Source organism: Nelumbo lutea, chromosome 4 (genome assembly GCF_056320005.1).
Source record: "Nelumbo lutea isolate HS-2025 chromosome 4, American lotus-T2T, whole genome shotgun sequence".
Classification (NCBI taxonomy): domain Eukaryota; kingdom Viridiplantae; phylum Streptophyta; class Magnoliopsida; order Proteales; family Nelumbonaceae; genus Nelumbo; species Nelumbo lutea.
The window spans coordinates 84,747,662-84,803,707 of record NC_142687.1 but is presented as its reverse complement, the minus strand read 5'-3'; the positions used below and the strand labels follow the sequence as shown (position 1 = coordinate 84,803,707).

The window sequence follows — 56,046 nt, the reverse complement described above, 5'->3', positions numbered from 1 at the left end:
TCTCTTTCTCTCTCTGTTATCGGACCTGCTGAAGTCCCCATCTCCATCTCTCTTGATTTATTCACGGTGCCAGTTGTAGTTGATATGAACTAAGCAATTCAAATGGAAGAATCAAACAAGGATTCTTTCCCAATGCCTACATGCTAACTATAAAGAGAAGGGGTGAAAGAGAACAAGTTTGGTTCTCAGTTTGTCTTCAATCTAATCCTCTCAATGCGAAAAAGCTGGTAATAGCTTCCAAAATAGGTTACCGGATTGTAATAAAGAATACCGGTTTCTTAATGTTGAAGTTCTTAGGTGTTGTATAGTAAATGGTAATTAAAGAGACCTAGTTCAGTAACCCAAAATGAATTTCTTTTTTATTCTCGCCCTCTTATGGGTCGTTCATATAAAACAAAGATACCTCCCTCTACATCTTCTAGAGCATCGTAATTTTTCTACGTAGTTTTATTATTGCAAACCATAACCAATCATATACATATGAAGAACTAAATGAGATCAACTCTCAGGCTTATAAAAAGACAGGAAGCTAGTTATAGCTATTTAAGCTAGGTTTGGAAGCCAAAAAGACCCATACATTTATACGGGCAGGACTGAAGGGTAGAGGGTAGCCACATGGCAAAAGACGGTAAGGAAAACAAAAAGACAAGCACATACTCATTGATGGCCAATAAACCTCAACCTCATGGGAGCATCTTTTCCATATCATATCGGATGACTTGGACCAATCAATATTTCACTTCTCTGTTTCAGTGCCAGTTCCAAAAACAACCATTTAAATCGTATTTCAAAAATGGAATTCATTTCAAGATAAGAAAGACGTTTAAGTCTTCACCGTTAAACGTCACCCAGAAGTTGTTCCGGTGGATGGGAGTGCACGATCGGGGAAAGGTCACTTCCAATGGTGAAGAACGGCTGCTTCGGACGGCTAGTATAGGGGGCCTCTGACAATCAAAGATGGTCGGGAGCAAGAGGTAAGCAGCCATATTGATCGAGAAACAGTGTTGGATATGATCTCTCTCTTCAATGCTTGTTCGAGTTTTCAGGAGTTTTTTGTTTACGCGTCTAACGGTAATTAAACAGAGAATAGAAGAAAGATAACTGGTATTGAGCAGGAGGTGGACATTAACGGCCATTTCCCCTTTTTCTATTGCTTTTCAAGCAAAACAAAACGGCATGACCAAGAAGCTCCCCTCTGACTCGACGTAATTAAGGGACACGCGGATATGACTCGACGTAAATGACAGTTTGGCCACAACTCGGCGTAATAAGCTCGTTGAAATCCTAGCAGAACAGTTCGCCACAAGACAACTCGTTACAGCCCGCTATAGAACGACTTGCTGCAAGGCAATTCGCTATTAGAGCTCGCTACAAGGGAGCTCGCTACAAAGGAGCTCGCTATTGAGTAACCCGGAACCTTCGGGAAAGTTCTTATCCAACAAGACTGTGCTTGTCAGATTGCTCCCATGTTTCTTGTCGTGCGGTGCAGCACCTGCCAATCTAGAAGATTGCACCCACGTCTCACGTCAGGCAACGTCGTGCACGCCAGCTCTGCATAACATATCTCAAGTGAGAGGACCGTACCCTGCGACGGATACCTACGCCAATCAAATCAGCCTGACGAATAACGACTGTAGCAGAGAATTAGAGGCGGTTACATCCGATTTGGTAGCGCATTAATATATAAGGACTCCGACCCCCAAGGAAAAAGGTAATTGAATTTTTGGCAACCGAGTAGTGTGCATCTCCACTCTTAGCTTGTCATTACTCTCTAAGCTTTTCACCGAGTTCTACCTTAAGCATCTGAGTGTTCCCGCCGGGTGAGCTCCCCGGGAATCCTTCACCTTCTCCTTCTCAGGTGTTGTCCATTGCCAGTTAGGAGCGAGGCCCCTGCCAGCTAGGAGTGACCAGATCACACTACATCATTTGGCGTCGTTTGTGGGAATCACTTGAAAAAATCATTCCACCAAAACTTTGCAAACTTTAGTTCTCATGGCTTTCTCCAGCAACGCAGGACGCAATGCAGAAATGAACACCGTCGGGAAGCAACTCCAGGTCCCAGTAGTGTATATTGGACAGTTCACCATCCCCCTCTCTACGGATGGAGTTCCCATTCTAAACGTGCCTCAGACAATGGCACCCGTGAACGCTCAACTTCCTTTCACGGTTGGAACAACCTTCACCGAACCCTCCCTTGTTCCTCCCGTGACTGCCCAAAACCACCTTGAAGACCTGGTGCAATGCATTCGAGTTATACAAGCTCAGATGCAACGGGTTCAACAATTCTAATTATATCAACAGCAAATGCTGCACCAAGTTTCTCAGCATCACTATCAGTAGCAGTTTCCTCCGCTACCTCAGACCCAGCAGCCGCTTCCTCCTCGGCATCCGACCGTGCAACAAGTCCGGCCTTGCCGTCAGAACGAACGTCCTTCTCGCCAGGGAGAGACCTCTCAGACCCAGAATCCTCTCAAGAGTCAAGTCTCATCCCATGGGAGGAAGGAAAGACCAGTCACCCCTGCCTCACCGAGCGCAGTCATGTCTGGAGGGTCCCAGCCTACCAGGCCTGCATCGCCTCAGCTTTCTGAGTTTATGGCCCTGCTTGTGGAGAACCGGTTCGAGGTCTTGGCTACAGACTCCAGGCAAGATCCCTCTATCCGCAACCATCACCAGCAGTCTGTCCTCCTCCCTACGAAAACTGTGCTCGACAATACCGAGGCTAGCAACACCAATGCAGAGCCCACAAAAAAGCAGCGGAGACGTCGCCGAGCTCGCCGAACTGCAACACATAACCTGCCTGAGCTCAAGGGTAAGGAAGAGGTAAGCTTGGGTGAAATAAAAGCCACTCCGCTCCTCTCTGTACCATCCCCTCTGTCTCTTGAACTCTTGGCCATCCCAATGCCCAAGGATTTCAATCTACCTCCCCTGGACAAATATGACGGATCATTCGACCCGAATGATCACGTAGACACCTTTCAGTCATAGATGCACTTAGCAAGGGCTAGTGAGTCCTGCATGTGCATGGCTTTCTCCACCACTTTCAAATGAGTGGCCCACACATGGTACAGGAACCTTGCGCCCGGATCAATAAGAAGCTGGGCGCAATTCGTGCAAGTCTTCACTTCTCACTTCGTCACCAGCAAACGGTGCTTGGGAACCCAAGAGAGCCTCCTTGGCATAGTCCAAAGGGAGGGAGAATCTATCCAAAGTTACATCAAGCGGTTCAATGACGCTTGTTTACAGATACCTGACCTGGACCCCGCAGTTTGGCTTTCAATGGCCAAGAGAGGCATCACGTACAAAGAATTCAAGTGGCACATGGTGGTCAATCGGCCCAAGACTATAACCGAGTTCCTCAAGCTCGCGGACCAGTTCATAGGGACGGAGGATGAGATCGGCCAAAAGAATGAGAGCGTGCCTAAGAAAAGGAAAAGAGAAGTTGAGTCCTCAACCCATGGGGATAGTAAGAAGAAGAAAGACCTAGCTCGGGAGGCAAGGCCGAGACAACCTTTCTGAGCTCCTCCAGCAGAAAAGATAGACTACACGCCCATGAACGCAAAATGGGCCGAGATCCTTATGGCGATCAAGGACGCCCCGTATGTGAAGTGGCCACCCCATCTGAGAGGGGACCATAATGTAAGGAATAAGAATTTGTATTGTGGCTTTCATAAAGATCGCGGTCACAGTACCGAGAGTTGTAAGAACCTCCGCGATGAGATAGAAGATCTCATCCGTCGCAGATACCTAAGAAATTTTGTACAAAATAATAATAATAATAATAATAATAATAATAATAATAATAATAATAATAATAATAATAAAGTAGGTTGGCAGGGGGTGCAAAGTAGAGACGCTCCCAAATCCAGCAGCAGGCAAGCTGAGCAGCCATAGAGGCAGCCCCCGAAGAGAGACCAGTTCGGGGGACTATCCATGTGATCGTCGGAGGTTCGGTCGTCATGGGCTGCACCTCAGTTGTAGCTCAGACATCAGCTCGGGAGATCGGAAGGGAAGAGCAGAACCCCCTAAAGCGGCCAAGGACGGAAGACCCGATCTTCTTCATGGAGAATGAAGCGCACAGGGTCCACTACTCCCATGATGACGCGCTCGTCGTAAAGATAAGGATCAATGACTTTGAAGCGAAGCGTGTACTCGTCGATTCCGACAGCTCGACAAACATTCTTTTCAAGGCAGCATTCGACAAGCTTCAACTCCAAGAGAGCGATCTCAAGCCCGCGAGTACTCCCTTGGTAGGCTTCAGCGGAGAGGAAGTCAAGCCCCTGGGGAGAATCACAGTACCTATGGAAGTCGGCACCTGGCCTACCATAGTGCCGCTCAACCACGACTTCTTGGTGGTCACAATTTCCTCCCCATACAACGCCATAATAGGTTGGCCCATCACCCGTGCTCTTTGTGCGGTGGTCTCCACCTATTATTTGGTGATGAAGTTCCCCACGGACTTCGGAGTTGGGGTAGCGCGAGGCGATCAACTCGAGTCTCACAAGTGCTACGTTGCTGCCCTCAAAGGGAAAACCAAGGTGGCCGACGACCTCGAGTTGGAGTGACCTACGGAGCAATGTGAAGAGCGAGCTACACCTAGAGAAGAGACTGTCTCCGTCCCAACTTCGACAGAGGACCCAACTCGGACACTCCAAATTGGCACTTCAATCGAGGAGCCTCTGCGATCTCAACTAGTAAGTTTTTTACTTAAAAATTTAGATGTTTTTACATGGTCCACGACAGAGATGCTCAGCATAGACCCAACCATCATTACTCGCAGGCTAAATACTGATCCTGTAGTTTTGCCTGTTAGACAAAAGAAACATAACTTAGCCCCGGAGCGCTAGAGAGCAATTGACAAGGAGGTCGGGAAGCTCCAGGCAGCTGATTTCATCAGAGAGGTCAATTACCCGAGCTGGGTAGCCAACCTAGTCCTGATAAAGAAGGCCAATGGTAAATGCCGCATGTGCATCGATTATACCGACCTGAATCGAGCTTGTTCGAAGGATTGCTTCCCACTCCCCAAGATTGACCGCCTGGTGGACGTGGCCTCAGGGCATGAGTTGCTGAGTGTCTTAGACACCTACTCGGGCTATAACCAGATAAGAATGGACCCTGCCGAAGAAGAAAAAACAACTTTTATAACTGGGCTAGGCTTGCACTATTATAAGGTCATGCCCTTTGGATTGAAAAATGCCGGGGCTACCTTTCAAAGACTTGTAAATAAATTATTTGAGCCATTAATTCACAGAAAAGTAGAATGTTATGTAGACGACATGGTCGTTAAGACTTAGTTTTCAAATAATTTAATACAAGACTTGCATTCTGTTTTTGAGATTTTGCGCAAATTTAATATGAAGTTAAACCCGAAAAAGTGTGTTTCGGTGTCATCTCAGGTAAATTCCTAGGGTACATTGTTAACTGGCATGGCATTGAGGCCAACCCGGATAAAATTAAAGCCATCCTAAATATGAGACCACCCTGGAAATTGAAAGAGGTTCAGAGGTTGAATGGCCCCATAGCCACTTTGAGCCGCTTCATGTCCAAATCAGTAGATCGCTGCCTGGCTTTCTTTAAGGCAATTAAAAGCAAAGGCTTTGAATGGACTAAAGAATGCCAACTCGCATTCGACGAGCTCAAAAAATACCTCGCTAGTATCCCGGTCTTAACCCGACCCGAGGAGGGTGATGTTTTGGAGCTGTACCTCTCTGCAAGTGACAAGGTGGTCAGCTCAGTATTGATAAGAGAGGTAGATAGGGTCCAACGACCTATCTACTATGTTAGCAAAGTGTTATAGGGAGCAGAGACGAGATATCCAGAGATTGAAAAGTTGGCATATGCTCTAGTTGTTGCAGCTCGAAAGCTTTGCCTGTACTTCCAAGCTCATATTATTGTCGTCCTCACCAACAAGCCCCTAAGGCAAGTCTTGCTCAGGCCCAAGGTCTCTGGTAGATTGACGAAGTGGGCCATTGAGCCCAGTGAATACGACCTCCAGTACAAGCCGAGAACTACTATCAAGGCCCAAGCCTTACCTGACTTTGTCGCAGAATGCACTTTCAACACCGAAGTCCCCAGGTCGGATCAGCCCGAGGTTCCCAGGCCGGTTGAGCTCGAGCACCGTGAGGTAGCAACTAGTACGACTTCTCTCCTAGTTAGATCGAACCCGAACTGAGATGAGGAGCCCTGGATCCTTCACGTAGATGGCTCATCCAACCAAAAGGGCAACAGAGATGGAATCATTCTGTATGTGCCAAGCGGGGTAAAATTGGAGGATGCGCTATGCTTTGAGTTCGTGGCATCCAACAATGAAGCGGAGTACGAGTTGTTACTAGTTGGACTGGCTCTAGCAATCGAAGTGAAAGCAAAACACATCGTCGTCTGTAGTGATTATCAGCTCATGGTCAACCAAGTTACAAGTGAATACGAAGCCCGCGAGCCAACCATGATCGCCTACTTAGCCAAAGTAAGAGAGGCTATGCTTAACTTCCAATCACACTTCATCAAGCAAATCTTGAGATCAGAGAATGTTGAGACCGACGCCCTGTCCTAGTTAGCCAGCACTAGTGATAATACCATGAGAACCGTGTACATAGAGAAATTGCATCGACCTAGCATTCTCGAGGGGGCAGAGGAGGTCACTCCTATCATTCAAGTAGAGTCAGACTGGATTGATCCACTCGCGAGCTTCCTGCTACACGGGACCCTCCCTGCAGATCGCAATGCCACCAGAAGGTAGAGCATCAGGCGGCCAAATACGTCATAATAGATGAATGACTGTGCTGAATATCTTACACGCTCCCCTATCTGCACTGCTTGTGACATTCCAAAGCTGAGCTCGGGCTCCGCAACACTCATGAGGGCCTGTGCGGTGGACACTTGGGGGGCAGGGCTCTCACCCAGAAAGCGTTATGACAGGCATACTACTAGCCAACAATGAAGGTAGATGCGGTCGAGCTCGTCAGAAGATGTGACAAGTGCCAGAAGCACGCCAACATCCACCACCAGCCTACTGCTGACTTGAAGTATCTCACCAGCCCGTGGCCTTTCGCACAGTGGGGGATCGATATACTCGGACCATTTCCGCCAGCGATAGGGTAGAGGAGGTTCTTAGTGGTGGCAGTTGATTATTTTACCAAGTGGGTAGAAGCCAAACCTCTCACGACGATCACATCGCGGAATGTGCAGAACTTCTTCTAGAAGAGTATAGTGTGTCGTTTCGGACTACCCGAGTACTAATCTCTGACAACGGTAAGCAGCTTGAGGATATTAAATTCCAAAACTGGTGCAAAGATATGGGAATTCAACAAAACTTTACCTCGGTAGCACACTCTCAAGCAAACGGTCAAGTGGAGGTCACAAACAGAGCTATTCTCCGCGGACTGAAGGCATGCCTTGATCGAGCCAAGGGGCTATGGGTAGACGAGCTACCTAGTGTACTATGGACTTATCGGACCACGGTAAAGACCGCAACAGGCGAGACTCCCTTCAACCTCACTTATGGCACTAAAGCAGTCATCCCAGCCGAGATCGAAGTTCCCACGCTACGTTTGGAAGTGTATGATGACAAGGCAAATGAAGACGAGCTATGCACCAACCTCGACCTACTCAACGAGGTACGGGAACTCGCATACATTAGGATGGCGGCTTACTAGCAGAGAGTAGCTCGGTACTATAACGCCAGGGTCAAGAAGCAGAACCTCTGTGTCGGAGACTTGGTCCTTCGTAAAGTTATGGTGCTTGAGCCCGGTGTTGATAAGTTCGGGCCAAATTGGGAAGGACCCTCCTGAGTAAAGCGGATGCTCGGGGAAGGAACGTATGAACTCGAAACCCTAGAAGGGAAACAAGTACCTCGGGCATGGAATATTGTCAACTTAAGGTAATATTACCAGTAATCACCGAGCCGAGTGGATTGTAGTCGCTCTCAGAGCCTAAGGCTAATATGCCGAGCTAACAAAAGATCTCGGCACTATAAGACCCAGTCGCCTCTATGACATGGGCAAACTCTAGGAGAGTGGACCATAAGTCACTCCCCCAACCTAAGGGCTAAAACACCGAGCTAACGAAGACCTCGACACTAACCACTTCATCGACATAGGCTAAATATTAATACCAAAGGCACAGGTAGCTCGGGTGTGAATCCTATGATGCATAGCCCGCCCTGATATACAAGTTCGACCCGCTAGGGACAAGTGACTTCAACTTAAGTAACCCAAGTGCACATAGGTCAGACATATGCTCACTATGTTGATCACCTCAATGTACATTATAAAATCACCCTACTAAGTATGGGGAGATAGCTTGGGACGACGATAGTCGAGAAACCCCACTTCGGGTGCTTCTCCCTAGCAATTCGGGTGAAATAGTCACTTCAGCAAAAGAGAGAATCACACAATACTTAGAAGAAAAAAGGAACATTTCATTACTAGTTCTAAAAAAGAAATAGGGGCTAACAGCCTGGGAGAGTACATCAGTAAAGCAGAAAGAAAAGAAAGAGAACTGGGCTCAGTCGCCCGGGAGCAACCACTTCAAAAGTCATTTTTCAGAAGAAGAAAAAAAGAGAGCAACCAACCTCAAGGCCCCACCTCCTTTACATCCTCGTCACTCTCCTCCAGGGAGTCAGGCTCCTCCTCCTCCGCAATGTTCGCCATCTCTAGGGCCAGGTCTTTCATTGTTACGCCCTCAAGGTTAAGGCCGGAGAACTTCTTCCAGATTAGCCACTAGCAAAGCTTGAACCCCGAGCAGTAGCACTTCGAGCTGTATTCAACCTTGAGGTCATGGAGCTGTTGGGACTCTTTGAAGTCCTCCACTGCCTTAGCCCGCTCTGTCTACACCGCGGTGTCGAAGTTGCAGGTCCTCTCATGGAGCGTAGACTCCAAGCTCTGGACCTACTGGCGAAGAAGCTCCCTCTTCGCCACCACCCTTGAAGACTCCTCCCTGTAACAGGCGCTCTCCTCATACAATTGGGAGATCCGTGCTTCCTGGTCCCTACCTAGCAGCTCCTGGGCCTCGCTCCCCTTCTAAGCCTGGAGGAACTCATCTCGGGCCTGGTTGAGCTCACGTTGGAGCCTCCGCACGGCTGACATCTGATTGACGGCGTCGTGGGAGTGGATGGCAGTCTAACAGGCCATAGCATGGATGGTGGAGTTCAGCTTCCAATAGAAAGCCGAAGTAAGTAAGGGGGAGAGAGAAAAGAGAAGGGAGGGAGAAAAAGGGAAGAAATAGACACTTGCCACCATGCAGTGAGTTGAGGCCAGCTTGGCAAGCTCCCTATGGTGCATCTCGGCCCAGTTCGCGACCTCCTCATGAGTGATCGCCTACTGGCTCCTCCACGAGGCCACGAGGAAGTTGGTGACATTTTCGTCCCTCCACTCAGTAGAAAACCATGGGAAGACGGTGGGGCCGGACCACGCTGCTGAAGGGTAATCCTGGGATGGGACCTCTTCTTCTTCGCCGCCTCCCGCGGCTACTCCCTTGAAGGGCACAAGTGGGACCTCCTGTGGCGGAACAAAAGCTAGGTTTGCAGCCTCGAACTCGACGGCCCCAGAAGTGGACTGCTGGTTGGGGCGCGACCTCTTCGCCCTGCGCTTCTGGTTTCTCGACAAAAGGCGACGTGCATCCACACTAGACATGTTGGCTGCAAGAATCACAAGGCTTTAGTCTAGCTTGAAAAAAAAAAGAAAAGAAAAGATGACCTAAGGGTGACCTATCGGGGCTCAAGCTGACCTGCACGAGCTTGTCCTCAGCCAGGTAGTCCCAACAGAGGAAGCCTACCCCCACCCAAGACTGTAGCGTTTCCCGAACTTTTGGGTTCAGCTCAATGTCCGGATCCTGAACGGTGGCCCTCCAGTGGGTCAGAAAGGCGCATAATCTCTACTCTCTAGCTCTCTCACAATCTAATATCATTTTTAGCTCGCAAACCAAGTGCTAACTTAAGCATCGGAGCGACCCCGTTGAGTAAACAACCTCGGCTTCTCTGATTCATCTCTTGGAGGTTCATCGAATCCGTCGTTGCCAATAGCCAAATCATTTCCTGTAGGAAACAGCCGAATTGCGCCACATCAATATACATGATATAGTGTTATAGACACAAAAGGAAAAGCATCATCCACCTTGTTCATGGCATAAATAAATACAGACAATACAATCTCTATGCACTATGGCTACTTTCCCAATGGCTATTCTTATTGGACAACATATTTAATGCTTAGTGCATAGGGCAATTTCGCCTTTGTAGATTTTCATATACCCTCTAGGATTGTGGGTTGATGAAGTGGTTGTGGTAGTTAGGGGCGTTAATAGAGTGGGTTAGGGGTGTACAATCAGTCGGTTTGGCTTGGTTCAGTTCAAATTGATGATCTAATTGATTATTTGGTTTTATCATTTCTTCTAATTTAAAATATATTTTAGAACCGAATCGATCTTAATTGAATTTGGTTTGATTTGGTTCAATTTTTTATTTGGTTGGGCCTTGGTTTCACATAAATAACAAACATTTAACAAGTGTTATTAATGAAAAGTTAAAATGACCCCTAAACTCAATGGTTTTAATTAATTAATTATTAACTATTATTAATTAAAATTTAGAATGACCCCAAAATTCGATGATTTTAATTAATTAGCTATTATTAATTGAAAGTTAAAATAGGCTCAAAGTGGCATGGGGAATTGGCGAATTAGTGAATTGGCCATTTTCAAAAGTAATTGATGATTAATGAATACTTAATGACTAATAAACAATTAATAATGAGTCTACGTTTTAATTAACAATTATTAATTGTTCATTGGAAAATATAATAATTAATTAGCATAAAGTATAAATAAAATATTAATATTTAAAATATTAACTAAATAACAACATTAATTTAGTTTTCAATTGAAAATTTCAGTGAAACCGAATCAAAACCGAAAACCGATTTTTTTTTTTTTAAATAAAAACCGAATCGAACTAATAGGCTCTGTTTGGGAAGAGGGTAAATGCAAAAGTCAGGCTGGTTTTATGGTCATTTGCACCCATTGTTATTTGGCTGGAAGAAAGTGAACAGATAACGCAAATTTGCTGGTGCTTGGGAGTTTTTTATGTTGCAAACCCAGAGAATGGATCCCGCCATCATGCCTTGATATCTGGCCTTCAAGTATCAAGAATTAACTATTTACTAGTTAGAAGAACGAGTGAGAGCAAGTGATATCTGGCCTCTGTAAACATATATTCAGATCTATAATTATAGAATTTATTTCTCAAATACATCTGGGAACCAAAGGGAAAGTAGAAGAAACCCCAAATACTGTGAAATACAACGAGAACAATGCATGAACAACTGCCGATGAACAATGCAAGACCAAATACCCCAAATACTATGAAATACAGCGATGTTCGGAGGTCTTTGGTCTTGCCATCGCTGGTGAATCTCCATGGGGAGGACAGATATACATACCTGAGATGTTAGGTAGCTGTTGGGGTTTGAAGTAGCAGTTCAAGTTTTCCAATTCTGTCGCTGGAGGCCGAGGAGATGATAGGTAGCTGTTGGTGAGAAGTAACTGTTGCTATGGTGTTCCACGACGAGAAGATGTGACAAAGAGAGCAAATCAGTCTTCTCTTTCCATCAATGGAAAGTTCGAACACAGGTTTGCTTTTTTTTTTTTTTTTATGTGTGATTTAACTCCAAAATCGAGGAAAATACTGACAAGATTGCATATTTTCCTGAATTTTCGGGGTTCATTGTACCACTTTACCAAATGGTGGGAAAACTGATCTCTCGAACCGTGTTTTGCACTCTTACCCAATGGAGCCTTAATAATCCAAAGTATGCATTGGGTAGGATTTGACCTGATCCATCTCTAATGCATTTGTATTAAACTGGATCGTAATCTATTGACGGAAGATAAGAGTAGGGATGCCAGTGGGTTGGGTTTGGGTGGCATCCAATCTGAATTAAGACCAATCAGAACAAGTGGATGGTCAAATAAGACATATTGAATTGGACCAGTCTAGATTTAATGATCTAAAATATTTATTGGACTGGACTGGACCTCATCCATCTATAATGAATTCATGTTGGACTCGATTGGATTGGACCAATATCCAATCCATGGACAGCCCTAGTGGTAGTGTGGTTCAGATTGGCTCCCCCATAAAATGTGCCTTACATGCACATCACAGCGTGCATTGGAAACAGATTGGCTCCTGTATTTGTCAATAGTAGTGTCAATCAGACCAAATTTGGTCCAATTAAATCTGATCTAATATGAATTTATTATAAATGGACCAGGTCCAATCCAAGACTTTGGACCATTTTAGATTGATCCAATTTAATGTCTGAACCGTCCAATGACTCCAATCTGTTCAAATTGGTCTTAGATTAATTCTAACTCAAATCTAAGTCCATTGGCACCTGTATTATTGTCTTTTATTAATGGACTGTATATTGGTTCAATCCGACACTATCCATTGTAAATCCGTTACAGATGGACCATGTCCGATCTAATATTCCCAATGCACGACTGGGATGTGCTGTGGGGCGCGGAGACAATGCAAATTCAGTGGTAGCACGATAGAGAGTAGGAATCAGCAGATATTGATTGGCTTATAACATTTTAGGATTACGGTGCTCATCTGACTGTGAGGGCCCACCAAATTCCGTTTTGGAGTCTCCACTCCAAGTCCCAACCCACCAGCCAGCACCATTAAGCAAAGGCAAAAAAAAGGACATTGTGCCTTTTTGAAAAGGTCTTTGGATGGAATTTTGCTGCTATTAGATTTTACTTGGAAATTGTGGTCTTGTCTCTTGTGGAACAGCACCCTAGGAAAGTAGCAAACTCCCTGTGTCGTGTCAAGAATATTTGTAATTTTTGTAGACTTTTTTTCTACTTCTCCATGTGAAATCCATCCTTCTGGGGTCCAAAGTAACTTTTGCTTTTGGGTTTTGGCCCATGTCCCATGAGAGAGAGATCAGATCCACATCCACCACCATATGGGCTGGGGGTGGCCCTGGGGGCAATCCCGATGGATCTTAAGCCTCAACTCTCTCAATCATGAACCATGCCTCCATGTGCGCCACGATTACGAGTCCATAAGGCCTTAAAAGTCATAAATCAAACTATTCTTGTCTACAACCTACAACCATTAATTATTAATTAATCAACACAAAATCATAAGATAGGTCAGCCGAGTCAAACCACGAGTTGAGCCGCAGTCACCGGAGTAAACTGTAAACCCGCCCACCTCCTAGCTCCTCATTCCGAACTCCGAACATCAAACCATCAAACACATTCAAAAGCATTTACACAAGTGGAAACAACCAGAAACATTTTTCAGTTACAGTCAAATCTCAAGTAACCAAGTAGATAGGCATGGGCGATATTGGGATTCGATGGTATTGTTGCTGCTCTATATTAAGCTCTCTCAGGCTGAGATAAGGTACCTCCACTTCTCCATTACGTGTCGGTGTAAGTGTCCCCGCGAGAGGCCCTGACGCCGGACGGCAGCTCGTTCTGGAGGGCGTGCTCGAACCACTTCTGCTCTCTGTTATGTATACAGGTCCAGATACAGCTCCCCTGCAAACCCGGCTCCTGGGGTAGACTCCATCTTCACCATCATCCAGTCCTGCATCGTCGAACCATTTCCACCTCCAGAAAAGAAGAGCATTTTTCCACCATTTCTTCTTCTTCTTCTTATTGCTCTTATTTGACTCTTCTTTCGAGATGGGCTTCTGTAGTTTGAAATGCAGAGCATCTACGGATCTCAAAGTATCTCGTTTGTACTTTCTAGCTTCTTCTAACACCTTTATTTTTCAGAGGAATTGAGTGAAAACAAGTTCAGAGAGACCTAAACGAGAAAGGAGGAAATATAAATCAGAGAAACAGAAAAAAGAAAATACATGTATGTATGTATGTGTGACCTGAAAATAGTCGATTTGAGGTTCGAAGCCGTAGTCGCTAAAATGCTGAGGCTCTGGCGTCGGACATATCGGAGACTTGCTGGACATCTTTCTCCTCTCTCTCCCACCTGCTCTCCTGCATGTAATATGTATTACTTTTTAATTTAGCACTGTTCTCTCCCTCCCTCCCCGCCCACTTCTTCCACTGCTCTGAGATTTGCAGAAGAAGAAGAAGAAGAAGAAAGAAAGAAAGGAAAAGAAGAATGTGCAGTGCAGAGGAGGCTGGACAAGTGGGAGTGGAGGGGAGGCAAAGTGTTTGGGGAATCGAAAGTCAAAAAGACTCTAAACTCTAGTAAATGCTTTCTCCCTCTTAATTTATTAACTTTACGACCCTTAGACTTATTAAAGCGGTAGCGGTAGTGGTTGGTTCCCCGTCCCCCTTCGCCCTTCTCTACGGGAGAATTGTTGGGATCCATGTCCTCGGAAGTGGGGTGGTACAATCATATTATCTAAAAATAAACTTGATTGACTGAACAATAAATGACTTATTCCTTTATCTTAATTCTTAGCAAGCAAGACAAGTCATTAAATAAAACCATTTAGCTCACTTAATTAAAGAGTAGAGTTACCACGAGTCCACGACCGACATTTTGGACTGAAAGACCAAAACCAAAGCTCGGTAAATTCATCCAGTCCAGACATTATGAATCGTCAATGATTTTATTTGGTGGAACCCACTAATTACAGTGGCCCTTTGATATCGAATCGGGATTTGTCTCACAGAGCACACCTCGCACTGACGTCAGAGCACATCCCACCGTGTATTAAAACACCTCCGGCCATGAATAACAATACAGATGTAGAGATGTTCCTCAGGTGCGGCTGAAACATGTTATGAGATTGGTGTGAGGAGCGCAGGACTCCTTTAGGTTTCCATCACAGCTACGTCGTATTAATGCCATCAACCCCCACAGTTCTGCATTAATATCTTGCTGTTTTCACATTGTTAGACACCAGGGCTGTCCTTACTCAGTCCTTTACATTCAGGGTTGTAAACGGATCTGAGTTGGATCAGATCCAGTCACAGCCAAATTCAATCTAATTATGAAAAATTCATATCTCAATTCAATTTACAATTTAGCATATGAGATTCGGTTTTAATTAGAATGTACTTTATTGTGCTTAAAGTAAAGAAATTAAAAAATAACTATTTTTTATTTAGATGACAAATTTTGTAAATAATTTATTAATTATAAATTTTATATAATTATTAATGTGAGGACATGTGTTTTATACATATGCAAGTAAAGGATAAAACATAAGTTAACATTATATAATCCAATTTTATTTTTATGACATGCACCAAAATCAAGTCAAGTATCTACTTTGCTTTGTAGATATAAAATATCTAAAGTAGTTTAATAATTATGAATTTTAAGCTATTTTAAATTTTTATTAGATTTGAATATTAATCAAATTGAATGGAACAAAATCCTTGTCCAATTTACATTAAAGCATAGAGCCATAGACACACGAAACACCACATACACAGCTCAATCCATCATAAACCAAAATCACAACTACTTGGTCCAATTACCAACTCGGGTTACCAAGAACTAATCTAGACAAATAATAAGAGCATTGTAAGAACAAACTACCAACCGGAAAATGTCCACCTTGATTGACAGAGTTTTGGAAGTATGATGGCTTGATCCCTCTTCGAAAGGTAAGTATCACAGTTCCTCAAAGGGTCTGGCTATCCATTATCTCCTCCATCAATTTCCCCTCCTCATTGTCATTTCTCCTTAGACTTTCAGAGAGCTTCATCCATGTCAAAGGGCTTACAATTTGATTATTAAAGGGATACATGTTCTAAGATTTGAATAAAAAATAATTATATTTTTACCTAAGAATCCAAAATAATCATATTGATATCTGGTTCACGTTTTGGACTCCAGCCCATTGACAGTCCTAGCCACTCACAGTACCCATAACCTCCCAGCCCCAAACCCTAGTGAATGCAGGAATCATTCCCAAGTCTCCACTACCTTAACAATTAACCCAGTTATAACCTTTAAACCGCTTCACTACTTTCTTTTAGGGGTCTTGGGTTGTCTGATTCAAGAAGTTGGCTTAGCTGAACTGAATGTGATTACCATTCAGCCGGCTGTGGAACCAATGATAATACATAGGGTCCAAAGTGAGAAATTAAATGGTTGTGGGTACCATATATTTTATTACTGGTGTGAAGTGTTCTTGATTCCACAGCCAACTGAAAAATTTGTGTTCAACTAATCCCTTCTCCTGCTTCAAATAGATTAAGCTTGGCTTTGGATTTGGGCTTATTCAAAATTTTACAAATTACTCCAACTATTTTGACCCAATTTGCACTACTAATTATTGCACAACCCCATGAGCTTGTTTCTCACTATTTTTGGATCTGGTTAGAAAATTCTGTGTATTTTAAAATTGGGTTACAACATCTATTTTAACTTTTAAGAATATAATTATGTCAAAAAACTAGGAATGGCAACGGGACTGATTTAGGGTGGGGACCATACTCCCCATCCCCATCTCGAGTCAATAGTTTGACTGATTCAGAGTAATTTTACAAATTACTCCAACTATTCTGATAGAAAAATTTAAAAAAATAAAAAATAGTCAAAAAGTGTTGAACGGGTCGACGGTTTGACTGCTCAAGTCAATAGTTTGTTGACTTTTTCAATGATTTTTGACCAAATTTCGGGTTTTGGGTAAAACGGAATCGGTTACTTAGACGGTTCCCAGGCAGAACAGTCCGACCATCCGGGTCAATAATGGCTCGAAAACGTTGAATATAATATATATACACGCCAATCCCTGTCCACAATCGGGTATCACTATTGATTCCCATCGTTGACAAGGCAAATCTCCATCCCAAATCCCAATAAGAAACCCAAAAAAACTCAAAAGTTCAAAATTAAAAAAATAGAAAATAGTCTTTTCTTTGCATATATTGAAGTTTTACTTTCCTACCCCCCCCCCCCACCCACACACACACACCCAAGAAAAAAAAAGATTTTTTTACCCTAGCTTTAAGATTACTTTTATTTTTTTTACAAAAACGTTCTCCACTCCTTACTTTATAATTTGTATGGACTCTCCACTACTAGCATCCTCGATTGTTAATATAACATAAAACCATGGTTTTCAAATCGTCATTGACCCAGATGGTCGGACCATTTGGCCTGGGAGCCGTCCAGGAACCTAGTTTTGTTTTACCCCAAACCCAGTCCTTAACCAAAAACCGTTGAATTGATCAATGACTCGTTGACCCGGTGGTCGAATCATCGATCTGTCAACCCATTCAACTGTTTTTAACAGTTTTTTATTTTTAATTTATTTTTAATTTTTAAAATTTTGTTGTCATAATGGATCGTCCATTCGAACCGTCAACCCAAAAACTGGTGGCCAGAACGATTCCATTTCTAGATCATTTTTTAAAACCATGCATAGAACTAGACAAGATAATGACATTTTGATTTATGAATTTGTCTAAAAATAACATGATATTGTTTTACTAACCCATTCAACTAACTTATGACAAAAGGAGATCTATGCTAAGTAAACACATGTAAGAGATGGGTTCAAACCTATTTTTTGAAAGGGTTATTTACTAGAACACTCCCTATAGTTTCATGGGTTTAATTAAACCTACCCTACAGTTTTCATTTTACTAAAACAACCATTATAAGTTGCAACCTATTTACTTAATCGATCTTTCACCAAAAGGTGTTTGTTTTGCCATCTAAAAATAGTAACAATCACCTAAACTGGGTAGAAAATGTTTATGGACATGGGTCCATGATTGTTTATTCCAAAAAGTACCCCTAACACTTCTCCATACAAAAAAATAAAAAGATCAAAGAGAGCCAAATAGAGTGTTTTAGCGTCAAAACTGTCACTTCTACTGTCATCTAAGGGAAGGTCAATTAAGTAAACCGATTTCAAACTACAAGGAGTGTTTTAGTAAAATGCAAACTATAGGATAGGTTTCAGTGAGTCCATGAAATTATGGGGGGTATTTTAATAAATGACTCTTTTCAGAAAGCAAGGGATCTTTTAGGTGGTATTTGGTAGCACCAAACTGGCCTCTGAACTCTGAACTTTTTTTTTCCTTTTTCGATTAAGCATTCAAGCATACTTTTGAATATGAAAATATATATAATAATTTAATATGTAATAATATTGTATTACAATAAAATACATAACATACAAAATTATGAAATATGAAAACATAATAATATATTATGTATTACAATAAAATATAAAACATTTCTCAAAAGGTTTTAATAATCAAATTACTAAACAACTCCAACTACATGTAGAAATGTAAAAAAGCAGAAAAGCATTTTTCAGTCATAAATCTAACATCTGAGCTCATAAGTGATCTCAAATCAAAACTATGTTGTTTTCGAAGGTTAAAGTTTAGATTTACTAAACACGACCTTAGTAATTTTCTGTTAAGATAAATCATACAAAACAGTTTACAGTGCTATAGACTACAAATGAGTTCTAATATTCCATCCATAACTCTATTGGTACTACAAGGCCAATTATGATATGCCACGTCCGCATTGCACACCAGTACCAATATTAGGTTGATGCGGCATATTGTTATTAACCTAATGTCCTTTATTTCATAAAATATCTATAGCCAACTAGTCATTGTATTGGGAAGGGTGCAAGTCAGATAGCTACTTCAAAGCATTTAAATTGCATGTGCATGGGCCTTTGGACTAGGCCCGTTTAAATTTTATAGAATGGCTCATACCCAAGCCCTCTTAATTTGCACTCTCAAACATTGGGAAATCGGATTCAATACTCATGGTGCTTTACCAGCAATCGTGAATTAGGAATATCTTCATATTTGTATGTTTTGATTTCATGGGAGATATTTTTAATGTACAGTTGCAATTGCTGTAAATACGGTGTAAACACTGTTTTGTGAGGACTGAATCCCATCTCAAATATTGGATCAATTAAGAAATGATTGACAACCAATTCTCAAGTGTCAACCAACAAAAAACACGGAAAACAAGATGTAAAAAGAGAAAAGAAATCAACAGATGGTTCTCCTCGTTCATTTTTATGCAAGGCTACAAGGTTTTGAAGATTGGCATTAGAAGGTGGATAAGGTTTTATCCCAAGTAATCACTCTTAACCACATCCCCTTCAACCCTATACCTGTAAAATCCCCTTTACAAAACATTCCCCATTATCATCCATACTAATATGCCATTTTATTTGTTTAGGAGCTATAGAATGGGGCAGGGGTGTAACTTGGGTGGTTTGGGTTGGGTTGAGGATCAACCCAGGCCCAACCATAACAATGTAAACTTTGGGCTTAGCTGGTAGGGGTGTCAATGGACTAGTTTTGTGTTGGACTCCATCCAAATCAAAATCCATTTGGATGGATTGGATGACCAATAAGACATATTGAATTTGGACGGACCAATATGACATACTGGATTGGACCTGGTCTGTCCATAATAAATTTATATTGGATTGAGCTAATATCTGGTCCATTGACAGAAGATAAGAACATAGGTGTCCATAGACCGACCAGGTTTGAGTTGAAACCAATCTAAATTAACAGGAATTCGAACAGATTGGACAGTCTTTGGACCGGTCCAAAATATTCATTGGACTGGATTGGACCAGGTCTATTTGTAATGGATTCACATTAGACTGGACCAGATTGGAATAAATCCAGTCCAATTGACACCACTACTTGTTGGGCTACCTGAGGCCTCAACCCTAACCCAACCCGAGTTTAGGTCAGGCCCAAGTTTTCTAACCTGGGCCCAGCTTGAAGCCCCAAGCCCAACCCATGAAAAAGCAAAACTCAGGTTGGGCCTGCTCAAATTGCACACCTACAATGGGGTAACTAACTCATCCCCTGTACCCCCAACCCTGATCAAGATGGGATTGGATCCTAGGTCTTGATGACAAGCACAAGAGACTTTATCAATGAGCTAACTGCCATATTTGTTTCCATGCATCATATCTATGTGTACTTTGGCACCCAATAATAATTCATCCACCTTATCCCAAAATAATAAGGCGATGTATGGATTTACCTGAACTTTTAGATCTATCTCTTCAAATAACATGCCTAAAATTTGTGTTGTTCAGAAAGTTGCAGGTTTTGGGACTATTAGTTATTATTAGGCCTGACCATATAAATTTGTTTATAATTATGTTGGTTTTCTGTTACTATACACATACTATATACCCTATATACTAAGGGCCCAGCCCTCAGGATAGAGCAGCCATACATGTATTTTACTTCATACCCACCGTTTTGGCAAGTATAGAAGACTAAGGTCCATGAACTGTGAGCAAGGATAAGTAGTTAGCTTAGGAAGAACTAGTATTCACGTGGTAACTCTTAAAAGACTTTGGGCTGGACTTGTTATTTTACTAAGATAGGGTTTGTGATTAATGGATTTGTGCTACATTTGTGGTTTGAATTAGGAATAAACCTTGTTTTTAGTGATTTATATGAGACCCAAATTCTATATTTGATCCACATTATTTAGCCCCTTTTTTGAGAGGGATGGCCTGGCCACATGTTTGAAGAGTCCTCCCATCCAAGTGCTTTGCTTTCCCATATTAAGTACAGAGTTTTTTCTTTGTTGTTGTTGTTGAAAATTAAGTATAGGATTACAATTGTGATTAAAGGAGACTATTAATTAATCAGGCTTGATGGTATTTGTACTATATTTGTATTTGCATTCTTTCCAAACAGAGCTCTAATTAGCACTTTCTTTTTATTTATTTGTTTTAGAAAACTAAATCAGATTTGATTTCTGATTAAACATTTGTATCAGGAATGGGAAACAATATGATTTAGCCCATTCTTCTTAGATGGAAGGCTTATGTCATGACACAAAAATTTTATAGAAAAAGGCAGCAAGTGAAAAATTGATTGCTTATCTATCAATATATAATAAACAAAAAATTGTTGTGAAGACAGTCTACTAACCATAGTATGGAGAGGCTGCAGATATGCGGGTTTAATCCCATGCCTACATATTGCGTGGTCTGCCGTGTGACCATCTCAACTTCAGTCAGCTACTCGATCGCCGGCTTTGAGTGTTTGTAATTATATGAACCACACTTCAATTTGCAACTGCAGCTGCAACTCTTGCAAGGGCTAGCTATATGCCCCCACTTTACATGTAAGGGATGTTCCAGGTGAAAAGTAACAATGTTTAATGCCGTGAGGGTTAAACAAAGAATAGCAAAAAGCGTCGAAAGTGTGTTTAATCTAATGATCGATTCGGGTCTTGTGCTGTTTCAAGCCATTTACGATTAAGTCTGTCTATGCATATTTGAAAATTTGAGACCCGAACCCAATTAGATATTTGATTTGATTATCTTAGATTTAGATGTTGTTTTTATGAAATCGAATTAGATTAGAATTTAATAATCGAATTTGGATTTAACTTCAAATAATTAATTTTTAATATCTTAAAAAAGTAAAACAGAATTAGATTAAATCCGAATATGATCCAAGACCGTTGACATTTGAATTTCAAATTCGATCATATTTAAGATACGAATTTCCATAATCAAATCTGAATCAGATTACAACGACTCTACTCCCTATCTATTACCCTCAAATTGTTCCTACATCCATACACATGGAACACCTTGAGAACATTCCCCTAAGGGAAATATTCCCTTGTAGGTAGCATATCCTAGCACGTTCCAAGGGTTAGACAGAAAAGAAGTCATGAGAAATAACAAGGCAGCATCTGTGTCGAGTTATATCTACTTTTTATATCTCTTTATCTTTATTTCTTCAATGCTTCCTTCCTTGCATATTGAAAAGATAAAAAGGCTTCCTACAGCAAGGATAATCCTCACGCCAATCTTACTTTAGCTTCCAAAACTAGAATGTAATTCATTAGGCCCAGTTTGAAAGGAATACAAATACAAATATGTAGAAATATGTAGAGTGCAAAATTATGTATATTGTATATATTTGAAAGGAGTACATGTTTCTATTTGTATTCCTTCTAAACTGAGCCTTAATGTGTTTGGTTTGAAAAAATAAGGTAGAGAAAGGAAGGGTTAGAAAGGAAATTCTGTACAAATCTTGTATAGATTAATCTCTCTTTCCCTTCCTTTCCCTGTCTTCTCTTTTAAACCAAACACAACCTAAGGCCCCATTCATTTAGCGGTAAATAAGGGTGTCATGTGTCAATGGACCGGTTTTGGATTGGGTCCTGTTCAGTCCAAAATCAATTTGGACGGATTGGACAGACAAACAAGACATATTGGATTAGACCAATCTGGTCCAAAATATTTATTAGATTGGATTGGGCCTGGTCCGTCCATAATAAATTTATATTGGATTGGGCTGGACTAAGCCAATATCTGGTCTATTGATATAAGATAAGAATATAGGTGTCAATGCATCGGGCTTGGGTTAAAACCAATCTAAATCAACATGAATTTGAATAGATTGGATAGTCCGGACATTGAAATGGATCGGGCATGGGTTGAAACCAATCTAAGTCAAAACAAATTTGAACAGATTGTATAGCCCAAACATTGAATTGGACCGTTCCAAAATATTCATTGGATTGGATTGGACCTGGTCCATTTATAATGGACTCACATTGGACTGGATTGGATTAGACAAAATCCAATCCAATTGACACCCGTAGCGAAAAATAAGAGGAGGAAAGTTGGTCAATTGGTATCTCTTTCCCATTGACCAACTTTATAGTGTTCTTTTTGCATTTAAGTGTTGAGAAATTTGTAAACGAACAAGGCCTTAGGTGTAAGAAAACGTGTAGAAAAAGGTAGGGGTGTTCATGGTTCGGTTAACTAAACTGTGGGCCTTCTTTTCAAACCGAACCGGTTTTTAGAGAAGTGGTAATCAATATTGAATCGTAGCTGATCGGTTAACTGGTCGATCGATTTGATTCATTAGTTTTTTGGTTTTTCAATTTTCATAATATTATATATGATAAATGATGTATAATAAATATAAGATATTATATTATAAAAAAAAATCGTTATTTTTTAATTCAATTTCATCGGTTTGGTTAGATTTAGTTTTTTTATTTTTTCGATTTTCTTGCTCACCCCTAGAAAAAGGACTTGAACCCTAAGGCCAAGAGGTGTTCTTCAATGTATATGATGCATTGTTTATTTATCATTTGCGTGATTGTAAGTTCCAAAAGCAATGTGTGCCACACCATGTTTGAAAAAAGCATTAATTAAATTTTAAAGAAAAAAAATGTAGAAAGCATGCTCTCCGTTGTGTAGCGTATTTTTTGGTTTAGCTGGGTGGTTTGCATTTGACATTTGATCAATGGACCATTCATTTAGTGTGCTTAGCTTGCTTACACCCCTAGGTGGGCCGTGTCAGGCTTGGGCTACCTGAGACAGTAACCTAAGGTTAATTTTATAGCCCAAGCCTAAAGCTTGAAAGATGGCGTCGAGAATGTGTAAAAACTTGATATTTAGTTATCTTTGACTTGGAGACGTGCATAGCATGCGCTTGTAAATTAATGTAATAATATTGAAAATATAAAAAAAGAGTAAATTACTGAAACCTTCTTTGAAGTTTTGGACTATTGTTAAAATCTCTCATAAAATTTGGTAATTGCAGTCACCTCTTATGAGTTTTATGGCACAATTTTAAGTAAACCCCCTAATCCTCTAAAAAGAGTCATGAAAATGTCCAAAATACCCATGATTGAGGTGGTTTTTATAGAAAAAACCATACAAACTTTATGAAAACCAAAGAAGGAGAATTCAAAATTATAGAGCAATTGATATGAAGGACAATTTTGGAAAAGAAATCAATTTCATAAAAGAGATTAGAAGGGTTTGGGGTAATGAACTTGAAAAATAAACATTTTGGTCAAAATAACTACATGCCTATGTTGGACATTTTCACACCTCTTTTAGAAAAATTCTAAGAGGGGTTTTGCTTGCAACTATGTCTAAAAGTTGAGTAGAGGTGATTGGAGGCTTTAGGCTTTCAACAACAACCAGAAACATGAGGGGAGGTTTTGAGATCAGATCGGCACTCCAAAGAAGGCATCCCACAACACCTATCACCCATGTAAGCATGGTGAGATGTGCGAGTCCAGATCACCTGCCAACAAAACACATTCTAACCCTCTGCCAACATAACCTCACACTGCACATCTCATATATGGTGGATCCCACTTTTATGGTGGGTCCTAGTCTAATAGGGAGATGTGCGGTGTTAGATCAAGTTGGTAGAAAGTAGAAAATAGGGACGCGTTTTGTTGGCAAAAGATCTCAAATCGAGATGTGCATATGGGGCACCCTCTGTAAAGCACCAATGTGATATCAGAGGTTTATACAAATTAAAAAAAGGGTAAAATACAAAAACCTCCACTGGAGTTTCTGACAATCATAAACACTTCCCCTATAATTTCATTTTAACAAATGCCTCCCCTGAACTTTTGAGAAACTCAACAAAAATCTCCTTTCCTTCATTGTTCCATATAGAAAACAATAGATTGATGAACTGGTTTTTTTCTTGCCAAATATCCATTCTACCCTTTTATAAATTATTTTACATACAAAATTACTGAAATAATCCCATTTTAACTCAACAAAATAACATATTTCAGTAATTTTGTATGTAAAATTATTGAAATGATCGTTAAAAGAGGTTTTTGTTAATTTAGAATGGGATTATTTCAGTAATTCGGTATGCAAAATAATTTTTAAAAGGGTAGAATGTGCATTTGGAAAAAAACGGGTGCATCAATCTAATGTCTTCCGTCCGGAACAGTGACGAAAGGGAAGTTTTTATTGAGTTTCTCAAAAGTTTAGGGGAGGTATTTATTAAAATGAAACTATAAGGGGTTTATAATTGTCATAAACTTCAAGGAGGTTTTAGCAATTTACCCAAAAAATTTTAAAGAAAACAAAAATGAAATGAATCTCCTTGCTACGGACTAGGGCTGTTCATGGGTCGGGTTGGGTTAGTTTATTGGCATTTTTCCAACCGACCCGACCTGGTCGGTTTACCTAGAAATGAAATTGAAACCGATCGAGTACTAAGTAAAACTGACCTGGTCGGTTTGAATCGGTTTGGGTCGATTTTGTGAGTGATTCTCTTGGTGTGAGCGATAAAGGATTCAAATCTAAGAAAGCAAAGGCTGGATGCCTGAAAATTAAAAATGATTTGATGGATTAAAACTGATATTTTATATATATAAAATTCTATATATAATATGTATATTTCTGAAATAAAGTTGAAATATATATATATATATATATATCTAAGTCGGTTTAGATCGATTTGAGTTCAGTTTTTACATATCAAAACCGAAACTGAATCGAACATATAACCTAAAACCGACCGATGCTGAAAAAAAAGCAGCCAATTTGAATTGTATCCGACCGGATTGATCGGTTTGAATTATTATGAACGGCCCTACTTCGGACTATACGAGTTCCGAGTAAGGAGGCGTGTGAGTTTGACATGACGACGACGATGATGATATCCTAAGCAAGTCATAGGAAAAATCGTTACTGCTTGCTCGAGACTCGAAAGGAAACTTCCTGCTGAGTGAGTAAAAAGTAGAGAGCAGGGCTGGCTAGATAAGAGACTCCTCTCACTCTACTTCTCTCTACCCCTGACCCTAATCAGCCAGTAGTCAAAATGTTCAAATGAATATGTCTATATATATTTATTTATTTTTGGCACTAAAATGATTAATGAATGTTATAAAAAAGCAGAAAAGTTGAGCAACTTTAAAGAGTTCAGTTTAGACTTCTAATTTAAAGCACCACGAAGAAAGTAACAAGTAGGGACTGGGGAAGGAAGGGAGGAAGTGAGGAGGTAAGTGGTGTAGTACGCCATGAAGATTCTGGGTTCCTACTTCCCTACCTTCCCACTTCATAAAATGGGTGCAGGGGATTTGTTTTTCTTCGACCTCAACCTCAGGTGTTCTAGTGCCTCTACGCCTTTCCCTTTCCCTTTTGGTTTTTTCTTTGCATAAATCGATTTTTAATCAACAAACAAACAAAAAGACAAAACGAAAGCAGTTTGAGTTCGAAATATCAGGGAGCATGTAATTATAAATTTATAATCGAGACCAAAATAATAAAAAAGTAATTACAAATGAGATCAAAATAGTACAGCCGTTGGATTTTGAGTACGCTGTTTCGCGGACTGCCCAGACAAAGAAAATATTTGAAAGCAGACCATCAGAGCAGGTGGAACTTGGTTGGGAGCAACAAGCCAACAGCCTACAAGCTCAGTGCTCAGATAATAATACCTTAACACGTGTTAACACACGTGTTAACTCTAACGTGTTTAATTTTACATGAGAGCGTTCTCATTGACCTTCAGTCTTGACTCTTGAGTCTGGAGAGAGAGAGAGTGAGTGACCACGTCTCAAGTCTCAAGCTGTCAAGCATTAGTGGGACCAACTCAATAGCAGCGATCCCATCATATATCTATACCTCATGTATATACTATTCAGTATTCTGTATTCGTATTCTCCCGTACTAGTTGGTACTATCAATATTCTCCTCTTCAAGACTTCCAAGTTCTGAAGTTCCATCCCCCTCCGCCCTCCGCCCTCCCCCTGTGTTTTGTTTAGACTTTTTTTGAGGATTTCTCGCTATCTCTCTCTCTCTCTCTTGATGATGGAGTATATAGTAAATCGGATGGTCGACAATCGAGACGGCTCAACTAATTTGCAAGTGGGCCATGTTTGCTGCTGTACCAGATCCGTCCATCCCATGCTCACATGACCCACGCCTCTTTGGAATTCATTTTGTTCGCCAAGGGTATTTTCGTCTCTCACAACGCGCTTCAATCCGGGCGTCTTCGTTTGAAGACCGATGACTGACTCGCAGAGGAGGAGAGGATCGGTGACGATAAAAGCAAGCAACCAAGAACCTTCCTCCCAAACTCCTACGCTCCCCAACGAAACCTCTTTCGCTCTCTCTCACACACACACAAATACGCAGTTTCTCTCTCTATCTCTCCCTTCTTCTCAGAGCCCCCAAACCACACAAGTTCAGTGTCCATAACCATAAGCAACCTTGAAGAAATTAATGGGTAGCACACATCAGGAGCAGGTCTCCATGGATAATGGGTCTGGGTCACGAACCTATGTGCCTAAGAACTACGCCCTTAGCGGGAAGATAATGCTGAGCGCAATTGTCATACTGTTCGCCGTCGTACTGTTGATTGTCTGCCTCCATATCTACGCCCGTTGGTTACTCATAAGGTCCCGTAGGCGCCACAACATCCGCCGCAGCCGACACCGGACCCACATTGTCTTCACCACCTCCGACCCCGTCGCTTCCGCTTACACCGTTTCTCGGGGTCTTGACGCATCGGTTCTGAAAGCTCTCCCCATCTTCATCTATTCCTCCGACACACACAAGGAAGTACTGGAATGCGCCGTGTGCCTATCCGAGTTCGAGGAGAACGAGAAGGGTCGTCTCCTCCCAAGATGCAAGCACAGCTTCCATATCGATTGCATAGATATGTGGTTCCACTCTCACTCTACTTGCCCACTTTGCCGAGCACCTGTCCAGCCCGATATTCCCGCCCCTGCGACTGAAACTCCGGTTGAGGTCGTTATCCCTGTGGGCGAATCCCCCGAGACAGAAGTGGAGTCGATTACTGGGCTTAACCCAGGGTGTCACCATTATGAAAGTGAAACAAGTTGCACCTGCATGTCTTCTTCTTCTTCTTCTTCTTCTTCTTCGCCTCTTCCTTTTCCTCCTTCAGCACCGGCGGAATCAACGTCTTTAGGGTCCCGAAGGAAGCCATTGGAGCTGGCGGGTGTTTCAATTGAGGTGCCTAGAAGGAACAACGAAGGATTCAGAGGTGTGGATGAGGAGGTAGGCTTGGGATCGCCAGCAAGCCAGGGGTTCAAGTCACCGGGAAGTCGGATTCTATCGTTAAGGAGGATATTGAGCAGAGATCGAAGAGCTGGATTTTCTTCTCCTTCTGCGGCAACGATGCCGAATTGCAGCTCTACCACACAGACCATTGATCTCGAAAGAGGTGGCGAAGGCGAAGAACAACAAGTCGACACGCAACGTCCACTGTGAGACTTGAGAGTGAGACCGACTGAGGAAGGAAGCTACGAGCCTACGACTCATCCGTGGGTGAGAGTTGAGACCCGCCTACCCGGGAAGGAAGCTACGACTCAGCCGAACGTTGAACGCGGAACAGCGCGATTGTCGCTATCAGAGTCAATGGCGGTGTAAGAACTAAAGGATTCCAAACTTCCGCAACACGTGGCAGACAGATAATAGAGAGGTCCTTCCAGCCGCCTTCCATGAACGCCGACGCAATACATAAACTGTGAATCTGTGATTACCATTACCTAATGTAAATTGGAAATGTAAATTCAGAGAATTATTTTTTATTCAATTAATTACAAGGTTAATTATTTTCCCCACTACAAAAAAAAAACTAATTATTTTCTCTTAGCAAAATAATCTTTTTTTTTCTCCTTCAATAATCACAGCATTGGTGTGCAGCAAGACCGTGCAAATTTATACGCTCCGAGTGTTGCTCTCATTTCAGCAACCGCAGTTGACATAACTAAATTGTACTAATCTCTTCATTTTATAATTTTATTTTCATCATATATATTTAATGTGTTCAGCTGATGGTTTAATGATGTATTATCTGTTTAGTTTCTTTAATGAGTGGTTTGATCGTTAATATAGAATACTGTCGGGGGGTGAATGGGCAATGCAACACGAAGGTTTCTTAATCGGGTTGTGATGTTGGTTTCTGACGGAGTGCGATCCGGCTGGTCTTAGCTGTTCGTTGCCTTACTTTCGAACGAGGTAGCAGGGATCCTGAAACGGGAGAGATGGGAAAGCTCCGGGGGGAACCCGGTGTAGAGGCTCCGAAGCTCAAGTTAGAATTTTTCAAAAGCAAGGTAATACCAGATAGCACAAAGTTTTTGCATACCTCTCTTACCGGGGGGGCAGGGGGCTCTTATAGTCGCTTCGCGTACTCGCCCCGAGGCCCTTGTCAGATCGGGTATGATTAATCTGGCATTTGTCAACTCGGCTGTCGTCCCTTCTACTGAGACAGAACCGTCACTGCCTAACCGTCACTGCCTGACCGTCCAACTGGAGATGGCGGCGTCAGTGGCGGTGGCAAGTGGCCGTTTAGAGTGTTGCTGCCAAACGTCAGATCCCAAGTCAGTCAGGCGTGGCGCCCTCGGGCACGGAATTCCCTGGTGCCAGGCATGGTACGACTTGTTTGGCTTTGGTGCCTAGAAGATGATGTGAAGTGCTGAGCGAGGCGGTCTTGAGCTCGGAGGTATCCCGAACTGTAACAAGGTGGGTCAGTTCGGCGAAGTCTGTTCTGAGCTGTTACAAGGTGGCAGTTCGGCGAAGTCTACCCCGAGCTGTTACAAGGTGGTAGTTCGGCGAAGTCTATCCCGAGCTGTTACAAGGCGGTTAGTTCGGCGAAGTCTACCCCGAGCTGTTACAAGGCGGTCAGTTCGGCGAAGTCTACCCCGAGCTGTTACAAGATGGTAGTTCGGTGAAGTCTACCCCGAGCTGTTACAAGATGGTAGTTCGGCGAAGTCTATCCTGAGCTGTTACAAGGCGTTGGGCGAAGTCTACCCCGAGCTGTTACAAGGTGGGTTAGTTCGGCAGAGTGTGCTCTTGCCGCCTAGGCTTGACCCCTTTTGCCGAGCTGTCATTTCTGCCATGTGTCTCATAATAAAGAGGTCGGGCCAAATTTTCCTTCATCAATTGCCCCCCACTCCTTGCGCCGAGGGCCTTGCCATGGTGCGGGGAGTTTTCACGAGGTGGTTGTAGATTTGTCCCGTCCTTCAAACCTTCACTGTACGAGACGCTTTTGCTAGGGTTTTTTCGGTTTTCGAGAAGGCTGGAAACGTGCCTTACTCAAAAACGCTGGTGGTTGTGACCGTGCGTTTTAAATTTCAAACCAACTCGCGCCGCTGGGACGTGACAGCGGGTCATTTCAAAAGGCATGCCACTGTTGTACGTACGCCGTCGACTGTCAGGGAGACGTGCGCCGCGTCAGATTCGAAAAGACGCGTGTCGAAGCGACGTCGGTTTCAAAAAGACGTGCTGACGTTCTGCTTTTTTCGGAAAGACGTGCGCCAATCACGTCTCGACTTTAAGGGTTGCAAGGTTGGTAAGAACGTGGGTCGTCGGATCGTCTTCAGTCTGCACGGTCGATTCTTGGTTACTGTAGCTATAAATAGTGGGGGACCCCGGTTGGTTTGTCACTTTTGCGGTTATCTATCGAGTTCGTGTCCAACCTTCCAACTCGCGTCTCTCTTCCAGCTCGCATCAAGGCTGGTTATATAGTCTTCACGGTTCTTTAGCTTGTTCTTCAAACTTTCTGGTGAGTACTTTCTTGAACCTATCTTTTCCCCAATGTCTAGCTTTGATAGCTCAGACGATTCTTCGAGTAGGGCCGACGTAGGTTCCACCAACTGAGCCGTGTCCCCAGACTGCCTCAGTGACCCCAAGGTGGAGCTTGAAGACTATGAACTAGTGGGCCGAGTTGCTTCGGGCAGTTTGGCGTCTACCTCCCGCCGAGGTCGGATGCTAGACAGGTTTGGTCCTTCGACCATGACGCCTGTGGGGCTTCAATCCATACTTCTGTCCTACAATCTTCCTAGGGGGTACACCTATTTCATTCCTTCGGGTAGCTTTCCTTGGGAACACGGTCCCGACGAGATCGTGATTTTTCGAGAGCAGCTCACCGCAGGGTTGCGACTTCCTTTCCATCCCCTCCTCGTCGAAGTCATAAACCATTTCGGTGTCACCATTGGCCAGCTTCACCCGAACTCTATTCGGAACCTGGTGGGGACGATATCCCTTTTTTGCGAGCAGAATTTCCCCTTGGACTTAGAGATATTCTCCTCTATCTTGATGCTCAAGAGACAGGTGGGTCCTCTTCCTGGGGGGAGACGGGCGTATTACCTTACTCCTCGCCAGGGTTTTAAGCTTCTGCACGATCTCCCTAACAAGGTCCCGGCATGGAAGCGAGACTATTTCGGTGTGCGAAGTGCACAAGGATGGCCCTTTCAGACCGAGTGGGGTGAGGCTGCTCCTGACTCGGGCGTATCTCTTGATAAAGAGACGGTGAAGGGTCTCCGGTAGTGGGCACGGCAAGGCTTAAAGTGCCACCACTACTTAACAGAGGCTAAGCTTTTTTCAGCCAGCCTGAGTTCGGGTAGGTTTCTGGCTATGCGGTTTCTTGCTTGCTCTGTTCCTTCATTTTTTCTGATGTCGAACTCGTTCTGCAGGTGTGATGGATGTGGAGAGAACTCGTGGCGGGCGTTTGTTCCAAGGTATGAAGAGGAGGAAGCGGGTCGCCAAGCGAACTCGTACCGAGCTGCCCCTGGATGAGGAGCCCCAAGCCCCAGACCATACGACAGAGGATTTGCCTAGGGAGCCCGAGGTGACTCCACCGGTGCACGAGACTGCCGGGGCGCCTTTCGCTGAAACCACTCATACGGGCGCTCCTACGTACTCAAGTGCAACTCACTCCGGGTCTGCTCATACGCGGGCTGGGCCCTCAGGCTCGGGAGCTCAAGGGGAGTTTAGGAGCGTGTTGATGCCGAACTACGCTCTTCAAAAGAGTAGGGATGCTACTTTCCCTGAGGAGGTCGCGGCGTGGACCGATCTTCCCTTGAATCAGGTCGCTTGCCGCGCCGTAACACATGCCATGGTGGTAAGTGAGATTCTGTCTTCCTTTTTTATTCTATTGCTTCTGCTGTTATTTGCTCACTTGTTTCTTTTGGTAGGTGAATTCTTCAATTAATGCCTTGGCTGCCCAAGTGGAGAGGAGCTCGCGACAGGCGCGAGCTGCTGAGGCTGCTGCTCATGCGGCTGAAGAAGCCTTCCGTGCTGCAGAGGCAAATACCCGGGCTGCTGAGGCGGCTGCTTACGTTGCTGAAAAGGCCGCTCGCGTCACGATGGCCAAACAGGCGAGGTCTCAGCGTGACGCCGAGGCCATGGGGGTAGTTGTCAAGCACATGGCGGACTTGAAGTTGGATTTGCAGCATCAAGTCGAGTATCTTCAGGAGGACATTAGGGAGAGAACGCAGATCTTCTCCCAAGGCATTGAAGATGCCAAAAAGAAGGCAGTTGAAGACTATATTGCCTCCCCGCGTTTTGACGATCTGATGGTGGACTCTTACAGGAGGGGGTTCAAGTTGAGCCGGTGGATGATCCGGAATACATACCCCGACCTCGATGTAAGTGCCATAACCACTTCGCGCATAACTCAGGAGATGGCCAATGCTGCCGATGGCGAGCCGGACTCTGAAGGAGAGGCAGGGCCTTCGGGTGTTGTTGAAGTGCCTTCCGATGGCGAAGAAGTTGCTCCGGGCATGTAATTTTTTTTTTTTTGCCAATGTACAGTTTCTTGCAATGGAGTGTCTTTTTCCCCTTGCTCATCTTCCCCGAGCTGTTTCTTTGTCGGGTTTTTAGATTTCTGTGGTCTTTTATGCAACGAACTGATTTTTTGCCGAGCTGATAATGTGCTGAAGTTCCTCGGCTTGCCTTGTGGCACGGCCTGACTTTGTCCACTTCGCTAGGTGGTTTATAGGTAGTATCGCCTCAAGTTCACGATTTTCCACGTTCGGGGTACTCGTTTGCCTTCCAAGGTTTCGAGTTCATACGCGCCCCCGAGCGCTGTTTTTACTTTATAGAGACCTTCCCAATTAGGTCCAAGCTTGCCGACGCCGGGTTCGGGCACCATAATTTTCCGGAGGACCAGGTCGCCGACTCGGAAGCTTCGTCGCTTTACTCTGCTATTGTAGTAGCGGGCTACCTGCTGCTGGTATGCCGCTGTTCGGATGTGCACGAGGTCCCTAACCTCGTCCAGTAGGTCGAGGTTGGTGCGTAACTCGTCTCCGTTCGTCCGATCGTCGTATGATTCTAATCGCAACATTGGTATTTCGATTTCGGCCGGGATCACCGCTTCAGTGCCGTAGGTGAGGTTGAAGGGGGTTTCTCCCGTGGCTGCTTTTTCGGTCGTTCGGTGAGCCCATAAGACACTTGGTAGCTCTTCGGCCCACAATCCCTTAGCTCGATCCAGACGTGCTTTCAGTCCGCGTAGGATGGCTCTGTTCATTACTTTCGTCTGACCGTTTGCCTGTGGGTGCACGACTGATGTGAAAATTTTTCGAATCCCCATGTCCTGGCACCACTCTTGGAACTTGATATCCTCGAACTGTTTGCCGTTGTCGGAAATTAGAACCCGAGGTAATCCGAAGTGGCATACTATGTTCTTCCAAAAGAAGTTCTGTATGTTTCGTGCCGTAACAGTTGCCAGAGGTTCGGCTTCTATCCACTTCGTAAAATAATCTACCGCAACAACTAAGAATTTTCACCCGCCTGCTGCTGGTGGGAATGGCCCGAGGAGGTCGATGCCCCATTGTGCAAAGGGCCACGGGCTGGTGAGGTATTTGAGGTCGGAGGCAGGTTGATGGTGGATGTTAGCGTGCTTCTGACACTTGTCACATTTTCTGACGAGCTCGACAGCTTCTGCCTTCATCGTTGGCCAATAGTATCCTTGTCGAAGTGCCTTTTGGGCGAGTGCTCTGCCCCCCAAGTGTCCGCCGCACAGGCCTTCATGAGTGTCGCGGAGTACAAACTCGGCTTCGGTAGGTCGCAGGCACCGCAAATAGGGGAGCGTGTACGACCGTCGGTATAACTGTTCGTCTATTATGACATATTTGGCCGCCTGGCGCTGCACCCTTTTGGCGGCATTGCGTTCTACAAGGAGGGTTCCGTCTATCAGGAAGCTCGCGAGTGGATCGATCCAGCTCGGCTCTGCTTCTAATATGGGAGCGACCTCCTCTGTCCCCCCGAGAATACTAGGCCGAGGTAAGTCCTCTATGTACACGGTTCTCATATTGTTGTGACTCGTGCTGGCTAACCGGGACAGGGCGTCAGCCTCAGTGTTTTCGGACCTCGGGATTTGCCTGATGATGTGTGACCGAAAGTTGAGCAGGGCTTCTTTTACTTTGGCCAAATATGCGATCATGGAGAGAACGCGTGCTTCGTACTCGCCGGTAACTTGGTTTACCACGAGCTGAGAATCGCTGCAGATGACCAAGTGTTTTGCCTTTAACTTTCGCGCTAGGTCCAACCCGGCGATTAGTGCTTTGTACTCTGCCTCGTTGTTGGATGCCGCGAACTCAAAGCGTAGCGCGTACTCTACTTTTGTGCCGCTCGGGCCACACAAGACTATTCCAGCTCCGCTGCCCTGCCGGTTCGAGGAACCATCCACGTGAAGGATCCAGGGCTCCTCATCCCAATTCGCTCTTCGCCTGATCAGGAGAGATGCCACACTGGATGCTACTTCACGGGGTTCGAACTCTATGGGCTCAGGAGCTCCGGGTTCGCCGCATATGGGGACCTCGGGCTCGACCTGTGGAGCTTCGTGGCTGAAAGTGCACTCGGCGATAAAATCTGCCAAAGCTTGGGCCTTGATAGCGGTTCTCGGTTTGTACTGGAGGTCGTACTCGCTGAGTTCGATGGCCCATTTCGTCAGTCGACCGGAGACTTCGGGTTTGAGTAAAACTTGTCTGAGAGGCTTGTCAGTTAGGACGATGACTGTATGAGCCTGGAAGTATGGGCGGAGTTTCCGAGCTGCTATTACTAGGGCGTATGCTAGTTTTTCTATCTCCGGGTACCTTGCCTCTGCTCCCTGCAAAATCTTACTGACATAATATATGGGTCGTTGGACCCGGTCTGTTTCCTTTATTAGTACCGAACTGACCGCCTCGTCGCTCGCCGAGAGGTACAGTTGTAAGACCTCGCCCACCTCGGGCCGGGCTAAGGTTGGTATACTAGCGAGGTAACCTTTTAGTTCGTCGAACGCGAACTGGCAATCTTGGGTCCATTCGGACCCTTTGCCTTTGACTGCCTTGAAGAAGGGTAGGCAGCGGTCTGCTGACTTGGATAAGAAGCTGCTTAGAGCGGCTATGCGGCCGTTTAGCCTCTGGACCTCTTTTACTTTCCGAGGTGGTTTCATATCTAGAACGGCTTTTACTTTGTCCGGGTTGGCCTCAATACTGTTCCGATTGACAATGTAGCCTAGGAACTTGCCCGAGGTGACGCCGAAGGCACACTTGTTGGGATTCAACTTCATGCTAAAATGTCGCAGGATTTGGAAAACAGAATCTAAGTCTTGTATTAACTCTTGTGAAAACTGAGTTTTGACGACCATGTCGTCTACATAGCACTCTATCTTCGTGCCAATCAGGGGCTGAAACAGCTTATTTACAAGTCTTTGGAAAGTTGCCTCGGCGTTTTTTAGTCCGAAGGGCATGACTTTGTAGCAATACAGGCCGAACTCGGTAATGAAGCTGGTTTTTTCCTCGTCGGATGGGTCCATCCTAACTTGGTTGTAGCCCGAGTAGGCATCCAGGAAGCTTAGCAACTCGTTTTCCGAGGTCGCGTCCACTAGGCGGCCAATTCTGGGGAGGGGGAAGCAGTCTTTCGGGCAAGCTCGGTTAAGGTCGGTATAGTCGACGCACATGCGCCACTTGCCGTTTGCCTTTTTTACCAACACCGGGTTGGCCACCCAGCTCGGGTAGTGGACTTCCCTTATGAAGTTTGCTGCGAGGAGCTTCCCAACCTCCTCGTCGACCGCTCTCCAGCGTTCTGGGGCTAAGTTGCGTTTCTTCTGTCTAACGGGTCTGACTACAGGGTCAGTATTAAGCTTGTGAGTTATCAGTCGGGGGCTAATGCCGGGCATGTCGGCCGCGGACCAGGCAAAAATATCTAAATTTTGGAGTAAAAAACTTACCAGTTCGGCTCGTAGGGGATCTTCGATGGAAGCTCCGATGCTTAGTGTGCGAGCTGGGTCCGTAGCTGAAGCCTGGATTGCAACTATTTCCTCCGTGGGCGAAGCTCGCTCCTTACCTTGCTCCACCGGCCGCTCCAGCTCGAGGTCGTCGGCCGTCTTGGTTTTTCCCTTTAGGGCGGCAACGTAGCACTTGCGGGACTCGAGCTGGTCGTCCCGCGCTACCCCTATACTGAAGTCCGTAGGGAACTTCATGGCCAAATAGTAGGTGGAGACTGCCGCCCATAGGACATGCGTGATCGGCCGCCCTATTATGGCATTGTATGGGGAGGGGGTCGCGACTACCAAGAAATCATGGTTGAGTCTGACCGCACAAGGCCATGTGCCGACTTCCACAGGGACAGTTATTTTCCCGAGGGGCCTAACTTCCTCTCCGCTGAAACCTACCAGGGGAGTGTTCGCGGGCTTCAGCTCGCTCCTCTTTAACTGCAGCTGGTCAAATGCCGATTTGAAGAGGATGTCCGCTGAGCTGCCCGAATCTACGAGCACGCGCCTGACCTCGAAATCGCTAATCCTTAGCTTAATGACAAGCGCGTCATCATGGGGGTAGTGGACTCCTCGCGCATCGTCCTCCATGAAAAAGATTGGCTCTTCGGTCTTTGGCCTCTTTGGGGGGTTCCTTTCTTCGAGGGCCACTTCGCGAACTGAAGTCCGGGCTGCTGCCGAGGTACACCCCGCTACTACGGATCCTCCCACTATTACATGGATGGTTCCCCGAACTGGCCTCTCATCCGGAGGCTGCTTTTGCAATGGTTCGGCAGGTCTGTTGCTAGACTCGGGCGCATCCTTTTCTTGCTCCCTTTGCCGACCTGCTTTATTGTTATTGTTGTGCTGTACAAAATTTCTCAAGTATCCGCGACGGATGAATCCCTCTATCTCGTCGCGGAGGTTATTACACTGTTCGGTGCTATGACCATGGTCTCGATGGAAACTACAATACAAATTCTTGTTTCTATCGTTCGGATTTCCCTTCAGGCGAGGTGGCCACTTAACGTACGGAGCGTCTTTGATCGTCATTAAGATCTCTGTCCGCCTCGTGTTCAACGGCGTGTAGTCCGTCCGAACTGCTAAGGGGGCCCGGAAGGACTGGTTCGGCTTTGGCTCTCGGGTCGGGTTTTTTCTACTCACCGGGTTGGAGAGCTCGCCTTCTCTCTTTCTTTTCTCGTTCCCGCCTTCGGTTCGTTGGTTGATCTCTTCCTCAGTCCTCATGAACTTATCCGCAAGTTTGAGGAATTCGGCCACGGTCGCGGGCTGGTTGGCCACCATGTGCCATTTGAACTCTTTGTGCGTCACCCCTCTTTTGGCCGTCGCGAGCTGCACTGCGGGGTCCAACCGTGGTATTTGCAAGCATGCCTCGTTGAACCGCTTGATGTAGCCCCGAATAGACTCTCCTTCTCTTTGGACCACTCCGAAGATGCTTTCCTCTGTTCTGGGGCACCGTCGGCTGGTGACGAAGTGTGTGGTGAAGACTTGTACGAACTGGGCCCAGCACTTTATCGACTCGGGGGCCAGGTTCCTGTACCAAGTGCGGGCTACCCCCCTGAGGGTGGTGGTAAAGGCCACGCACATGCACGATTCGCTAGCCCTGGCGAGGTGCATTTGCGACTGAAAGGCGTCAACGTGGTCGTTGGGGTCGAAGGACCCGTCGTACTTGTCCAGAGGTGGGAGTTTGAAGTCTCTGGGTAAGGGGACCGCCAGGAGTTCCGATGCGAGGGGGGAAGGAACGGAGAGAGCCGGGGTAGCTCCTACCTCGTCCGAGCTCGTGGCTTTGCCTCTGACTTCCGACAAGGCGCGGGTGGCGGTCTGGCGGCTTCGCCGGCGCCTTCGCCGTTGAGCGGGCCTTGTGCTGGCGTTGCTGGCCTCCGTGTTACCGACCTCGATGGGCCCGGAGTGCTGGTAGTCTGCCTCCAGGGCGCTGAATCGATTTTCGGTGAGCGGGAGCTCGGGCTTGGAGCGCCGGGGTGTCGACCTCGCGGGCGAGGTTCCCTACCCACCCGCGGGTTGCGAGGCGGGGACGACATTTCTCTCTCTTCGGCCTGTCGCCCGCGAACCGGCTGGTCTTAGCTGTCCGCTGCCTTGCTTTCGAACGAGGTAGCAGGGATCCTGAAATGGGAGAGATGGGAAAGCTCTGGGGGGAACCCGGTGTAGAGGCTCCGAAGCTCAAGTTAGAATTTTTCAAAAGCAAGGTAATACCAGATAGCGCAAAGTTTTTGCATACCTCTCTTACCGGGGGGGCAGGGGGCTCTTATAGTCGCTTCGCGTACTCGCCCTGAGGCCCTTGTCAGATCGGGTATGATTACTCTGGCGTTTGTCAACTCGGTTGTCTTCCCTTCTGCTAAGACAGAACCGTCACTGCCTGACCATCCAACTGGAGATGGCGGCGTCAGTGGCGGTGGCAGATGGCCGTTTAGAGTGCTGTTGCCAAACGTCAGTTCCCAAGTCAGTCAGGCGTGGCGCCCTCGGGCACAGAATTCCCTGGTGCCAGGCATGGTACGACTTGTTTGGCTTTGGTGCCTAGAAGATGATGTGAAGTGCTGAGCGAGGCGGTCTTGAGCTCGGAGGTATCCCGAACTGTAACAAGGTGGGTCAGTTCGGCGAAGTCTGTCCCGAGCTGTTACAAGGTGGCAGTTCGGCGAAGTCTACCCCGAGCTGTTACAAGGTGGTAGTTCGGCGAAGTCTATCCCGAGCTGTTACAAGGCGGTCAGTTCGGCGAAGTCTACCCCGAGTTGTTACAAGGCGGTCAGTTCGACGAAGTCTACCCCGAGCTGTTACAAGATGGTAGTTCGGCGAAGTCTACCTCGAGCTGTTACAAGGTGGTAGTTCGGCGAAGTCTATCCCGAGCTGTTACAAGGCGGTCAGTTCGGCGAAGTCTACCCCGAGTTGTTACAAGGCGGTCAGTTCGACGAAGTCTACCCCGAGCTGTTACAAGATGGTAGTTCGGCGAAGTCTACCCCGAGCTGTTACAAGATGGTAGTTCGGCGAAGTCTATCCCGAGCTGTTACAAGGCGTTGGGCGAAGTCTACCCCGAACTGTTACAAGGTGGGTTAGTTCGGCGGAGTGTGCTCTTACCGCCTAGGCTTGACCCCTTTTGCCGAGTTGTCGTTTCTGCCACGTGTCTCAGGTCGGGCCAAATTTTCCTTCATCAGTTTCCATCTAATTAATTAGTGTGTCCCAACGGATAAAGGAGACGCTATCATGTTACCGAATACCGATGTATGGGCTGCATTCAACGATGTTTGTTGGGACCAGATCTGAACCGTGTCTTAGATGTAACAATTAAACTAACAAAACCACGCCACCTGTATTATCATAACAATTTTTAAATCCTTCAAAATAATGCCACGTGGATTTATTATCTGCAGTGTATTTTTCCGTAATTTTTTATTCATATTTTTATTATGTTAAAACATGAAAAGGGAATCCGGATTTGTTCCCCACACAATGCAGCCGTGAAATAAAGAATAAGTGCTGTACTTGCATGTTGTCATTGATGGGAGGAAATATTCTCAATGCTTGGGTGGGATGTGCTGTGAGGTTGACTTGAGGAAAGTTTTTAGGGAGCTGGACTCACAAGAATCTGGTGGGCTGTAAAGCCTGTCTCGTGTAAACAGAAGGAACATTCGATCTGGCCATATATTCAATGCACATGGTCTATTAAGAACACAAGTGTAAGGACCTCGATAAGCGACCAATCACATGTGAACAACACACTAGTGTTGCATATACATAGCATTTGGCAAACATACATCTTTTCTGTGTAGTTTCTCAAAATCAGTTCAAAATGAGTTTTTTTTTGCATTTTTTTAACATCGTCTTCCCAATTTGCAAGCAACCAAAAGACCGTTTGAAAAAATATGCCAAACAGGCCTTAAATATTCGCTCATAATTGATCACTTAACCGCATTGTATTTGCATCGAATTCAGACTATATATCGGTCATTTGATCTATAACTTTGACTGTCTCGGAAAACTGCTAGGGCTGTTCGTCTTGTGTATAATAAGTTGTACCATGTAGGAGTGTCAATGGGTTAAATCTGGGTTGAAAACTACTTGAAATTGATTCAATTGGCCAGTTATTGGGATAATTGGTTCTGACCCAATAAGACCCGATTATAATAAATTTGTTGAAAATATTATACATTTGATATATAACTTATTGACTTAATATATATGACTAATTGGGTAGAACCGGTCCTGAACCTAGACACATTTGATATATAACTTATTGACTTAATATATATGACTAATTGGGTAGAACCGGTCCTGAACCTATAATCGGGACAAATAGATTACAAAACGAACCAATCCTGTAACCAAAACCAACCCCATCGATTCGGATCCATCGGATGACCCATTGACAACACCTTTACCGTGTATGAGGTAAAGTAAAAATAGTATTTGCAATATTTTTAGCAAAAAAAAAAAAACATGTGAGGATCTGAATAGGATAACGTGTCATGAAGGGAGCTCCAAACAGCCAAAGATTTTCCAGGTCAATGAATCTAATGCCACATGTCATAACCAGGCTCGGATTTGCTATCCAGTATTTGTTCTCACATCTCAACTCACATGTAACAGTTGTGCATTGGAAATATCTCTTTTTTCATTTATAAGGAGATGTTTCCAATTATGTTTCCTAAAATTAGACCGGACCGGAAAAGCTAAAAACGGATTAGGTGACCGATTTTGCTTTCCCCCAAAACCGGATATTTATAAAAAAATGTTGATTTAATTAGCAAATTGCTGATTCAGGCGGTTCGAACTGTTTGACGGTTTTGACTATTTTTTGTTTTTATTGTCAAAATAAATTGACTATTCGATTCAAATGGTCAGACCATTTGACCCAAAAACTGAACCCCTGACTGGTTCGATCTCCAAGTCGATTTTAAAAACTTGCTCTTAACACACGGCAGTGGTGTTGGATGGGTATAAATGTGGGAATAAATTGTGGATAACAGATCCGGAGTGTAGTACCACGCCTCGAACCGTCAAACACACGGTAGTCGATTTCTTTTTTGTTTTTTGTTTTTACTGGATTCAATAGCAGGGCTTGTTATTTGGACACGTGGCAAAGGTTTTATGTTAAGTTTAACTGGATTCATTGACTTGGCCTCTAATGAAGAGAGGAAACATAGGGCCTCAATTGGGGTTATAAAAATATTTGAATATATGGCAGAAGTATTTGGGTTGAAATTTATTGACCTCATCACTAACATATATATATATATATATATATATATATATATATATATATATATATATATATGACAACATAGAGGATTACATGATGTTTTCTCTACAGAAGCAGTGATAAAAAATTTAAAATATCAATCCCTGTTTTTAGCTTGCAAGGAGACGAAGGAAAAAGAAGAGACTTGTGTTGTATGGAAGTTGCTCACTTCCACACAACCTAAAAATAAATAACGTTGCATAACTTCTAAACCCTTTTGACTCCCTTCGTCTATATTTAGAATTCAAAACCAGAAGAAAACAATACTTTAACACGACTCCTTTACTCATATATACTTGGTCCCAAATCTTAAAATAAAGTTTCATGCCCAAACAAAGGAATCGATGCGCTATTGATTTATTTCATTTATAGCTGCCTCGCTTTCAAAGTTGAGAATTGGGACTGAAATTGCACGTAACACGGATTTGTGTTTGACATGATCTCGTGAATCATGGTTGTTTATAATGGGACCTAGCAATACATCTAATTCCAAATTGCTAATGTCAACATGGCTTTAGGGAAAGTATATATTTGGCTTGGGTGCCATGTGGAATAGATTCTAGCTTTGGTTTGAGTGTAAATTATACAACCTTTATTTTTTTAATTTGTGCACGTACCCTATACCGGTATATACATCATTAGTACCTATTTGAACACTAGTAAGATGGAGAAGAAGAAACAATAACTAATTTATTTGAAGTCTTTCATGTATAAAAAGCACCTTTTAAGTTTTACTTTAACAATAATCTCCTCTGAACTTTTGAAAAATCTCAATAAATGGCTCCCTCCAAACAGAAAATATTTGATTGATGCATTAGTTTTTTCAAAATGTCCATTCTATCTTTTTGCATATCATTTCACACAACTTTACTAGGGTCTCTTTGGTTTACAGTTGGAATCGGAATGATCCATTCCCATGGTCTGTTTGGTTCAAACATGAATGGGAATAAGAATTGAAATCAGGAGGAATAGGATTTCATTCCCAAGAGAGAGGCAGAAAATGTTCATTCCCTCAAATAGGAGAATACCATTTCAACTGAAATGAGAATGAGATTCCGATTCCACCCAACCAAACAATTAGAATCTAAATATTCCAAACCCCTATTCCAATAAACGGAATGGGGCCTAAAATAACCCTGAAAAGAACCTTTTAACCTAAATAACCCATTTGTTGTCTTCTTTCTCCTCTTTCAATCTCTTACCCGCACCCTTTGAGTCAAAACAAGTGGCAGCATTTGTCGATCTTTGGCTTTCCCACCCCTAAAACTTCTTCCAGTTAAGAAGGGGCTTACTACTATCAAGGACACGTTTATACACGTCAATTCCTTGAATGGCAAATCCTTTTGCCTTCTCAAACAAATTCCTGAAAATAGCATCAAGTTTTGTTTGAATAAATAAATCTTCTCCCATTCCTTTTTGCTAACACAATTTCTAGGATTGATAAGTTTTTGGGATCGATACAAGGAGATGGGCTCATCAAATCCATTGAAGACTCCAAAGGATCAATGGGCGGTGTTACGACTAAGTGTTTAATGTCAGATACAAACTCTGATATACTGTACTGCACAGTCAAAGTATCAAATCTGTTGAGACATGGTTTTGTAAAACTTGGCAGAGTACGAGTACCTATCCATCACCCCATTCTCGTCCATCACCACTACAGTTTGCAATCTTTTCAGAACCCCTCTGGCTCTGGCCCTCTTGTCGGGAGCCCACTAATTCTATTTCGACGATAGTTGTTGCTCCTCAGGAAAGAAACCATAAACATTGTGGAATCAACACTATGAGATCTGAACATCAACCCCCAATTTCTCATACGCGATCACGGAGACCCCAAATGAAACAAGCCACTGAATCAACCTTGAAAACCCATGCCTCTGCTGCCTTGCAATGTCCGGTTTCTTTCGACGAAGAATGAAGGTACCCACAAAACAGTTAAAATAGATAGAGCACAAGGAGAGTCTGAGAATAGGAAGCTATGTACACTTGGCAGTCTTTGATTTGTTTGTGCGGTTACAGATAGAATAGAGATGCTGATAAGTTACAGTTACAAATAGAGATTACAAAAGTTTATATTGAGGAGTGAGATAACAAGAGTTTATCTCGATGAGTCAAGACTTATCTTGACTGAAGAGTCTTGCAGGCTGTTATCCTTAACACCCTCCCGCAAACTAATGGGAGGTGCTGCAACCTTTAGTTTGGATCGCAGTAAGCAGAACCAGGACGAACTGAGAGGCTTGGTAAGGGCATCCGCTGTTTGATACTTGCTGGATATAAACTGCACCATGATACATTTTTGTTGCACAAGTTCAGGAACAAAATGCAAATCGATTTCGATGTGCTTGGTGCGAGCATGAACACCGGGTTGGTAGTGAGATAGGTGGCACCCAAGTTGTCACACCACAATATAGGTGGTGGGCTGAAGGAGAGTCCAAGTTCAGTAAAGAGTGAACGGAGCCAAACCAATTCAAAGGCACATGTGGCTAAGCACCGACATTCGGATTCGGTGCTGGAATGGGAGACTGTAGATTGCTTGCGAGATGTCCAAGATATGAGGCTATGACCCATGAATATGCAGAATCCACTTTGAGAGTGTCGGTCATCTGGGCACCCAACCCAATTTGCATCAGAGAAGGCCTGTAATCGTAGAGTGTTTGACGGAGAGAAGTGGAGACCAAAGGAGAGAGTGTCTTTTAGATACTGTACAATCCTCCTTGCGGCCATCCAATGTTAGGAGAGAGGATTATGCAAAAATTGGCATAATTTGCTTACAACAAATGTAATGTTAGGCCTTGTGAAGGTAAGATATTGCAAGGCATCCACAATACGGCGAAACAACAAGGGGTTAGAGACTAAATCACCAGAGGACTTATTGAGCTTGCAAGAAGCAGACATAAGGAGGGTGCATACAGGTTTGGCACCATCCATCCTGGCATGACGTAAGAGATCCATAGTGTATCACCATTGGGAGAGAAAATGGCCAGTAGGGTGGCGATGAACTTCCAAACCAAGAAAGTGATGAAGATCACCCAAGTCCTTAACAACAAAGTTGGAGCTCATGGATTGAATGAGAGAGGCGATGGACCCCGTATCAGACCCTACATAAATGAAAATCAAGAGGATGTGATTATCCCAACATCTAATGAAGAGAGAAACATCAGCCTTCGATGCAGAGAAGCCATCCTGTAGAAGAAAGCCCATGAGTTTGTGATACCAGGCCCGTGGGGCTTGCTTCAGCCCATATAACGATTTCTGTAATCTGCACACATGGGATGGGAAATCAGAGTGAATGAATCCCGATAGTTGTTTCATGTAGACGGTTTCATAAAGGTCCCTGTGCAGAAATGTATTTTGGATGTCAACTTGACGAATGGGCCACTAACACGAGACAGCAAGTGAAAGAACCACTCTAATAGTAGTTGGTTTAATTACTGGGCTGAAGGTCTCCTTGAAATTCACCCCTTCTTGTTGATGAAATCCTTTGGCCACTAAACGGGCCTTATATTTGTCAATGGAATCAGCATGTCGGTATTTGATGCGAAATACCCGTTTGCAACCCACTACATTCATCTTGGGTTTATAAGGTACAAGGGTCCAAGTATTATTCCGGAGTAAGGCATCAAATTTGGCTTTTGGTTTGAATATGTCATAGGCTTTTGGTTTGAATATGTCATTTTTGCTCCTAGTCACCATAGGGTGTGTGTTCGTAGAGGGAACAGTGGTGATGGGAGCTGAAGTAGCAATTGGAGATGGTTCCTCAATTGGGGACCCACTGATGTCAGTAGTCGGCCCATTGGACAATGGATATGCATCAGTCGTTGGGCTAGTGCCAGGAGTGAACAGTGAGGGCCCATTAAAGAAATCATTGCCATGGGCCGGTTGAGATTGCTCATGAGAAGTAGAAATAGGTGCCTGTGAGGGCCCACATAATTGAGTGCCATGATGCTGGTCACTTGCAAGGTGCACGAAGTACCTGGATAAACAATGAGGGGTGGACCAATGCCTTTGGGTGGAGAACAAGGCCTAGATGAGTGGTCACTGGGAATTCCAGGAAACGAGGCTTCATCAAACAGAACATGTCTTGAAATGAAGGTTCGGCCAATGGCATTGTTGCAGCAACGGTAACCCTTTTGCTCATCACAATAATCAATAAATATGCAATGTTGAGATCTATATTATAGTGTGTTGGAATTGTACAACCTGGTGTATGGGAAGCAGGAGCACCCAAAGGCTTTCAAAAGACCATAATCTGGAGAAGAGCCATCCAAAATCTCAAATGGCGACTTCATTTGCAGCATTGGTGTGGGAAGACGGTTGGCAAGGTACACAGCCGTGTGAAAGGCCTCCCACCAAAACATTTAAGGCAAGGACGATTGGGCTAATAATGTCAGCCAGGTTTCTACAATTTGGAGATGATGCCGTTCATTTGAATCATTTTTCTCAGATGCATGAGGGCAAGTTTTACGATGAACAATGTCAAACCTGGTGAGATAAGGCTTTAACTTCATAAATTCATCGCCACTATCAGATTGGAGGCATTTAATAGAGTAGTTAAAATAATTTTCGCCATAAGCTTTGAATTTCAAAAATATATCCAATACATCAGATTTATTAACTAGAGGATAAATCCAACAAAATTGATTATAAGCATCTACAAAGATAATAATGAATTTAAAACCATGAGGAGAAACTATTGGAGCTGGTCCCCAAAGGTCTGTAAAGAGCAGTACTAAAGGAGAATTATATTGAGATAAACTAGATGGAAAAGGTAGTTTGTGTCCCTTGCCAAGAGGACACATGGCAGAAAGATAGTCGTTTATTAGATGAGAGAGGCAGTTTGTGGTGGTTAACCACATATCGAACAAGTCTTGGAGAAGGGATGTCCCAATTGCTGGTGCCATTTGTCAATGGATGTGCGCTCTCCAATGAAAGCCACATGAGGTTGCTTAGAGTGCTCACCCACAAGATTACCATCTAAAACATACAGTTCGTCCTTACTCAAGCCCTGAAAGAGCACTTTCTTTGTCACATCATCATGTTTAATGGGCAAGCCTGCACCGTTGCCTATCATGATTTGATCTGAACCCAGATAATCAGAGTGAAGGATGGAGCGGACAAATCAGGGGTCATGTGATGACTTGCTGGAGTCAGGAAACCAACTGCTATCAATATGAGGTCCCGTGGATGCATCATAGGCTGATGGAGTTGAGACGTCAGGTTTGAAATTCTTGTCAAACCGTGCTCTGCACTTGTAGGTCGTATGATTCATCTTGTGGTAGATCTGACACTTAACACCATAACATGGATTGGGCTTACGGGCCTTGTTATCATCCTGTTGTTTGGACGTGGAAGTATCTTTCTTATGTGACGAAGAAGAGTACCTTGGGTTGGAGGCATGGTGGGCTTGAGGCTAGTAAGAGTTAAATAGGGCCCTGGAGTGCGCAAGACGTACTTCATGGTTCAAGAGCAGTGCTTGAACCTCTTCAAATGTAAATGGTTTAGAACGAACCAGTAATGTGGTGACAAGGGCTTCAAAGTTTGGACCAAGCCCTCCAAGAATTGCTTGAACTAGTTCAATGTCTAAAATGGGTTCACCAATTGAGACAAGACTATTTGCAATAAGTCTTGCTTTTTTAAGGTAATTGGCAACAGATTGGTTGGTCTTTTCCAAGTGAGACAATTCAAAACGTAGCTACATAATACATGCATGGGATTTAGAGGCAAATAACGAGCATAAGGCATTCTACACTCCTTTTGAAGACGAGTGCCCAATAACTTGGGCAAAGACACTCTCAGCGAGTGAAGAGTGTATCCAACTGAGGAGCAACTGATCTTGCGGCTCCCAAAGTAAGAAGTCAGGATTAACATTGCCAGCCCTTTGGTCATCATCAGAGAAGAGTGGGGGGCGTTGCACAGAGACGTCAACATATCCCATGGCTTTAAAGCCTTTTAATATTGGGATCAATTGAGAACGCCACACAATGTAATTTGTACGATCAAGCTTGACTGGGAAGAGATGACTTACTGTAGGGGGTAAGCTCAGATTGACAACGGTGGAGATGGACCGACCATTTGTGTTGATGGTGGGAGTGTTCGCAGATGTTGAAGACGTGGTGGACGTGAGTCCGATACTGCTCTGATGCCAAGATAGAACACAAGGAGGGTCTGAGAAAAAGGCTCTAGCTCAATGATGATGAGCACTGAGCCAGTGATATTTATAGAACAGTAAGCTATGTACACTTGGCCGCCTTTGATTTGTTTGTGTGGTTACAAATAGAATAGAGATGTTGATAAGTTATAGTTACAGATAGAGATTACAAAAGTTTATCTTGAGGAGTGAGATAACAAGAGTTTATCTTGATGAGTCAAGACTTATCTTGATCGAAGAGTCTTGCGGGCTGTTATCCTTAACAAAAACGGTCTTGGTTAGCCATAATTTCGATGGGTCGGACCAAAACCCAACAAGGGCGTCTTGAACTCAGAGAAGCTTAAAGGAGGACTACCCATTGAATGGGCCAAAGATATTCTTTGAGCAATTTGCAGAGATTATAGAGTAAAAGGATAGAGAATGCCAGGCCAGCATGAGCCATGGCGACGTAGAGAGCGAGACACACACTATGCCGATGGACGGGGTTTTCCAGCGACAGAGGGCTAGAGGGGGTTGCTTATGAGGAATGGGGTTGGGATTGGATTTGTCAATGGAAGTGAATCAAAACATGTCTTAGATTTTTTGGGGTTGGAAGAGACGGGTTTTGGATTGAAGAAATTGAATTTCTTCGGATTGGGATTGGGAAAAGGGGTTTGCAGCGGTTGCTTTGAAGGAGTCAGTTTTGGATTTGTTGGGGTTGGAAGAGACGAGTTTCACTGAAGAAGCAGAGACTGGTGTGATTTGTGTCAAATGACTCTCTCCAAATTCCAAATTATAGTTTCTTTTTTCTTTTATATAATATTAGCGATAAGAAAAATGTACATGAGAGTTTTGGGAAGACTGATACCAGATTTACAAGCTAAATATGCCAAAATATGAGCAGCCTGAATCTTTTCTCTATTTACAAAAGCAAAAAAGTAATTGGTTAATTTTCTTTTTAAGCTCGATGATCTTAGTTTGGTGAAGGCTCTCAACCCATGTGGTAGGATTTGCTGATCTCCCAAAAAGGATATTAGTTGTTGTGAGTCACATTAGACTATTAGCCTATTTACAAAATGTTTTGTAGCTACCTCTAAACCCACTATCAAAGCTTTCAGTTTTGCAGCATACAAATTGATGGCCCAGCAAGGTTCTCCTTCGCTAACCACTTGTTGTCCTTGTGCTCGTCATTGGAGGATGAATGAGTGTCCTGCACTTCCTGAACATGGGTCATAAGAGCCATCTATTTGAAGAGATGATGAGTTAGTAAGAGTTGTAATGTCAAGACCAAAGTTCTTTGGTAATGCAAGTTGATGCTGATTTCCGCAGTAAGTTTTCCATTTTTGAATCATTTTTGTTGGCGAGAGGTGTGTTTGTTCATGGAGTTATTCATTTCTAGCTTCCCAGATGAGGTAAAATAATATAAGACCCCTTCCTAACATAATTGTGGCTTCTCCTTTAGATAAAAGCAAAAGAAGTCTCTCGAACCGTGTCTGTATAATTTGGTGTATGGGCTGGACTCTGATTTGGTTTGGGTTCAACCCAATCTGTGATATACACCAGACTACTTTCGAGAATGGATAGTGAAAAAACAGATGATGGACTGTCTCCTTTGCATTATTACAGAAAAGGCATTGTTGGTCAAAGACGGGAAGCCGGTATTTACACTTATCTTTAGTGAGTACTCCATCCCAAAGCAATTTTCATACGAAGAGTTATCACCTATGTGGGATTTTTTGCTTCCACAAGAACTTCCAGTTAAAGAAAGAGCCAAAGGCAGATTCTTCAGCAGTTGAGTAAAAGAGATAGGCTGAACTCGCTGTGTAATTTCTTGAGTTGGAGAGTTTCCAGATAGGTGTGTCTTTCATTAACTCTGAATTGGGGGTTAAAGCCAAAATGTGCGGTATGGAGTCTTGGTGAAACACTTGATGTACTCTATCCATATTCCATGAGCTATCTGACTCCAGTAGGTCCCTAACTGTTAGATCTTGTTCCCTAGTCCGGTTTGGATTCGGAGTTGGGATGCCTCCACCTATTGTTGAGACCCAAGGATCGTTGAATGCTGAGATATTTAGTCTATCTTTTATCAGCCACTGAATGTTGGGCTTCAACTGAGCGAGGAGTTTCCTTGCTTGCCTCCACCAGGGAGAGGTATTTTTTTTTCCTTTGTGACGCAAAGGGACTTGTATGAGGGTAGTATTTGGCTCTTACTTGTTTACTGCACAAATAGTCTGGGAATTTTAACAGTCTACACATTTGTTTAGAGAAGACAACCTTGTTCATGTGATTGCTACTCCTAAACCCTAGTCCTCCATGAGTTTTTGGTAAATAGAATTTCTGCCAAGAAATTGTATGTTTTGTTTCTTTTGAAAGTGAACTCCACCAAAAATCCCTTGCTTGCCTATCTAGTGTGAGGTGTAGAGTGTTTGGTAACATAGTAGAAGCCATTTGATAAATGGGTATTGCCTGCACCACTGATTTTATAAGGGTGGTATGGCCGGCTTGGGATAATAGTTTGGCACTCCAAGATTGTAATTTCGAGAGGATCTTTTCCTTTAATTCTTTGTAGGAATGTGCTTCTCTCCCTTGCAGTCCTATTCGAACTCCTAAATATTTGGTACCCCTTAGTGGCTGCTTAACTTAAGGATGTGACAAAAGAAAAACTTTCTGTAATGGTGGGGAACATTATCACTGTAAGCAATGGTTGACTTGTGAGTCTTTAATTTCTGACCTAAGAGATCTTCAAAATGTCGAATGATAGAGTTGAGTTCCTTTACTTGAGTGGGATCAGCCTTTCAAAAGAGGATACAATCATTTGCAAATAGAAGGTGTGTGATTGGTGGACTGTCTCTAGTGAGCCTTACTCCTTGTATTTTCTACTTTTCTTGGGCTTGCATAAGGAGTTGGGTTAAGACCTCCATTCCAATTATGAAGAGCTAGGGAGATAAAGGATCTTGTTGTCTTAACCCCCTTTTGAGTTGGAATTGACCATGTTCTTCTCCATTGAGCTTGATGGAAAAGGATGCACTAGAGATGCATTTGAGGATCAAATTGCACCATTTTGGAGGGAAGTTCATGTTTTGTAGTACATTGACTATGAAGCTCCAACCCATTCGGTCAAAGACATTTGACATGTCTAGTTTTAAAGCTATAGTTCCTTTCCCTTTCTGTTGAGTACGAATGTGATGAAGAATTTCTTTGATAAGAAGAATAGCCACTTAGATTCTGCAATATAATTAAGTTGCATTCTGGAGACTAGCCAGTTTTTAAGGAACCCTGATTGGAAGGGTGAGATTAGATCCTATAATATAGGTTGCATTCTAGATACTAGCCACTTAGAGATGATTTTATAACTCACATTACATACACTTATTGGTCGGAAGCTGGATGCATCTACTAGGGCATTATTTTTGGGGATAAACACAAGGTTTGTGTGGTTGAGGCCCTGGGGAAGTTCTTCATTATTGAAAAAGCAAATCACCATTTCATAAATATCTCTCCTCACTGTGTCCCAATTTCTTTTGGTAAAAGTGGGCTGTAAAACCATTAGGGCCTGGTGCTTTATGTGGGTTTAGCTGTTTTACTACGGTCAAGATCTCTTCTTCTGTTGGTGGGTTCAGGAGAGATCTGGCTTGCACTTATGATATTTTGGGGAGATGGAGGTGTGCAAGATTTGCAGGATTGAACTGTTCCTAGACATGCACACTTCCTATACTCTCCATAGCTTTGACAAAAACTTTGGCTATTTGTTGTTTGTCGGAGGTCCACTGTCCATCATGATTTCTGATCCAAGAAATATCATTTTTGATATTACAGAGGGCTGCAATGTGATGAAAGTATTTTGTATTTTTGTCTCCCTCTTGGAGCCATAATTCCTTAGATTTGAGCATCCATAGTTGTTCTTTTTTTGTAACCAATGGTGGTATTGATAGTGGAACTTCATGAGTTGCTCCTCTTCATTCTGAGATAGGGGCTTCATTTGAAGTTGGGAGATTTGGGAAGTGAGGGTAGACAGGTGATCGTGAATATACTCAAATTGGGTTCTATTACATTGGGACAAGGCTTTCCGACATTTTTGCAATCTAGTTGTTGCTGGGTAGGGGTGGCAATGAGCTGAGCTTTTCACGAGTTGCTCGAGCTCGGCTTGGTTTCAGCTGAGCTCAAGCTCGAGCTCGAGCCCAATTTAGTGGCTCGATTATTAAACGAGTTGAGCTTGGTTTGTGAAGCTCGTGAGCCAGCTCGAATATATATATATATATATATAGTAAAGTTATAGAAAATAATATATATAATAAAAGTATTATAATTATTAATTATTATAATTCTTAATTTTTTAAATATAAAATAAAAAAATTATATATAATTTTTATTTTTATAAAATATAAAACTAGCCGAATCGAGCTCGATATCAAGGTTTTGGCTCGCACCAAGCTCAAGTCTTGTAGAATAGTCTCGAGCTTAGTACTATTCGGCTCGGCTCGGCTTGGCTTGAATCCACCCCTATTGTTGGGTATATGTACATCCACTCTTGAGTGGCTAGTATTCTGTCAAGTCTTCCTAGGGTTTTAAGATTTCCCTACTGTCCATATGTCCATGTGAATGATGGTGGTACGAAATCGAGGTCTATCAGTTTGAATTTTTGGATGAATCTGGACATGTGTGTGGATAGGTAAGGATTAGCCCCTCGAAAACTTTTATGGTCCTGTGAGAGATAGATATCGTTCATGTCACCGATTAGGATCCATGGTCTTTAAGAGTGTGGGAGCAAGTTGCCCATGAAGTTCCAAACTTCTTTCCTATTCTTCCTATGTGGGTGGATATAGAAAAATAATAGATCCCAAGGTGATCCCGATGGGAGGTTAGACACTGTTAGATGAATAAAACGGGGATGTGTTTGTAGAATCCTAATGTCCAAGTTATCTTTCCATCCACAAAATAGACCTCCTGATTGACCCTGAGCTGGGTAGTAGGTGTAACCGTTGAATTTTATTTTGGCCGAGAAATCATGGTTTTGGTCAGACGATAGCTTGGTTTCACAGAGGAACAGTATGTCTAGATTCTCCTTGTGACAGGTTTTCCGGAGGTGTCCAAGTGTTTTATTGTTGCCTGCCCCTCTAATATTCCAGGAAAGCTTTATAGTGATTCACAGTGAGAAGCAAACTATAAATAACTAAAGCACAGTAAGAGGTGAAGCTAAATTTTGGATGGGTAGTCGATGAGAGTACCTGATTGGTGATTGCCAGGGAAGGGACCGGTCTGGTTGTTTAAGTGTTGGTTCAGAGCTTGGTCCGGCCAGTAGCGGGTTGACCCATCGATAATCCACTAACTGCTCATGAGTTGTTGTTTCTGGACTTGTTTGCTCCATGTTCAGTCAGTTGTGGGGCCATGTATTAAGATTCATAAGTTGATCTGGTCCCGTTTGGAATTCATAAGTCGACCCCTTTTCCTTTTCATTGTTCGAAGATCAAGGAAACCCAACCCTCCAGATTTTGTAATGTAGTATAGTTTCTCTCCATCATTATAGAAATTGGCGTGGGTGGTTGGTGGTGTATGGTGCAATGCATGGCCGACACATTTAGGGGTGTTCATTATAAGCTTCAAACCGTAAAACCTAACCGAATCAAATTGAATTTGTGGTTTCGTTCGGCCTAAATTTATAACAATTTGGTTTAGTTTCATGAATTTAGAAAATACAATTTATGGTTTACGGTTTGGTTTATTAAATTTTAAAAATCAAATCAAACTGTAAACCATAAACCATAAACCGCATTAATTTAACATACTATAACATATAATTATATATATATAAATATATATCGAATAGAGGAATAATATAATTTTAATTTTTAATTTGTAATTATGACTTTCTCTCTCTTCTCTTCTCGATACCTAGCTAAGCCAACTAACCTTTGAAGACGATTTAGTATTGCCGATTTGCCGCTGTCGCTGGTTTAGTGTTTCTTGTCAGACCTTCGCCTTCCGGCTTCACAGTACATGCTCTCTCTCTCATTACCTGATACAAACGAAACCCTAAGTCCTAACCATTCTCGCCAATTCATCGTCAGCCAATCGGCCACTCCACCAGTGTCGCTGCTCCCATCTCCCTCTCATGATGCCATCTCTCTTTCAACCCTAACTCTCATGACGCCATCTCTCTTCCAATCCTAACAAAACGCTTTAACCAAGGAGGCCAAGAAACCCTCTTCCTCTGTTCAACCAAACCCTATTCGCCCTACTCCGGTGACTTCGACCGGCTGCTGCATCATCTTCCCATCTCCTCTCTAGTCTATTCTATTTTTTTGAAAATGATAAACCATCTGCAATGACATACGTTTAACTGTGAACACGCAGGAGCATAATTGAAATTATAACTCTAAAAATACAATAACAAAATTTGAATTTGGGCTTGAGAGAAAGAGTAAATCAAACAATTTTATAACTTTAGACAATAAAATTTAAGATTTATTTATTTTTTAATTATATATTTTCAGCATTAGAATGCATATGTTTTATAGTTTTATTCAGTTATTCTTCTGTTAGGGTTTGACTATAATATGGAAAAGATATAATTTCTCCAAAACAACTGACTAATAAATCAGAATCATAAACGTTATTGAGAATATGGTATTATTCTCAATAATATTGAGAATATTATTGAGAATATGGTATTATTTATCAAAATTCATGAATGCGTTTTGATTAGTCATAACTCTTTCCGTATCTTTTCTCCAAAACAACTGACCAATAAACGATTTAATTTGGTTTGATTTATATACCAAAATGATTTGATTTTGGTTTGAGAATTTCTCTAAGCCGCATCAAATCGGACAAACACCTAGACAAATGGTTGGGGACCTTGGGGTGGTGGTGGGTGGGGGGCTGATATTGGCTTGTGCATGCATGGGACGAGAAGTTTCTGGGGCTCTGTCAGTGGATTGATGTGGTGATTTGTTGTGGGACGTTGTGGGGGCAAGCTTGTGAGGGCTGATTTGAAATTTGTTTTGATTTTCTGCACGGATATTGGATAATACGTGGAGGGCGGGCGGTGCCACGTGCTGCATGGTAGGGGAGATGGGATTTGGCTCGTTTCCTTGTTGCTGAGTTCCCAAATCGTTGATCACTACTGGTTGATTGCCGGAGTAGTCCAAACACCGACGTTTACGGCCGCCTGTGCCGTCTTCTGAGTCTTCATCGGAACCCATGTCGCTGTGAGGAATTTTACAGGAGCTGACCGGTTGTATGGAAGGATTGAAGGCTGGAATGTTGTATGGTTTGTGTGGCCTATTTTCCTCCCGAAGCCATTCACCTGTGTGGGTTTATCTCTCTGTCTTGAAGATATTTTTTATAGTCTTCCACTCCTGATTCAAGTGTCCTACAATTTGTCCAAACATGACCGAGCAGAACACAGTTGGGACAAGTACGGGGGAGTTGCTCATAGCAGAAACGAAGCCATACCGGCTTCCCACTGTATAGGATGAAGCGGCCGGTCATCACCAGCGACTGTGAGATTCTTAATGCTTCTTCGATAGGTTCAAAAGATGGGAATAAGAGTTCAGGCGCACCATGTCTATAACTTCAGTTGTAGTTGTTCCTGTAGGCTGTAGCTCCCTGTCATGCGCTTGCTGGCTCAAGATCTCCCCTGCTACCGATCGAACCGAGTAGGGATGGTGACTGATGAGAAATGCCATTACGGACGCTAGATCGAAGAAGACTTATTCTTCGAAAACTAATAATTGGTTTGTGCGGGAAGTGCAAGAAAGAAACTAACAATGCAGATTCCAAAGTAAAGTTGAGTGAATCTACTAAACGCATTTTTGGTATTCTAAAATATGTTAAATGATGCCCTGACGATTAATTAGAGATAATTTTATAATTTTACAATTTTCCGTCTCAGTTACTGACGGAAGGGAGGTATGTTTTAAAAGTTTAAAGTAATTGTGTTTGTTAAAATGAAACTTGAGGGGAGGTTTCCAAGATTCTCAGCTATTTTAGGAGAAGTTTTTAATTTTACCTTTTATTATTAAGCTTGTAAGGGTTTTCTTGAAACTTAATACAACCCTACGGTGTTTAGTTTGAAGGAAAAGGTGGGAAAAGAAAGGGAAAGACAATGTTTCCGTCTTTCCCTTTCTTAGCAAAGGACGGATGATGTAAGAAAACCAACCAACCTCAAAATTAATGACGTTAAGAAAACCAACCAACTTCAAAATTATGAGCGCAACTGTCCATGAGATGAGAAGAAGAGAGATAGGCTTTGATAATGCATGTCAACGTCTAAAATTGGGGGCCCACGGCTACGAACGGGCCTGGAAGCAACCAAAAGTAGTGGGAATGGCCGAATTTAATGGGTAATAAAAGTCTAACCAAAGATGGAATAGACCGAAAGTTTGGGTTGGTTTGTCCATTTCTTTCATTGACAAATGACAGTCAAATTAACCTCATTGTCACCTCTAAATACGGAAGAAAGAAAATATTTATCCATTTCTCATAAAAAAGGAAAATATACCTCTAGTATTCGAACTAGTACCTTACAATCCAACACCTACCGTTAACTTACTTGCCGTCAGTCAAAATGTAAAATGATATAACTATCTCTGAGATTCCGACCAATGTATGGATTATTTTTCAAAATGACGAAAATGATGACAATGACCCCAAAACAAGTGGGAACCACTCACTGTTCACCAACTCTGTGACTTGAAGTGTGGAAGAAACCAATTCCTCCTGTCGATGATGTCAAGCGCAATATGACGCTGAAAAGGTTGAAATGGACAAGTCACCACCAGACAACATACGAAGATCTTCTCCGTGTATTTTGGAAGAAGTCGCCGGAACAAATCGCATTTGCTGCTGGTGGCCTGTTTTTAATTCAATCATTGCCGGAGAAGACGACCTCTTATTGCTG

The 56,046-nt window shown here is 43.3% G+C and overlaps 1 protein-coding gene and 2 long non-coding RNA genes across 3 annotated transcripts; 1 reads left to right on the top strand and 2 right to left on the bottom strand.

Annotated features, from left to right (window-relative positions):
• Positions 1-8,395: 8,395 nt before the first annotated feature.
• LOC148861452 (uncharacterized) lies at positions 8,396-11,563 on the bottom strand. The gene is made up of 3 exons (XR_016095024.1): positions 11,430-11,563; positions 9,721-10,027; positions 8,396-9,631 (listed from the first exon to the last, which is right to left on the bottom strand). It is a non-coding gene; the product is annotated as an uncharacterized LOC148861452 (long non-coding RNA).
• Positions 11,564-13,097: 1,534 nt separating this feature from the next.
• Positions 13,098-14,336, bottom strand: LOC148861451 (uncharacterized). The gene is made up of 2 exons (XR_016112325.1): positions 13,893-14,336; positions 13,098-13,775 (listed from the first exon to the last, which is right to left on the bottom strand). It is a non-coding gene; the product is annotated as an uncharacterized LOC148861451 (long non-coding RNA).
• Positions 14,337-25,979: 11,643 nt separating this feature from the next.
• ATL2 (TOXICOS EN LEVADURA 2) lies at positions 25,980-28,545 on the top strand. The gene has a single exon (XM_088982620.1). The coding sequence runs from the start codon at positions 26,994-26,996 to the stop codon at positions 28,002-28,004; it is 1,011 nt and encodes a 336-aa protein (XP_088838746.1). The 5' UTR covers positions 25,980-26,993; the 3' UTR covers positions 28,005-28,545.
• The last annotated feature ends 27,501 nt before the right edge of the window (positions 28,546-56,046 follow it).

Coding starts and splice junctions, on each gene's coding strand:
- ATL2 (XM_088982620.1), top strand. CDS start 26,994: ATGGGTAGCACACATCAGGAGCAGGTCTCCATGGATAATGGGTCTGGG.